General features: G+C 39.3%; 5 protein-coding genes and 2 long non-coding RNA genes across 9 annotated transcripts in view; 4 read left to right on the top strand and 3 right to left on the bottom strand.

Moving 5' to 3' along the window:
- The window catches only part of PSD1 (phosphatidylserine decarboxylase 1), a 14111-nt gene extending 10478 nt beyond the window's left edge, over positions 1 to 3633 (bottom strand). The window contains exons 1-4 of one of the 2 annotated variants that reach the window (XR_015199887.1): positions 3393 to 3590; positions 3230 to 3318; positions 2968 to 3021; positions 2760 to 2825 (exon numbers count right to left, since the gene is read on the bottom strand). Coding sequence is in view for 1 of the 2 variants with exons in the window: in XM_086568895.1 (XP_086425021.1) it covers positions 2760 to 2825; positions 2968 to 3021; positions 3230 to 3318; positions 3393 to 3627 (444 nt within the window). In the remaining variant the exon portion in view is untranslated. Of the gene's footprint in view, positions 1 to 2759; positions 2826 to 2967; positions 3022 to 3229; positions 3319 to 3392 lie in introns of both variants that reach the window. The other variant, XM_086568895.1, reaches the window with a different exon arrangement.
- Positions 3634 to 27152: 23519 nt separating this feature from the next.
- Positions 27153 to 27731, top strand: LOC147494486 (uncharacterized). Its single transcript, XM_086568152.1, has one exon. The coding sequence runs from the start codon at positions 27153 to 27155 to the stop codon at positions 27729 to 27731; it is 579 nt and encodes a 192-aa protein (XP_086424278.1).
- A 1680-nt stretch (positions 27732 to 29411) lies between these two features.
- Positions 29412 to 30173, top strand: LOC147494485 (uncharacterized). The gene has a single exon (XM_086568151.1). The coding sequence runs from the start codon at positions 29412 to 29414 to the stop codon at positions 30171 to 30173; it is 762 nt and encodes a 253-aa protein (XP_086424277.1).
- Positions 30174 to 34987: 4814 nt separating this feature from the next.
- Positions 34988 to 37531, top strand: BCA5 (beta carbonic anhydrase 5). Of its 2 annotated transcripts, none has more exons than XM_086568887.1 (8): positions 34988 to 35320; positions 35407 to 35453; positions 35577 to 35735; positions 35841 to 35889; positions 35997 to 36110; positions 36266 to 36402; positions 36508 to 36613; positions 36978 to 37531. In XM_086568887.1, the coding sequence occupies exons 1-8, from the start codon at positions 35219 to 35221 to the stop codon at positions 37179 to 37181; spliced, it is 918 nt and encodes a 305-aa protein (XP_086425013.1). In that variant the 5' UTR covers positions 34988 to 35218; the 3' UTR covers positions 37182 to 37531. The 2 variants fall into 2 exon arrangements, with proteins under 2 accessions (XP_086425013.1, XP_086425012.1); XM_086568886.1 differs by having other exon boundaries at positions 35009 to 35320; positions 35401 to 35453.
- A 29-nt stretch (positions 37532 to 37560) lies between these two features.
- Positions 37561 to 49604, top strand: LOC147494483 (uncharacterized). Its single transcript, XR_015199885.1, has 5 exons — positions 37561 to 37617; positions 37707 to 37763; positions 37875 to 37929; positions 38814 to 38899; positions 48951 to 49604. It is a non-coding gene; the product is annotated as an uncharacterized LOC147494483 (long non-coding RNA).
- Positions 49605 to 50278: 674 nt separating this feature from the next.
- Positions 50279 to 51415, bottom strand: LOC147494482 (mitochondrial import inner membrane translocase subunit PAM16 like 2-like). Its single transcript, XM_086568885.1, has 5 exons — positions 51341 to 51415; positions 51179 to 51203; positions 50931 to 51018; positions 50629 to 50762; positions 50279 to 50556 (listed from the first exon to the last, which is right to left on the bottom strand). Exons 2-5 carry the CDS (start codon positions 51179 to 51181, stop codon positions 50455 to 50457), a joined length of 327 nt encoding a protein of 108 aa, XP_086425011.1. The 5' UTR covers positions 51182 to 51203; positions 51341 to 51415; the 3' UTR covers positions 50279 to 50454.
- A 7675-nt stretch (positions 51416 to 59090) lies between these two features.
- LOC147494481 (uncharacterized) lies at positions 59091 to 60114 on the bottom strand. Its single transcript, XR_015199884.1, has 2 exons — positions 59759 to 60114; positions 59091 to 59392 (listed from the first exon to the last, which is right to left on the bottom strand). It is a non-coding gene; the product is annotated as an uncharacterized LOC147494481 (long non-coding RNA).
- Between the last annotated feature and the right edge of the window lie 11975 nt (positions 60115 to 72089).

Here is a 72089-nt window from a genome sequence, read left to right as displayed (position 1 = left end):
AATTTCAGAGGAAAAAAACAATAACAACTATATAATACATAGAAGGTATTATCAACAGCATACGCCTATCAGAGGATACATATATCTAATGAAATCAGTTTTGACTAGATTAGCATTCATGCCTGAGACTGCCACAAGAATGAGTACAGCCCTAATTACTAACATAAGGGTAAATGCAGCATATGCTAAATTAAGAGTATCACTATTTAATTCAAATTTACCCGTCACTGCATCCTTTATTTGAACCCTAACTTCTCGTAGGGACTACTCTCTATAGCTTTGATGTTGGCAGAAGGCTAAAAGCAGCATATACTAAAAGAATATGTTACTCAATTCTTGTGCAGTTAAATCACTTAGCCAATCTGCATTACTAATTACTCTTCGCATGGGTGGGGAGTAATTTGGACATAGTCGATTTGGACACTTTAGCCAATTGTCTGGTGTCATTACTAATTACTACACCACACAAAATCCCATGGCTACACCACACAAATCAGGCTCCTAACCGCAAATTAATCTGCTGATTACCAGACAAAGCGTTTCCAACTTGGTAACTTTTCTTTTGACGAAGGGGACAAAATCAAACCACGACTTTTATGGTTATGTTTTCTTAGTTGCTGGGGTCCCTTGCTCTCAACTGTTCGCTGCGTCTTCTCCAAATCTCTCTTCTAGTCTTGTTCTCCTCTGATCTCTCAACTCTTCTTCTTACTTGGCTCCAATATGTCTGTTTTTCAATATTAACTAGTATACCACAATGTGGTGGGGACCGCCTGCATTTTACTAACTTTTTCATCAAAAATTCAGTAGGAAATTCTACAAGTCCTGGAGAGTTGGTCAGCAGAGCACTATAAGGAAACAGAAAGTCTAAATTACATATAAAAGTAACAAAATTACTGACAGAACATGGACGCCGATCTTTTGTGTGCTGGTAATGATGAATGTCTGAAAAAAATGGAAAGAGAAAAAAAAATAGAAAAGGAGATAATGACGATACTCAAAGATGAAGCGAGGAAGAGAGAACTGTTAGAGTATGTAGATAAGTTGGACTAACAGTGTTTGTCTGCGGAAGAGAGAGAGAGAAGGAAAATTAGTTGAAAAGGTTTTGGAAGAGATTTTAAGCGGAGGTGAGATGCCGTGATTGCAAGATTGAGATCAGGTTGCAGATTTTGAAGTCAGACAGACTCTAAATACGACGTACAAATTAACTTTTGCCCCCACCCCGAGAACCTCCTAATGGTACCTTGTTCTGAAAAATAGCCCGATTAATTAGGATTAATCCCCAACTGACTAGACCTAGTCGCTACTTGCTCCTCAACTGACTAGCCAAAGATTTCCGATTTAACTGCACAACTCAGTTCAAAATTACGATCTCTGGATCCTTATTTCCACCCACAACCTCCAGCAGGGAGTACTCTTCATCAACATTATACCATTCTTCTCAATTCCTATATTCCTATGAAACAGGTACCATGTCACCCATCTTTCTCTTATGAAAACCAGCAGGGTAGCCAATCACAGAAATGGCACCTAGATCTACGGAAGTACAAGCTTGCACTCTACTCCACAGAACCCTTTCGGCTTTCCTGTCAACATGTACTCCAAAGGTGACCAATTCACATTATCTATATTTCAGTAATATCAACTTTACACACGAAACATGGAATTGGCGCTCTGATTCTGGTATCAATGGCCTATTACCACAAAGTAGAAGGCGGTCTACCTCCCCTTCACAGCTGTACTTTGACATAAAGAAATAACCATAAGTAATATGACCTTAACTCCTTAAGTCTGGATGCAGGGACTATGGATACAGACACCATCAACATAACTCCAAGAACTAGAATTGAACACACTCCTAAACTGATTTCCTGCATACTTGTGTTGGCCCGTCCAAATGGAGTAATCGGTGGGAGCATTGAATTGGATTTTTCATACCACCTCCATATACTTTGATAAGTCCCCCCTCCTTTTTCATATTTGGTCACTCCTTTTTCGTCACTTTTGAGCATAAATCTATACCTTGTATTTTTTGCCCTGAAAGTAACCCAATAAAATGGACATTATACGAGAATATGACCTTGCAAATGACTACTTTTTGCACAAAAACTTGTAAGTCCACTTTCCGTCTTCCATGTTACCAATGAATGTCTTCTGCCTTTTCTATGGGTTACCTTCCAAATCCTCGTTTCCCTGATCTCCTGTGTCACTTACTCTTACGTTGTTGGTGGACATTCAAACTTGAAGTCATGAAGTCTTCTCAGGATACTACTTTCTTGTAGTTAAATAGCAGATGTATATTTCCCGCCTTGATACCTAAAGAGGGAGCGTTTCCCGTTCTAAATCATATATTTGTTAGCTTAAGTGGAGCTTACTGCAAGACTATAGCAAGCTTTTTCTAAGCTAATGAATACCTTTTAATGAGGTAAGATTACCACTTCCGTACGGCAAGGAATGCAAATGATGCACCGAAAGGGTAATACAAGCTGTCAGTCTGCCATCAACAGAGAAGATAGAACTGCTTTGCTTGATTAAGAAAAAAAATGAAAGTTGATAAAGCATTCATACCTCAAGATGACTAAGAAATTTGATTCCCTTTTCTATATGTAAATGACTAATTTTCCTTAGCTACCTAAGCATATATTCGAGTACTTAAGTTGTCTCCTCAAGACATTTTCATGTTAGAGAGAGAGAGAGAATAAGGATATGAAAAACTGAAATAGAAATTACCATTTCCTAAAAAGAGTAACAAGCCCACTTACCGTGCTAGTAACAAAACCCCAAACACGTGAAATCGATCGCAATGGCAGCAACCTCATAAATGAAGCCTACGATTTCACAAGGTCCAAGTTATTGGTCAGAAGATAAAAATGCTAATTTAGGACAAAATCATAGCTCTAGCGACTTAGTCATTGAATAATCAAAGCATAATAATTAAGCACCATTTACTGCTTAACAATATAATTGTACCTTTGCATCTGGTGAGAACTCAATTTCAATCCCTTTCTCTCTCACTTCTTCCATCTGCCAATAAGCAGATGACCCAACAAATTCTTGATTAAACTGTCTAGTTGCATAGATACAACTTCATCTAATTTACGCAATATCAACTCAAATCAACCACTGTGACCATAACTACCTCTGACAAGTTGATCTACTAGGCTAGCCCCTTTGTGTTAAAACAACGAAAAAACAGTTCAACAGCATAAAAATAGTAGTAATACATTAATACCTTCTTGTCATTGTAAAGTCTTCTTGCATGAAGAGCACCAAGCATAAGTATAGTAGCCACAGTTGCACCAGGAACGAAAAAAGAAGTACCTATAATAAAATCAAAACAATTAACAGCCCATTCTTCAAAAACATGCAAAAAAAAAAAAATAGATTCTTTCTACCTTCAGAAGAGCTATTAGTTCCACCATTGACTGAAGCTTGACTGCTTTGAAACTTAAATGGTTTATTCAAGGATGAAGAAAATAATGAGCGATGATGATTATTACGTGTGAATATAAATGCCCATTTTGGATACACCTGAAATTTCATTTTTTTTTTTTTTTTTTTTATTTTTTTTTTTGAGGTTGGAGAATTTGTGTTAGGGTGTAAGAGAGGTTTTGAGGACTGTTCGGTCATTTTGTTGTATTGTTGGGCCTAATGGGCCTGGATCCAAAATGTTTCCCTACAGTAAAACAAAATTGAGTGAAATAATGGTTGAAAGTCGAATGATGTGTAAAACAAAATTTACGTGCTAAGCTATGGTGTTGCCGTTGGTTTGACCTTTCTGCCATAATAAGGTTGGTAGAAACTTGGAAAAGAGAGCTTGTATTGATTTTGTACATGCTCACACCCATGCAATTTGATGCTTAATGTGGCTATCTGACAACTAAATCACATTTTGTCGTGTTTCCTAAAACATTGGTTTACAAAGTCTAATGTACTGTTAGACATGTTATAACTGACTGGGGCTAGAGTACCACAATTTGAGATATAGAGGTTGAAGATCGAGATGGGTAATGCGGTGGGTATTTTTTTTGGGTAATCTTAAATACACTCTCCATTTCTAAGAGAGCACTCTCCGACCCGAAATTTGTTATTATATTTATGTCCCAACTTAAAACCCATATTTTCTAAGAGGGCACTCCCAATCAAAAATAGTTGTAACCTCCTATTGCCCTTAACTAACTAGTTTGCACTATACAACTCTATACACTATCAAAATACACTCTCCTTCCCCAATTATCTACATCCAATTCAATTTTCTTTGGCTCAACTCAACTCAATTTTTCTCTATTTCTCAACTCTCAATACCTCTATATTTTAACTATCAAATGGAGTGTGTATTATCCAACTCTCAAATGAACAATTTATAGCAATACAAATACCCACATCTCAATGTCGAATAAATTGAAGATTATATGATGTTAGAAGAATCAATTGAACATGAAAATAAATAAATTGGAGATTAATGTAATTGAAACTAAATGAATTACGATAATTTGAATCTTAGATTTCAAAATAAATTTTGTATAATCTTGATGCATGTGCTATTTTGATGAACGGTAACACATTGTCGTAAAATACCATAAACCACGGTAACGGGTTGCTAAAACATAACCATAAATTACAGTGTCGGGTTACCATTTACCAAGTAAAGATACAACAAATAGACACCGAAAATTCATAAACCATTCGGTATCTTGTTGCTGTGTTGTCAAATTCCAATATTTAAATATTTTATCATCTATTTGATAATAATTTTATTAATAATTAGCATATTTTAATTTATTTGTAGTTGTTTTAGGTGATAACTTAGTTCCAACAAGTAGAAAACATTTATGTTATAATTTTTTATTTTCAAATTGGTAGCAATTGTACATGTCTCTAGGATTTGAATAAATATAGTTCTAACTAGACTTTGAATCTAACATCTAAATTTTTACCATCAAATTAAAATTGAATTATATAATATAATTTAAACTCATTCTCCAATCTATAATAAAACATTTAGGTTATAATTTTCTATTTCGGAAAGGGTTTGAATTAGTACAGTTCTAACTACACTTTAAATCTAATAGCTAAATTTTTATCTAAATATTAAAATTGAATTAGACGATATAATTATTTAAATTAACCCGTTATCCAATCTATAATAAAACGTTTGGGTTGTAATTTTTTATTTCAGAATTAGTAGTAACTTTACTTATGTTTAGGATTTAAGGTTTGAAACAGTACAGTTCTAACTAGGGGTGGCAATGGGTCGTACGTGTTGGGTCGGGTTCGTGTTGTATCATATCTGGGTCACGTGTTAAGAGAGCAAACCCAAATCCGACCCAATTATTAATAGTGTTGAGTTTGTCAAACCTAAACCCAACCCACCTATATAACGGATTACCAAACAGGTAACCCGCTAAGCCAACGGGTCAATTTCAAATCAGTTTCGGATCGAATTCACAAACAACCTATATGCAAAATATTTAGTATTTTACGATTTTATTTATCAAAAAAAAATAAATAAATATATATATATATATATATATATATATATATATATATATATATATATATATATATATATATATATATATTAATTCTCAAAACCATTCATAATTCAATTACATATCAATGAAAATTGAATAACGAAACATGTATTTATCGAATGAATCAATATGACAGCTAATCCTTCTCCTTTTAGTCGTTTATTTTAAGTTGTTGGGATAGTGAGATTTTAAAAAATAATTCACTTATCTTAAAAAAGGTTATACATATCACGGGTTGATGACCCGACCCATTAGACCTGAGAACTAATCGGGTCTACCAACGAGTTACTCGGGTTAACATATGTCACCATAAACCAACCCATTTATTTGACGGGTTCGGCGGGTCAACCCTTAAATGACCCAAAAGCTTTTTTTTCTAACCCAAACCCGCTAATTTAGGTATTCCAAGTTAGCGGTGTCGTACAAAAAACTGCCACCCCTAGTTCTAACTAGACTTTATTTGAATCGATTTAACATCTAAATTTTTACCAACAAATTAAAGTTTTATTAAATGATATAATTTAAACCCATTCTCCATTCCACAATAAAACATTTTGGTTATTATTTATGATTTCAGAATTGATATGTAGTAACTGTACATATGTTTATGGTTTAACCAATACAGTTCTAACAATAATAGAACTATATTTTGAACAAAAAAAAAAAAAAAAAAATATAGTTCTAACTATATTTTGAATCTAGTATCTAACATCTATTACATTTGAAAGTTAATATTCATTATCTAATCTAACACCTATTTTATTATTATTTTTTTAATTTGTAATGGTATCAAAATATGAGATTCCTTGATATTCCCAATTTAGAGTTTAGGGTTTAGGGTTTAGGGTTAGACATCTCGATATTTCAATATTTCAATTATTTTGATATCTTGACATCCGAAATTGAGTTTTCATTTCGACCAATTATTTCAATATTCCAAAACAATTTTGATATTTTGACCAATTATTCAATTATTCAATAATTCAATACTATTTTAATATTTTGTCCAATTGTTTTTATGAAATTTTGAAAATCAATTTATTCTCTTTTTAGGTTGATTTGAATTTCCCTCTCAAAATCAAACTCAAAACTCATTTTCAACTTTTTGGCTTCCCACTCAAATTCAAATTGAAATTCAAACCCAAATTTTAGCCATTTTTCTATTCTCTTTCTTTCCCCACCCTCAAATTTACTTCTCTTTAAACATTTCTTCTCCATTCCTAATATAGAAACTTACAAAAACTCAAAACTATGGGAGATGGTGAGCATGAAAACTCACCCAATCCACACACTTGCAAGGTAATTTGTTTGACTTATCTTCTATACTTCAATTGTTTTCTTTAAGTTGGGTATATGTGTAACTATTTTTCTTTTTGTTGAATTTAAGTCTAATTTAAGCACATTGAAAGCTTACATTGGAATTGGAAGTGGAAGTTGATAACATATGTCATGGGTTTGGGACAAAAGCTATTGTGAAAGGGAATGGGAAAAAAGATGAGTCATAGAATGTTGTAATCTTCTCAATCTTATATTAATTTCGGTAACTTGTTACTATTTTACAAATACAATTTTCAGCAACTGAACACCAAAAGTTTGAGCAATTTTCAACAACTAAATACCATTTATCAAATTAAATGGCGGATAATTTGAAATTGAGTTTTAATTTTGGTAACTAGTTCTTGCTTTAAAATACAATTTTCAACAACCTAACACCAAAATTTTGAGCCATTTTCAGCAACTAGATACCATTTATCAAATTAGGATACGAAAATTGGGTTTTAGTAACTGGTTACCGCTTTTTAACTACAATTTTCAACAACTGAACACCAAAATTTTGAGCAATTTTCAGCAACTAGATATTATTTATCAAATTAGCAACTGGATACCGAAATTGAGTTTTAATTTCGGTAACTAGCTACCGCTTTACTATTACAATTTTCAGCAACTGAACACCAAACTTTTGAGCAATTTTCAGCAACTAGATACCATTTATCAAATTAGCAACTGGATACCGAAATTGAGTTTTAATTTCTGTAACTGGTTACCGCTTTACTATTACAATTTTCAGCAACTAGATACCAACATTTTTCGGCAACTAAACACCAACATTTTGAGCAATTGTCAGCAACTAGATACCACTTTACAATGCACACCACTTAATGCTTATATTTTATGGCAAAAGTGCATAAAATAAGTATTAGAGTTATAAGGAAGAAAATTGACGTTAAATTATGGAAATGCTGAAATCTACATTTTCAACCAGAGCCATACTACAGGGATTAACATCACAAGATCAAGAGATATAGTAATTTACAAACTTATGTAAGACCAAATAAGCATAACCCATAGGACATAGCTTACTTTAAAACATCAATAGATGATCCAAACTTTATGCAAAAAACAGGTAAAACCCTCGTCACATCAAGACCATTAACTGAGTTAAACCATTGAGTTTTAATTTTGGTAATTGGTTACCGCTTTACAAATACGATTTTCAGCAATTGAACACCAAAATTTTGAGCAATTTTCAGTAACTAGATACCATTTATCAAATTAGCAACTGGATACTGAAATTGAGTTTTAATTTCGGTAACTGGTTACCGCTTTACTATTACAATTTTCAGCAACTGAACACCAAAATTTTGAACAATTTTCTCAAATTAGGGATACCGAAATTGAGTTTTAGTAACTGGTTACCGTTTTACAAATACAATTTTCAGCAACTGAACACAAAAATTTTGAGCAATTTTCAGCAACTAGATACCATTTATCAAATTAGCAACTGGATACCGAAATTGAGTTTTAATTTCAGTAACTGGTTACCGCTTTACTATTACAATTTTCAGCAATTGAACACCAAAATTACGTTGTTAGCCCTTCCAGTTACTGACAAAGAACTGTTTTTGACAAGCAAAATCTTGGTAGCCCTTCCAGTTACTACCAAGGGAGTACTAACATTACCAGGGAGGTTCATAGTTCAAACACATAAAAGTAAAGAATGACAGAGAGTATGAAAAGTAGCATATTGTGGATTCATGACAATCAAAAGAACAAGATATCAAAGATTTGCTTCTGAACTTCCCCATTAACAATTTCCCAAAATAAAATGATATTGCTTTTACCGCTACACATCCAATGCGAACCAAAAATTCCAAGAAAAGCTATTACATCATTTTCAACAGAACAAGCACCTATAGGATGCTATGGAAAAAGTAGAAAACTTGCAGGCACTGATACGTATAAGATGAAAGTAAAACATCTTGAAGCACTGTTGCACTGAATAGCAAAAATATGAACTGTTTACATCAACCAAAAAACTTGAACCCGAACACTTTTACTCCATGTTTACAAAATATCCATAACTTATGTAGAAACTATAAACAACAAAATATCCTCCTAATAATAATAGAAATCCATTGAATCTAGAACTGCAGAAACTATAAATGCGCAACTACAATTAATTTTAAGTCCTTCAGTCGTCTTCATCATCATTTGTACAAAAACTTCTTCACCATCATCTCTATTTTCTTCTTCTTCTTCGTCTTCGTCTCTATCATTTGCTACTCCCTCATTCTCCTCATCAATAATAATAATTGTCAAGTAAGAAAATTATTACAAATGTCAATTTAAAAGTGAACCTTGACATAATCATATCATAAAGACTACAACCCGAAAAATGCAACTCGGTCAAGAAAGAAGGCCTATTCAGCACTCGTAGAGAATTCACACTTAACATCGACATATCCACTTGATTCATCCCAAGGTACCTCAATGAAGCAAGACTACTTAACCACCGAAGAGTATCATCTCTTAAAGTTGAGAACTGTGAAGAAACATCAAGATATTGCAATTCATAAATATTTCCAAGGTTGTGAGGGACTAGATATAGGTGGGAGTGGGAGCTACTATATGTTTTAGTTATACTTCCGGAGGTATGTTTCAGTTATACTTTGTGCAAATCATATTGTACATCTCAGCAAGCAAACACTAGTATTTTTCAAAAGTTGCAATTTTTAAAATTCCAAAGTGATAAAAGTTTTAACTCCAACAATATCACTACACCAAAAAGTTTTTATGAACAGGCTAAATGTAAAATCAACTTGCCACTTCGATTATCAAAATTGGGTAAGTTCAAGTTTAAGTACGCACCATTATCAATATTTTGATTGCGTCAGTGTTAAAGCCCTCTGAAAGTACTCCTACTTCTCCGAAGGAATTTCACCTCCTCCAGAAGACATACCGACTTCTAATAGACGACCAATTTCATTGACAATAACATTCTGCAAAAAACATAAATCAAAGTCACTTCTAACCTTAAAATAATCTCAAACAAAAAATAAAATCAAAATTAGTTCAACTACATTTGAACTTACCCAATCACAAGGCGGTGGTCTATATAGGGTAATGTAAAGAGCGGGATCACGAGGGTTAAAATTCACAAGGTAAGGATGACTGATCGCGTTATACCACTCCAAGTACGTATCCACACAATCCCACATGGAGTTTGAGAAAGAGGTACTCTATTCTCAAGACCGGTATAATATAATGATCCCGACACTCCCAATATTGGTTCACAATTCCCGTATTAATTTTTCTAGTTTTGTTTTTTGAAGATGACAGAGATGGAGATGGTACTAACGGTATACATTGTTGAATTCCAAACTGACGCAACACCCTTTCTCCAAAATACACCTCGTCTATGTCAAAAAACCAAATCAGCCATGATTTAACCATGATTTAGCCATGATTTAACCAAACCAGCCATGATTTGCTCAACATTTCCTTTCTTTGTATTAAGCATAACCAATGATTATTGACGTTGAGGAAGAAAAGGTACTGAACCACGGTCCAATGTACCATTCTCTAGGATAAGCTATTACGTTGAATATTTGAATTTCTATGGCAGAACAGTAGGTGATGGATCTAAGTAGACAACAAAAAGGTAAAGCACTAGTACACCTTAATTAAGTAGACACTAGTTCCGGTTAATTTTTTCCAGTGCTCTAAGACTCCAAATTTTGTCCTCCTAAGAATAGCTTTTTCCAATTAACAAGTCAAAAACAAAGGGGAGAGAAATTAAAAAGTAATAAAAAAAAAATATTACACCAACCAAGCACCTTTTATTTTCAATTCCACACTACAAGTCGATTATGTTGCCTTTGCTTTACAACTAAAAAAAAAAAGACAAATATAGAAGAAATAGATCGACTTGGGATTTTGAAAGACTTACCATTAGTGGAGTATTGGAGAAATATCCAACAAGTTCAGAAAAGAGAGAAAATCAGAGTATTGGAGTGATGAAGATGCTGCAGATGGAGGGAAGAAGAAAGAGCTAATGAAAAAGTTGTTGGAAACCGATGAAATAACACAAAAAAACCAACATACGCGGTCACCCAATTAATTGGAGCGTGCCCCTCTAATTTTTTTTCTGGACCGGATGGTTTTCTCTTAACCTAAACCGGTTCTCGGGTTGGAGAATGCCCTCTTAGGAACCGGGGCGTGTATTTAACAGGACCCTTTTTTTTTATTATTATTATTCCAATTTGTTTGTTACGGTGTGTGAGCAGCGGTGGGTGCAACATCTATTTAGGTTTTTTGCGGTTTCATTGTATTATTTTATGAGACCACACGTTGAACATTTATTTCATCATCGATGACATTAGTTACTTAATTTGGGTGTCAACTTTTTTTTAATCAAACTTGTGAACGGTAGCCCACAAATTATTTAATGTGGGAGTCTTTTTATTTCACTAACTTCTTAAGATGTGGAATCTTGGAAGGGGTAGCACAACTGGTCCAGTCTTGAGTTTGCTCCCCAATAGTCACTAGTTCGATTCTCCTCAAGGCCCTCAAGGCCACTGGCAAGCAGTACCCGGTCAGCAATACATATGGACACAATGAATAAATATAAAGTTACAAGGACTTTTGTGTTTGTTTGTTTGGTTTTTTTTTTTTTAAGATAGAAATTGAGTACGAAAAACAATCAATTACCTCTACAAAGATACAAATAAACTCATTCATTGCTCAAAGAATATGTGAAATTGGAGACAAATTGGATATTTGTTTTGGAATAGATGGAGATGGGTAGTGCGGTCTGTGTTTGAAGAGAGATAGAGAGAGGTTTGTTAATGTTTGGAGGAAAGATGTCATGAAATTGAAATTGAGAAGATGCAAAAAAAATAAAAAAAAATGGCAAATTGGTGGTGACTGTTTTGACCTTTTACTTGAATTCTTTTATATTTTGGTGGTGAAACTTTTCGGTGCGCTTTTCTTGGGTTAAAACGTGGGATTATATGTATGTTTCAAAATGTGGGATCATATGATTGGGAGCTTACATAAAAATCACTACCTAAGAGGGATTATACTCAAAAGTCTAAACAATATTACCATCAACATAGAAGTGCCTCCATTTTAACATCTTTTAGGAAAGAGTTAGCTCACTCATATGGCAATATATATAATCTTAAAGTCATACTGCTTGTTTAAGTTTGTTTACGTTAACCAATCTTTCTTGTACTAACTAAGTTGTTTTTAGGCAATACCGTGAAACATGCTCACGATAAAGTTAATTATGTTGATGATTTATCTGATGAGTCCGATTCTGAAAAATCTACATTTGATGATGAGTTCGATTCTGATGAAGAAACTGTTTCCGACGAGGCTAGAGTGGAACTAATCGATGTTGTGTACTGTTCTGTTTGCGGGAAGGATTGTAGAGATTTGAAAGCTTTGAAAAAACACGAGCGATACCATCAGGAGAAGAAGTTTCATTGTGGAGTGTGCGACAAGACTAAATTTTGATTATATATTTTTTTGTACCGATTATTTTTTTTTGAAATATAGCGTGTCCATATACTATAACTTGATACATTATTTGGATGTTGTAAGGAAATTATGTATTGCACTAGAATAGTATTCATCAATTTTAAGTCTTATTTTTTGGGTGTGTGTGTGCATTTGATGAATATACCAATTTCAAGATTAAGCTCAATATATATGATGGAAAGAGAGAAATTTAGCACCTTCTTGCAGTGCCTGCACTGCTTTTTCAAAGATGAGGTTCACAGTAGCAGCCTTAGTACTTAACCTCACAACGTTGTGAATAGAACAGTGCAGAAACAACTTTACCTACAACAAACAAATCAATTCTACACAAGGATCGATATTTCTTACTAGACAAGACTTCAACACCCTCCAAAGTAATCCCAATACTTCTCAATATCAAATAAATAAGTATCTAAAGTAAAACAATTAATATAAATGAAAACAAACCACAAGACAAAAATATATGGTTATGACTTGTTCAATCCTACGCATGTGCTGATAAGGTTGAAAAACGGGTAACAAATTAAAAATATTTAGGGGGATTCGGAAATCCCGCACTGGGTCTGCTAGAATGATGCAAGATTTGGGGTTATCGCTCAAGGCTTTGTAGAAGTCAGAGAGAGGAGTCTCTCCTTCTTCAGGCATTATATCAGGTGATGTGTGTGAAATAGTAGCTAGAGGTGTAGTGGGTGGTATACTAGATAGAATTTTTTGTTGACGTTGTTGTGTAATTACGTTTGGTGTTTTTGTTCGACCAGACCTTAATCTCATACAAGGTTAAGACCAAACTTAGCTAAACAAATCAACACTCCAAACAATTCTGATATACTAGTATAAACCTCTAACAGGAGATGCGAGGTGTGGAAGAAAGGAATACCTGATTGCGTCCTTGCTTCGCTTATAAATAGCGTCTTGTTTACGCGTGTTCAGTGTATATAACAAGTTAGAATACTGAAAAACTTGAAAAATCGAAGTTCGAATCAAACCTGTGGAAATCCAGCAAATTCAGCTCAAGGCGCGGGTCGCGCTCACTTTGGGCGCTGAAAGGTGTAACTTCAACTTCAAGTGATGTTTTTAGGTGGGTCGCGCTTCGGTTTTGAAGCGCGGTTCGCACTCAACTTCCAAGACTTTTAGCGCAGGTCGCGCTCCTTTTTGGCTGGCCCGCCCGCCGCAAATTTTTTTATTTTGTTCGAGGAAGTTTAATGCTGAAAAAGACAACGACAGTTAGAATCGAACAAGGGTGGGTGGGTGAAATGGGACTTTAAGAAGAGTACTTATACTACGAAAACAATGCGAAAGTGAAACTAAGATGGCAGCGGCGCTATTTGATAAAACATAAAAAGAATAGTTTTACTAATGAATAAAGCGATGAAACTCTAAACGTAAGTAAAACTAAACGATAATTTACGTGCCTAATTTATCAAAGATTTCTACTCTCAATCCTATGAGATATATTGGAGTAGATGATTCGTTCCACTCCTAGTCCTTCCGCATGCTGTGTTCTCTACGTATAAATAATCGGTCTTAAAGTCTAATGAGAGATTTACGAAATGATAACTAGACTACGATGCAACTACCCACAAGATGCAACTAGTCGACTATTTGAACAACTATGGGAATGTTACGTCGATTCTATGATAAGGAGTTAGAGGGGGATTGATTCCACCTTAACTCGACTTAATCCTACTAACGGCGAATCATCGTAATCCGAATTGAACCGCTTCGCAGAACAATCTGGTTATTCCTAATCCCTAATTACACATGGCATTTCTACCAATTCATAACTAACATGTGAACGATTACACCCATTCTCATGGCGAACTAATCATTTCTAGAGTGGAAAGGAAATTACGACGACTCTACGATAATCGGAATCAAGCTTTCATCAAGGCTTCTCAACCCCCTCTAATGGAGGTTTAGCCGAGAATCATCACGCTATCATTCCCAAATGAAATTCAAACAAGACATGATATAAAGATTGAACTTTGCTTATTTAAACTCAATTGGAAACTAATTATGCAAGAATTTGAATTAAACTAATAAAGACAAATAATTGAATCTAAGAATTGAACTAAATAAGTAAATGGACAATGAAACTAGATTACCAAGAACACTATTTTATTAATCTAATGAATAATAAAATAATGATTCAAATACTAAATTAATAATCTAGTTTGTTCTAAAGTAATTAATTAAACATGAAACTAGATCTAAAACAAGATATGAAAAACTAATTAATTAACTAATGGAAATTCTAAAACTAAGTTCTAAAACTAATTAATGGAGGCTAACTAATCTAGGTCTAACTATCTACCATTAACAAAGAGTCAAGCTCTTGTTTTTATACTTTCAGATCCAAAAATCGTGCATGGGCTTGGAGCCATGTTTTGGGCCAGAGAATCAGGCCCAAAACCCAATTCTTTCAGTCCAAAAGGGTCTCTTCAGCTGCAGTTGGCTTCAACAGACTTTTCGTCCACTTTTGCTCCTCTGATTGGGTCAACGCTTAGACCATTGGAAAGCTCTTTCCGAGCCGGTCGTTTTGACATAAGGTAGGCCTAATTCTGAGGTCTGAGTCCAAAGATACGACCTTCAGAAGTTCTGCTGACTTTGAGTGCTGTTTCTGCCCGCGTTGACTTTTCAGCTTTTGACCGGGCTTTAGAAAGGCTTTGTCTTCTTGAATCTTGGCCTTTAAATCACGGAACTCCTTAGTAACCGACCTTTGCTCCTTTATCTTGCTAAAGTGGCACATTTATGCACATAATGGACTTTGAAGCCTAAAATACATAAAAACACGTAATCAGTGTTAACTCTTAATTATTACTCACATAATTAGTCTAAAAGTATGACTGTTACAGGGTTAAAACTACAGTTTTGGGCTCTTATCAGGAATCTACCCAAAACAGCCGAACTAGCTGTCCGCTTTCATTTAATTGGTAATTATGGTGAAAGAAAGGATCTACTTTCGTCTTGTTATCCATGTGATTCAACAGAGTGTTAGCATCACCATCAATACAACAAATTCTTTCAATCATACCCCAATTTATTATACAAGTCTTTCTTCAGAAAGCCAACATTTGAGAAAATCTCTAACTCTATGTACAAAGATATCCATTATTTTGCAATGATGAATACCCACATCATTCAGAGTCCTAGCATATTCCAAATCATGTTAAAGCCCTTTACTATGTGATCGACAGAACATCTAGCTTATGGATACGGCACAAGTGAATGTGTGTGATCCCCAACAAAATCTTTCACAATCCACAACTTTGCTTGGAAATCATAACCAACCTCAAAATGAACTTCACATTTAAATCGAGTGATTGCTTTGGGTGCTCTTTTGTGTTTCCTAGGTATGAGACTTTTTGGATCTCATTCACTTGTCGACTGAGAACAAAAATCTCCGCTTAACACAATCACCATTTTTATGAATGAGAGTATCCTTACGAACAATAAAGCCCACTACCTTGGCATAATCATTATAAAGTGTGTGTGCCTCCTCCAAAGTTTTGAACTGCAAAGAATAAAAAATTATTTTGTCTTCTTCATAAAGTCTGTCAGCCTTTGACCTACTGACGGATGTATCAATGGTGTCTGTAACTTCATCATTTTCACTATCCACCACGGAAACATTTGATTCATCCATTTCCTCATACGTAAAACTATCAAAACATGTATTTCTAAGCCATTCTTCATCGTCGTTGGAGATATGAGTCATGGTAAGATCATAAAACAAGTGGAGACTTTTAGCACAAATTTACACAATTCTACACCCTCAAAATGGTAATACTTGTAAGACATTAGAGAGGGGGTGCGACCATTTACCCCCAACAAAAATGGGTTGGCACCCATTTGGTAAAAGGGTAGTGCCATAATGGTTATTCCACCAATTTCCTTTCTTAATATAGGTTTACAGTCTCGTCCAAGCATATTTCTGTTTTTTGTTGTCCAACAAGGATGAGACATGTTATCTATCATTTATTATTGGCCTCAAAAATATTTCTGAAGTCTAAACTATTCATTATAATGATATATTATATGTACCATTTCTTCTTAGAAGGCAAATAAATAACATGTACCCCTCTATTTTTGGGAGAATGTTGTCCAACAAAAATGATACTTGTCATCTATTTTTTGGGACAATATTTCTAAACTATCCACTAGAATGAAATATTACATGTACCATTCATTCTCATAAGATATATATACATAGAATATATCATACGCCATTCATGGGATGGCCGGGAATGAATCTCCAAAATTAAGAAACACTAAGAACTTACACACATTATAACACAAATTGCAAATTGAATTGCAAACACTTTTCAAAAATATTTCTTTCAGTTGAGGAACCAGTTTACTAACCAGTGCCGGCTCGTCCTTTATAGAAAAAAGGCAACCGCCTAAGGCCTCACTTTGAAAAAGGCCTCGTAAGTTGCATGGTTTGTTGGAAAATCCCCAAAGTTCACCTTAAAAATAGGCCTTAATTTCGCTTATATCATAAAACCCAAAAGAAATTTCTAAAACTAAGAATCTAACATGTAAATTCCTTCCTGAAAATTAGGCCTCCACACAGAATACATGGGAAAAAAACTTCCCAAAATTTATAGGCCTCAATTCTTAGTTTCTTACTACTTATATACCATTTTTCTTTATTAAATTGTTGAGAAAAAAAGGCCTCAATATAACAATATTATGAAATCCGCCTTAGGCCACACTTTGGTTTGAGCCGGCCCTGTTACTAACCTTATTGTTACTGTGAAGGTTGCTAGCGTGTAAGAATGTAAGCTGAACTTTTGACTAGTAACCGCAAATTGAAATTGAAATTGATTCAATTAACAAGGAAATGCAATCGACGGTAGATGGTTGTATTAAATGAAGTTTAGAGCTTCTAGAGTACTTAAGGGACGAGGAAGACCGATAATAATTTTGTTATGTTGAAATGGTTAGTGTAAATGTAAGCCGAAATCTAATCTACGTTGTAAATTATGTTTTCGCCCTTTTAACTAAATGTATTAAACTTCTATTAAACTTACATAGCTGGTTACCAAAAAAAATACTAAAAAAACATGGACCAAAAGCCTGCGCACTCTAGAAACTCTATATTATAATATATCAAAGTTCTGCACAGAATTCTAGTTTTTAGAACTGATATAATTCTAGAAATTTCAAAATCCTGAACTATAGAGTATAGACATGATATATATATTTTGGTAACGAGACGAGACAAATATGGAATGTGTTAAGGCCTTAAGGGGGACTAAATTAAAAATAGCTATGGATTGTCATATGGTGAAAATAATTATACTCGATCGGACTCTTTAGGTGGTTATTGTTGATTTGTCAGATAAGTTGAGCGGGTGTTATATTTCAATGCCCAGACAGGGAGTTGTATTAGTGAAGTCGACCGAGCATCCGAATTTTGCGTTGTTAGTTGGTCTGGAATCAGGTGGTCATGTAACCATCGTAAATTAATAGCCGTATTTATATTTTGTTGAAACCCACTACAACCACTTTAACGAACGTTGTTTATACCGTAGAACCTTCAAGATTTAGATTTAGATCCAGACTCTAGACTCCAGAGTTTATTATCTATATGGTGGTCCCAACCACTTTGTTTCCTAGCCTGGTAACATTGATGACTTGTTGCATGCAAGCAAACCGGTTCTATAAAAATTAGGATAGGGAATTAAACCTAACCTCGAATATGTCAGGTTCGGATATATTTTTCTAACCGCATTTAAATTTGGGTCAAACACGAATAATTTGGGTTTGGATTCAAATACACGTTTTGGATCATTTTTCACATTTTTAGTGTTACCCGATCGGGTTTGGATTTCGGATTCGGATCCGGATACTATGAAAAAGATCAGATTTGGATATTGGCATATCCGACCATAAACCGACCTATTCTCTGTTCTACTTAAAATCTTAAATGACCAAATGCAATTACCAAAAATACAAAAAAAAAAATGTTGAGTCTGGAGTCTTTTTTGGATAACTAATGAGTCTAGTCATGAGTCTGGTTGTGAAGCTTAGTCTTTACGAACTATATTGTCACGCTAAGGCATGGATGTCTAGGGTTGTAAATGAGTTTCGAGAATCTAATAACCGACCCAAATTGGGTTTTGGAAATTTGGTTTGCCCTCCTTCGAACCGAACCGATAAAATATATTGGTTTGGTTTCGAATTTGTCTTCCACGAATCCGAACCGACAAGATAACATTTTAGTAATATTTATGATAATTTTGTATAGGTTTTATCTAGGGTCCTGTTAAATACATGCCCCAGTTCCTAAGAGGGCACTCTCCAACCTGGGAACCGATTTAGGTTAAGAGAAAACCGCCCAGTCCAGAAAAAAAATTAGAAGGGCACGCTCCAGTTAACCGGGAGACCGCATATGTTGGTTTTTTTGTGTTATTTCATCAGTTTCCAACAACTTTTTCATTAGCTCTTTCTTCTTCCCTCTATCTGCAGCATCTTCATCACTCCAATACTCTGATTTCTTGTCTTTTCTGAACTTGTTGGATATTTCTCTAATACTCCACTAATGGTAAGTCTTTCAAAATCCCAAGTCGATCTATTTCTTCTATATTTGTCTATTTTTTTTTTTAGTTGTAAAACAAAGGCAACATAATCGACTTGTAGTGTGGAATTGAAAATAAAAGGTGCTTGGTTGGTGTACTGTTTGTTTTTTTCTTACTTTTTAATTTCTCTCCCCTTTGTTTTTGACTTGTTAATTGGAAAAAGCTATTCTTAGGAGGACAAAATTTGGAGTCTTAGAGCACTGGAAACAATTAACCGGAGCTAGTGTCTACTTAATTAAGGTGTGCAGGTGCTTTACCTTTTTGTTGTCTACTTGGATCCATCACCTGCTATTCTGCCATAGAAATTCAAATATTCAACGTAATAGCTTATCCTAGAGAATGGTACATTGGACCCGTGGTTCAATACCTTTTCTTCCTCAACGTCAATAATCATTGGTTATGCTTAATACAAAGAAAGGAAATGTTGAGCAAATCATGGATGGTTTGGTTAAATCATGGCTAAATCATGGTTAAATCATGGCTGGTTTGGTTTTTTGACATAGACGAGGTGTATTTTGGAGAAAGGGTGTTGCATCAATTTGGAATTCAACAATGTATACCGTCAGTACTGTCTCTATCTCTGTCATCTTCAAAAAACAAAACTGAAAAAGGTTAATATGGGAATTGTGAACCAGTATTGGGAGTGTCGGGATCATTATATTATACCAGTGCACAATAGAGTACCTCTTTCTTAAACTCCATGGGATTGTGTGGATACGTACTTGGAGTGGTATAACGCGATCAGTCATCCTTACCTTGTGAATTTTAACCGTCGTGATCCCGCTCCTTACATTACCCTATATAGACCACCTCCTTGTGATTGGGTAAGTTCAAATGTAGTTGAACTAATTTTTATTTAATTTTTGTTTGAGATTATTTTAAGGTTAGAAGTGACTTTGATTTATGTTTTGCAGAATGTTATTGTCAATGAAATTGGTTGTCTATTAGAAGTTGGTATGTCTTCTGGAGGAGGTGAAATTCCTTCGGAGAAGTGGGAGTACTTTCAAAGGGCTTTAACACTGACGCAATCAAAATATTGATGATGGTACGTACTTAAACTTGAACTTACCCAATTTTGAGAATTGAAGTGGCAAGTTGATTTTACATTTAACCTGTTCATAAAAACTTTTTAGTGTAGTGATATTGTTGGAGTTAAAACTTTTTATCACTTTGGAATTTTGAAAATTGCAACTTTTGAAAAATACTAGTGTTTGCTTGTTGAGTTGTACAATATGATATGCACAAAGTATAACTGAAACATACCTCCAGAAGTATAACTGAAACATATAGTAGCTCCCACTCCCACCTATATCTAGTCCCTCACAACCTTGGAAATATTTATGAATTGTAATATCTTGATGTTTCTTCACAGTTCTCAGCTTTGAGAGATGATACTCTTCGGTGGTTAAGTAGTCTTGCTTCATTGAGGTACCTTAGGATGAATCAAGTGGATATGTCGATGTTAAGTGTGAATTCTCTACGAGTGCTGAATAGGCCTTCTTTCTTGACCGAGTTGCATTTTTCGGGTTGTAGTCTTTATGATATGATTATGTCAAGGTTCACTTTTAAATTGACATTTGTAATAACTTTTTTACTTGACAATTATTGTTATTGATGAGGAGAATGAGGGCGTAACAAATGATAGAGACGAAGACGAAGAAGAAGAAGAAGAAGAAGATAGAGATGATGGTGAAAAGTTTTGTACAAATGATGATGAAGACTACTGAAGGACTTAAAATTAATTGTAGTTGCACATTTCTAGTTTTTGCAGTTCTAGATTTGATGGATTTCTATTATTATTGGGAGGATATTTTGTTGTTTCTAGTTTCTAAATAAGTTATGGATATTTTGTAAACATGGAGTAAAAATGTTCGGGTTCAAGTTTTTTGGCTGATGTAAACAGTTCATATTTTTGCTATTCAGTGCAATAGTGATCCAAGATGTTTTTACTTTCATCTTATACATATCAGTGCCTGCAAGTTTTCTACTTTTTCCATAGCTTCCTATAGTTGCTTGTTCTATTGAAAATGATGTAATAGCTTTTTCTTGGAATTTTGGTTCTGTATTGAATGTGTAGCAGTAAAAGCAATATCATTTTTATTTTGGGAAATTGTTAATGGGGAAGTTTGGAAGAAAATCTTTGATATCTTGTTCTTTTGATTGTCATGAATCCACAATGTGCTACTTTTCATACTCTCTGTCATTCATTACTTTTATGTGTTTGAACTGTGAACCTCCCTGGTAATGTTAGTACTCCCTTGGTAGTAACTGGAAGGGCCACCAAGGTTTTGCTTGTTAGAAACAGTTCTTTGTCAGTAACTAGAAGGGCTACCAATGTAATTTTGGTGTTCAATTGCTGAAAATTGTAATAGTAAAGCGGTAACCAGTTACTGAAATTAAAACTCAATTTCGCTATCCAGTTGCTAATTTGATAAATGGTATCTAGTTGCTCAAAATTGCTCAAAATTTTGGTGTTCAGTTGTTGAAAATTGTATTTGTAAAGCGGTAACTAGTTACTAGAACTCAATTTCGGTATCCCTAATTTGAGAAAATTGCTCAAAAGTTTGGTGTTCAGTTGCTGAAAATTGTAATAATAAAGCGGTAGCCAGTTACCGAAATTAAAACTCAATTTCAGTATCCAGTTGCTAATTTGATAAATAGTATCTAGTTGCTCAAAATTGCTCAAAATTTTGGTGTTCAGTTGCTGAAAATTGTAGTTAGAAAGCGGTAACCAGTTACTAAAACCCAATTTCCATATCCTAATTTGATAAATGGTATCTAGTTGCTGAAAATGGCTCAAAATTTTGGTGTTCAGTCGTTGAAAATTGTATTTGTAAAGTAGTAACCAGTTACCAAAATTAAAACTCAATTTCAGTATCTAGTTACGAATTTGATAAATGGTATTTAGTTGCTGAAAATTGCTCAAACTTTTGGTGTTCAGTTGCTGAAAATTGTATTTGTAAAATAGTAACCAGTTACCAAAATTAACATAAGATTGAGAAAATTACAACATTCTATAATTCCTCTTTTTTCTCCTTCCCTTTCACAATAGCTTTTGTCCCAAACCCATGACATATGTTATCAACTTCCACTTCCAATTCCAATGTAAGCTTTCAATGTGCTTAAATTAGACTTAAATTCAACAAAAAGAAAAATAGTTACACATATACCCAACTTAAAGAAAACAATTAAAGTGGAGAAGATAAGTCAAACAAATTACCTTGCAAGTGTGTGGATTGGGTGAGTTTTCATGCTCACCATCTCCCATAGTTTTGAGTTTTTGTAAGTTTCTATATTAGGAATGGAGAAGAAGTGTTTAAAGAGAAGTAGATTTGAGGGTGGGGAAAGAAAGAGAATAGAAAAATGGCTAAAATTTGGGTTTGAATTTCAGTTTGAATTTGAGTGGGAAGCCAAAAAGTTGAAAATGAATTTTGAGTTTGATTTTGAGAAGAAAATTCAAATCAACCTAAAAAGAGAATAAATTGATTTCAAAATTTCATAAAAACAATTGGACAAAATATTAAAATAGTATTGAATTATTGAATAATTGGTCGAAATATCAAAATTGTTTTGAAATATTGAAATAATTGGTCGAAATGAAAACTCAATTTCGGATGTCGAGATATCAAAATAATTGAAATATTGAAATATCGAGATGTCTAACCCTAAACCCTAAACTCTAAATTGGGAATATCGAGAAATCTCAAATTTTGATACCATTACAAATTAAAAAATAATAATAAAATAGGTGTTATATTAGATAATAAATATTAACTTCCAAATGTACTAGATGTTAGATAGTATATTCAAAATATAGTTAGAACTGTATTGATTTTTTTTTTTTTTTTTTTTTTTTTTTTTATAGTTCTATTATTGTTAGAACTGTATTGGCTAAACCATAAACATATGTACAGTTGCTACATATCAATTCTAAAATCATAAATAATAACCAAAATGTTTTATTATGGAATGGAAAATGGGTTTAAATTATATCATTTAATAAAACTTTAATTTGTTGGTAAAAATTTAGATGTTAAATCGATTCAAATAAAGTCTAGTTAGAACTAGGGGTGGCAGTTTTGTACACGACCCGCTAACCCGACACGAATCTGACACGAAATTAGCGGGTTTAGGTTAGGAAAAAAGGGTTTTGGGTCATTTAAGAGTTGACCCATCGAACCCGTCAAATAAATGGGTTGGGTTAGGGTCACATATATTAACCCGAGTAACCCGTTGGTAGACCCGATTAGTTCTTGAGTCTAATGGGTCGGGTCATCAATCCATGATATGTATAACCTGTTTTAAGATAAGTGAATTATTTTTTAAAATCTCACTATCCCAACAACTTAAAATAAACGACTAAAAGGAGAAGGATTAGCCGTCATATTGATTCATTCGATAAATACATGTTTCGTTATTCAATTTTCATTGATATGTAATTGAATTATGAATGGTTTTTTAGAATTAATATATATATATATATATATGCATGGGTACCCAATTACCCGAACCCGAACCGAAACCAGAACCATTTATAGCGGGTATGGGTCCTAAAATATTAGACCCATTTAAAGTGGGTCTTCAAGAATCGACCCGATAAAGAACCGAAACCGTTAGAACCGAATAGTAAAAAACTGATGGGTACCCGAACCGAAACCGGAACCAATTAGTTTGATTTTGATATATAGAATTTAGTATTATATTATACTAAATAAAGACAAACCCAAACATTATTATTATATATAGTCTATATTTGTTAGGTATAAAATTATACTAAATATATATAACATTTAGCATAATAGTGAATGTGTGTTATTAAATGCATCTTTTATAATATTATATTAAATATGTGTATTATAAATATTAATAATAATGTTTACGTGTCTACGTCTACACGTATAGTCGTATACTATGAATTAACTAATGCACTGTCTATATTAACTAATGCATGAACGTGTACATGCTTGATATATTACATGTATATATATTAGATAACGAATATGTGCAATGCTAACTAACAATTGTGGTACATGTGGTATTTATTCTATATATGACGCATTACGTATAGTACAATATACATATGTTCGATTTAAAATATACACATGTGTATAATGTATGAGAATGTATTTAAAATTTTTAGATAATTTTCAAATATTATTATTGAATTTAGGACTATTACTTCTTATGAGAGGACAAAAATATCGATGACAAGTGTTATAGTCGCCGTAAACCAACTTTTATATCGATTATATAACTAAAAATAATAATTTTAGCAATAAAAATGTATAACCTGATAAGGAACCGAAACCGGAACTGGAACCGACTTAATTAATGGGTATGGGTCTGGGTTTTCAAAATATAAGAAAAAACCGAACCCGATAGGAACCGCTAAAAATAGACCCAAAACTGAAACCGATAAAAACCGACCCATAACCGACCCATGAACACCCCTATATATTTGATAAATAAAACCGTAAAATACTAAATATTTTGCATATATGTTGTCTGTGAATCCGATCCGAAACTGATTTGAAATTGACCCATTGGCTTAGCGGGTCACCTGTTGGGTAACCCGTTATATAGGCGGGTTGAGTTTGGGTTTGACAAACTCAACACCATTAATAATTGGGTCGGATTTGGGTTTGCTCTCCTAACACGTGACCCAGATATGACACAACACGAACCCGACCCAACACGTACGACCCATTGTCACCCCTACTTAGAACTGTACCGTTTCAAACCTTAAATCCTAAACATAAGTAAAGTTGCTACTAATTCTGAAATAAAAAATTACAACCCAAACGTTTTATTATAGATTGGATAACGGGTTAATTTAAATAATTATATCGTCTAATTCAATTTTAATATTTAGGTAAAAATTTAGATATTAGATTTAAAATGTAGTTAGAACTGTACTAATTCAAATCCTTTTTGGAATAAAAAAATTATAACCTAAATGTTTTATTATATATTGGAGAATGGGTTTAAATTATATTATATAATTCAATTTTAATTTGATGGTAAAAATTTAGATGTTAGATTCAAAGTCTAATTATAATTATATTTATTCAAACCTTAGAGACATGTACAATTGCTACCAATTCGAAAATAAAAAATTATAACTTAAATGTTTTCTATTTGTTGGAACTAAGTTATCACCTAAAACAACTACAAATAAGTTAAAATATGCTAATTATTAATCAAATTATTATTAAATAGATGATGAAATATTTAAATATTGGAATTTGACAACACAGCAACAAGATACTGAATGGTTTACGAATTTTCGGTGTCTATTTGTTGTATCTTTACTTGGTAAATGGTAACCCGACACTGTAATTTATGGTTATGTTTCAAAGAACTTTATTTACCGTAGTTTATGGTATTTTACGACAATGTGTTACCGTTCATCAAAATAGCACATACATCAAGATTACACAAAATTTATTTTGAAATATAATATTCAAACTATCGTAATTCATTTAGTTTCAATTCCATTAGGCAATTTCAATTACATTAATCTCCATTTTTTTTTTCATGTTCAATTGATTCTTCTAACATCATATAATCTTCAATTTATTCGACATTGATATGTGTGTAGTGGTAGTATCGGGGGCCCAAAGAGTCAAGGAGAGGATGCACCCGAGTTAGCGGAAGATAGTATACCGCGGCGTATGGGATAGAAGCTAGGTCACGAGGTCGCAGTACGGAAACCCTACACGCGTAGAGAATGGGACCGCGAGATGGGGGGACAGGTGGAGGGCTCGGATGGAGAAAAGAGAAGGATATAAAGAGAAAGTGAGGAGAAGGGAAGGGGGAGGCCATCAAGAGAGAAAGAGGGGGGATAGGGTCCAAAGGAGAGAGGGCGAGAGAAGAAAGGGAAGGAACTGTAACAAGGGAGGAGTGGGACTGTAGCAAGTGTCAGGGGATTAAGGGGTCAGTTCTTGTAACATAAAAAGAGTTGTAACATTTGGCGCCGTCTGTGGGGACCGACGAGAAATGGCACCAAAGAAGGCGGTGGGTAGACCTCGGAAAGCAAGAGTCATAGAGCAGATGCCAGAAGCGGCGGTGGAAGAAGGGGAAGAGCGAGGGGAAGGAAGGGGAGAAGAAGAAATTCGACTTATGCGGGAGGAGATTGAAAGGCTTAGGGAAGAAAATGAGGGGCTGAGGAGAGAAAGAGAAAGGAGTGAGGAGGAGTCCGGGGATGAGACGAGGGAGGAATCGGAGAACGAAAGGGTGGAAGAGGAGGAGGAACAGGGTCCGACTCTGGTAGACAACCCGGTGACAGGGCTGACCATGGAGCAAGTTCAACAAATGATTAACAACGACCGGGAGGCGAATCTGCTGCAAACGAAAGTCCAGACGGGCGCGGCCAACCGTGGTGGCGGGGGTCAACCGCAACCGCCGGCAGACGCGATATGGACTTCGAGGTGCCAAAACGTTTCAATCAGCCAAGGTTTGAGATATGACGGACGGGAGACCCGGCGATCACATTCATCATTTTCGACAACAGATGCCTCTCGGCAAAGAGGCTGGCAATCTGACGGTTTGCGGTGTATGATGTTCCCGCCGTCTTAAAAGGAGAGGGCTTCCAACCGGTACTATCGGTTGCCGTCCAAGGAGCATAACCAATTTCAAAGGGTTGGAGCAAGCCTTTGTGGATCACTTTATACATCGGCGGAGGGTGGTAGACATCGCGGCCTTATTCAACGTCGGACAAAGGTCCGCCCGAATCTGTCGGGGAACTACAATCGCCTTCAAAGCGAGAAACACTCGAAGTGGAAAATCTGGATGAGAGGGCGACGGTGATAAGCGTTCGAGAGAGGGTGCGGCCGTCACAATGATACATCAGTCCGTGGCAAAGAATGAGATGCGACATTGCACGAGCTCTATCCGCGTGTAGAAGAAGTATATCGATATGAGGACACTATCTGCGAAAAGGACTTCGAAGAGGGGAGCTAAAGGCGATTCTGGCCGGTAGAAAAAGGGGAGGGAGCCGCGGAAGACAGAGCGAAGACGAGAAGGAAAGGTATCGCGCGCAAGACACCGCGGCTGGAGGGGAGAAGAGAAGTGGCACGCAGAGAGCGAGGGAGAGAAAGCCATACCACGAGGTGGAGCAAAGTGCCCACTGGCGGTACCGTTGAAGCGAGATATCTGCCGTTGATAAAGAATGTGCCGGATATGAAGGTCGCGAACATTTCCAGCCGAAATGCCTAATAAACCCTACTGCGAATATCACCAGGTACACAATCATGGAACAGACGACTGCTATGCTTTAAAATGGTTGGTCCAGAGGTTAGTTGAGAAAGGAGTGATGAGGGAGTTTGTAGCGGAACCTCGGAGCGTAGGAGCCGTGCCCAATGCGGGGAGAATATTGGGAACCATAAACGTTATCTTCAGTGGGGAGGCACTGAGCCACAATGACCACCGGGATAAGGTCCGGAGGACAGCGAGCATCCAACAAGTTAATGAGTCCCAACGAGGGCAGAGTTACGGCACGGGAATGAGGAAAGGGGAAGAGGGGATTACCTTCTCCAATGCGGATCTCCGAACTGTGGATACTCCGCATGAAGATGCGCTAGTCATCACGGTGGCAATGGGTAATTATGTGGTCAAAAGAGTCCTGATTGACTGTGGCAGCGCCGTGGATTTGCTGTTTAAGGGAGCTCTAGAGGAGATGGGGATGGACCCGGGCAACCGAGGCCCCGGGACCGGTTTGTATGGGTTCAATAGGAGTTGTCCACGGAGCCTATGGGGAACTCTTGTTGCCGGTGACAGCCGGCGGTGACGGTGTTTTCGAGGTTTATGGTGGTGGACTCCCAATCCCAAAGATAACGCGATCCTAGGAAGGAGATGGATACATGAGATGAGAGCGGTGCCCTCGACTTATTATCGAGGTCATACATTTCCCTACCCCTATGGGAACATCACGAGGTCCGTGGAGATCAGGGTGGCCGCCAAGAACGACCACTAGAACACAATTAAGAGGATGTCCCGGAGCGGGGCATGGGTCGGTAACCCGGAAAGAGGCGGCATAGCAATTCTGATGGGGGGGACGGGAGGGGCTGAAGAGTCCGCTGGGTTCCAAAGACTTTGGATGAAACGAAGTTGTGGATCCGGGAGAGGCGAGGGGAAGTTGGCGTCGATTGGATCGAGGTCGCTGCAAAAAGTGGAAGGCCAAGTTGATGCAATGTTTGGCGGAGAACAAGGGCGACGTTTCGCATGGGGAATAGAGGGATGTTACGGGCTTAGATCCGGGATTCGCATGTCATCGCCTACATATGAGGGAGGGCGCTTGAAGCGGTGAGACGAAGATGAGGGAATGAGGGCTAAATACGCGGAAGGGATCCGGGAAGAGGTTGCTAGACTAAAGAATGCCGGGATCATAAGAGGTGGAGTTCACGGAGTGGTCATCCAACATAGTGGTCATCCCAAAGAAAAATGGAAGGGTGCGGATGTGTAGTATCGACTTCCGCCTGGCGTAAACCTGGAATGTCCGGGATAGTTATCCTATGCAGCGAGTGGGCGAATTGGTAGTAAGCGGGGCGGGCGGGCTTGGGAATATTCTCATTTATGGATGCGTCCATGGGATACAACCGTGTCGCGATGTGCGGGGCCTGTCGGGGAGAAGACCTCATTTGTGGTGGAAGGGGCACATCTTGCTATCACGAGGATGCCATTCGATTGAAAAATCACGGGGGCTACGTTCCAGCCGGTTGGGAGAGAAAATGTTCGAGGGCAAGATCCGGTGGGCATCGAGATATACATCGATGATATGGTGGAGAAAAGCATGTCGAATTAGAGCACTGGAGGGTTGAGGGAGACGCGTTCAGAATCTTTGCGGGCCCACAACCTGAAACTTAACCCGGAGAAATGCACATTTGGAGTCACCACGGGGAAATTTCTGGGATACATCGTGACGCAGCGGGGAATAGAGGCAAACCCCGAACAGATAAGGTCGCTGGTGGAAATGCCGTCGCCACGCATGAAAGGAGGTCGCGGCGGTTGGCGGGGAAAGAGTCGCAGCTCTCAACGAGTTTATCTCAAAGTCATCCGACAAATGTAGGCCGCTGTATCGACTGCTTGAGGAACACCACGGACTTCAGATGGACAAAGGGTGCGAAGAGGCGTTCCGGGGGCTTAAGAGTTATTTAGAAGAGACACCGTTGCTGTCGCGGCCCGAAGTGGGAGAGAAGCTGTTTTTATACTTAAGGTCCTGGATTACGCCATCGGCTTTCGATCCTCGTTCGGGTAGTAGATAAAATAGAAAGACCTGTGTACTTCCAGAGCAAAACCTTATTGGACGCAGAGACTAGGTATAGTCGAGTAGAAATGCATACAGCCCTTTGTATTCTCGGCCCTGAAGCTGAGGCCATATTTCGAAGCTCACGCAGTCGTGGTGACTAACCTGCCCCTCAAGCAGGCTCTGAGGGCTGAAAAATCAGGGAGGATGCTGAAATGGGCCGTAATGCTTAGCTCATACGAGATTCAGTATCAAGTCAGGACAGCGGAGAAGGCTCAGGCAGTGGCGGAATTCTTGGCGGAGTTCCCTGCAGAGGATCCAACATGGGGGGAGGAGATGGTTTTGGAGCCTGAGGGAGAGGAGGAACTGGATTGTCTGAACCCCTGGGATGCAAGGAATGGATGGAGGGTTCTTTGGCGGATCGGATCAGCGGCGGATGAGAGGCGTGGAATAGGCGTGGTACTGGTCACTCCGGAGAACAATAGGTTGGAGCAAACAATGAGATTGGGCTTTGCAGCATCAAATAACGAGGCGGAGTATGAGGCTGTGATCGCGGGCATGAGAATGGCAGTAGAATTGGGCGTGAGGGAACTCACCGTATACTCCGACTCCAATTTGGTGGTATGCCAGGCGAATGGAGGGTTCGCGGCTCGATGTCCTAAAATGGCAAGGTATTTGGGGGTCCTGCGGGCTTGGGCCTCGAAGTTCAACCAAATCCGATTCATCCATCTGAACCGTGGGGAGAACCACCACGCCGATGCTCTGGCTTACGTAGCCGCCGCCATACCAGGATCTGAGGAAAGGACAATTGAGATAAGGAAATTGAGCAAACCGAGTACCGAGGACAAGTTAGAGGTAATGAGCACGACGGAGGGTGATGATGGATGGATGGGTCCGCTCAAACAGGTCTTGGAGGGGATTGAGGTGAAAGACCCTAAAGAAAGGTGTAGATTGGACAAAGCCGCCGGAGGTACACTAATCGGTTAGGAGAATTATATAGAAGGAACTTCAACGGGCCTCTATTGAAATGTTTGGGGCCAAAGTCGGCTCAAGAGGTGCTCGGTGAGCTTCCACGAGGGGATGCGGGGAGCCATTCGCTGGGCAGCATAATCCACCGGTTGTTGATTGTTGTCGACGCAGGTTACTTTGGCCGCGATATGAAAAGAGAGACGTGGAGTTCTCCGGGGAAGTGTGAGAAATGTCAAAGATTCTCTCAACCGATATGGGCCCCACCGAGCAGCCGCTGTATGTATCAAGTCCGTGGCCCTTTGCAATGTGGGCCCTCGACATAGTGGGGCGGCCAATGGCCCGCGAGAAGAGAGATTTCTGTTGGTCGCAATGGACTACTTTACTGAAAGTGGATTGAGGCCGCCCCTGCAAGTGGTAAAGGAAGCCCAAGTAATTAAGTTCTTGTGGGAGAACATCATTTGTCGTTTGGATTGCCGTATGCTATCGTGGGCGATAATGGAGCCGCAGTTCCACGGGGGCGAAGTTAAGAGCTTTCTACAGCCTATCATGTGAAGCGGGGTTTTCGCCCCATACAACCCCGAGGGCAATGGGCAAGCCGGAGTCCTCCAACAAGACCATCCTAAACAACCTCAAGAGAAAGTTGGAAAGCAAGAAAGGATCCTGGGCCGACGAGCTCAACCATGTATTATGGGCATACCGAACCACGCCGCGGACTACTACAATGGAGACTCCCTTTTCTTTAGCATATGGTGTTGAGGCCGTGATACCAACGTAGGCTGGTGGCAGCTACTACTAGGATCGCGGCCATCGAGGGCGGCTCAAATCAGGCATCTTAGCCGGAGATATGAATCTGGGTGAAGAGAGAAGAGACACCGCTAGCGATCCGACTAGAAGAGTACCATCGCCGCCCAACGGCAATACAACAAGAGGGTGAAGCCGAGGAGCTTTAAGGTGGGAGACCGGCATCGAGGCGAAGTAACCCCAACACCAAGAAGGTGGCGAGGGCAAGGGTCGGGTCCAACCTGGGAGGGACCTTATGTAGTGATTGAGGTGGGAGGCTCAGGCACCTACAGGTTGCAAACCGTGGAGGGAAGAGTTGTGGAAAAACCTTGGAATGTACGGTTGTTAAAAAAGTTTCATGAGTAAATGTAATGGGGAGTGGATGTAAACCACATGAGCTAGTTGTACATATATAAAACTTTAGCACTTTTGAGGTGGTTAAGGTTGCGTGAAATGTTACTGCCTTCAGAGTAGAGGGATCGGAAGGAGAGAGCCTTCCGAGGACGAGAAGTCCAAAACTCCGTCGGGGCAAAAAGAGTGTCCCCGACGGGGGCGAGATCTCAGGAGAGCCGGGGCGAAGGGAGTCGCCCCGGACCCGAGATGAGGTGCCGGCAAGGGGAGGCGAAGAGGCCTCCTCTGACCGCGGACAAGGGGTCCGACATGAGCACAGGTCCAGGACGTTGTCCCGACCTGAACCGGGGCAAAGGGAGCGGCGGCTCCCAAACGGACCGGTGAAGATGAGGATAGAGGATCCTTACCATTAAAATCATGCAAATATTGGATACCGCCAAGGACACGTGGGATTTACAAAAACAAAATATTCGACATATCTATAATCAGTTAACCTCGATCGGGGAGAGTAAAAATGAAACAAAAGTTAACAGAGATACTACACAGAGTAACAAAGAAGCCTGGCCAGGGCACAAAACAGGCCATTTCAAGCAACACACTCTTAAACACTCTCCGAATCATCGACTCTCGGCTTCCTCGAGGGGCATCGCCAGCGGCGACATCTAACACCCCCCTCCACTATCACAGCCGCATCATCCGGCAAGGGATCGATGCGGCGAGGGTCTCGCCCACCACCGGGGGTGGGGCCGGCTGCCGGCTTCCGGAGAAGTCGCCTCTTTGACAAGCCGCCGCGTTCTCCTCCTTAATCTTTTTGGCCACCCTCTTGTCGGCCTGAGCACGAAAGTGATCCTGGAGCTCATCCATGTCTGCGTCATCTTTGCCAGGAGGCCCGCCCGGTCCGCTGGTGCTTCTCCGGGAGAGGAGGCCAGGCAGCGGTATGCTTTGGGCCAAGAGGGTTTCCCGCTGACTACTCAGGCGGTCATTAACCTTATCCATATATGCCAGCTGGGCGGCCTCAGCAGTCTTCAGCTCGTCCTGGGCCTGAAACCTCCATCTCCGTCTTTCATTCTTTTGCTCCAGCGGCCACGCGTCGCCCGTCCGGTTTGGTCGATCCGGCCCCGCCCCCAAAAGGCCCCGGATCATATAAGAGATGTCCAGGCTCATCTGAAAAGAAACAACAGAGGTTAGAGCATTCAAAGGGGAGGAAGGGAAAGACAAAGTACAATAGAGAGAGTACCTTCTCCCAGCCAGTGTAGAAGGAGGTCCGGTGAGAGTCGAACGCCCCTCCGTCGGCAAGATAAAGCCATGTCCCCGGGAGATGAGACCCATAGAACGAGACGAGGCCACGGCCGCGTTGTCCAAGGCCGAAGCGGATATTGAGAGTCGCGGTTCCGGACCTTGAAGGTGGGGCGTAAGGTGGGAATGGGCTCGAGAGCCCCTCTTTCGTGAGCGGGGGCAACTTCCCAGGCCGTGCCGCCGCCAAAGGGGGAGCAAGCAGGGGAGTCCGCTGATTGGGTGGGGTTCTCTTGATACGAGGCGTCCGCCCGACGCCTTGGAAGTCGGAGGAGGGGGAGGGAGAGGCAAATGGGGAACGACAGAGTGACACCCCCATCCCGAGTCGGCCGGCAAAAGCTTGCGCTTGGGGCACCTATGCCTGAATGAGGGGACGGCGGGAAGCCGAATGAGGGGAAGAGTATTGGTCTTCCCAAGAGGTCGAGATCGGTAAGGGTGTGGGGGTCAATGAATGAGGGGGAGACGGAGGATGACTGAGGGGGGCGGCGAGTTGATCGGTGTCGGGGGGAAGCTTTCTTGGCGGGGCTCTTCTTTTTGGGAGGAGGTGAATCCCGAGGTTTCCTCTCTTTGGGTGGTGGGGGACGGTAAAAAGGGGAACAGTATTTCCCAATAAACTTCAGCTGGGGGTCGGAGAGGAGGGGAGTGGCAGTGACAGGGTCAATTCCTAATACCGCAGCCTGGGCCGGTCCCAGGTCGCGAATCTTCTTGAACGTGGTGGAAAAGAAATTATCGTAGGCCGCGACTTAGAGTCCGGGCGCCAACCCCAAAAAAGAAAGCGTCCAAAAAGTCGGGGGGGAGCAAAGAAAATCTACACCAAGGGATTAGTAAAGAGGCAAACTCACCACCGGGGAAAAAGCCGATGATTAAAGGCTCAAGTTGGGAGGAGATCCGCGGAGAGGAAGTTCCCGAGATGTAAAGGGGGTAATGATGCCACAACTTGTCCGAGGAGGTGACACGAGTATAAAGTGTTGTTTCCTAGGTCGAACCGCGAAGTATGAGTGGTATCCCACGCTAACATCCTTGGTGCTCTTTTTATATAAAAATGGGCGATCATGTCGCGATTTATTTTTTGGGACTTCGACCGGTTATAGTGGTTCGCGGCAAACATAACCCTCCGTGGTTGCCGATGCCTTGGCAAGGAGGGATGTTGAAGTGATTGCATACCTCGGCGTCGAGATGGGTAAAGGCAAACGGAGGCTACAATCTGCCCCACCGCGGCAACTAGACGGCCCGGCTTATAGGGAACCAAAGAGGGTAGTAGGTTAGGGGGGGACATGCTCCAAAGATGACGCGTCGCCAGGTATGCCATAAAGTCACCTTTTGATGACTTCGAGATTAGGTCGGGCGGCAAGGGGGTGGGGCTGAGGAAGGGCAAAGGCAGCGAAGTGGAAGGAGCCCCGATCTGATCGGTGTGAGGGGGGGAGGCGGCACCACGGGACGGGGAGGAGGATGAGGTGTTGGATCTGAGAGCCGACATCGAGGTCAGGGGAGAAGGTAAACAGACAAGACCAGATGTAATATTTAAATATTGGAATTTGACAACACTTCAACAAGATACTGAATGGTTTACGAATTTTCGGTATCTATTTGTTGTATCTTTAATTGGTAAATGGTAACCCGACACTGTAATTTATGGTTATGTTTCAGCAACCTGTTACCGTAGTTTATGGTATTTTACGACAATGTGTTACCGTTCATCAAAATAGCACATACATCAAGATTACACAAAATTTATTTTGAAATATAATATTCAAACTATCGTAATTCATTTAGTTTCAATTCCATTAGGCAATTTCAATTACATTAATCTCCATTTTTTTTTCATGTTCAATTGATTCTTCTAACATCATATAATCTTCAATTTATTCGACATTGATATGTGGGTATTTGTATTGCGATAAATCGTTCATTTGAGAGTTGGATAATGATACATACTCCATTTGAGAGTTAAAATATAGAGGTATTGAGAGTTGAGAAGTAGAGAAAAATTGAGTTGAGTTGAGTTGAGTTAAGGAAAATTGAATTGGATGTAGATAATTGGATAAGGAGAGTGTATTTTGATAATATATAAAGTTGCATAGTGCAAACTAGTTTGGTTTTGGTTTGTAATATAGTTTATCGATTCAATTTGATTTTTTATCAGTTCGGTTTTGAATTTTTCAGAATCCGAACCAAACCAATCCATCGACAGCCCTAAGCATATGAGTATGGACTCTGTGTCAACAATCGGTCATGGGGTTCACTTTCATCCGTCTTATGGTAGTTATCGAGAAGCGTACCCACCATGACATTGCTCTGGGGCATAGCATGCAACGCCCTTTTCGTTGCATTCATGCATACATCGTACACTGGATTCGAAAAAGATGTAGTTCGTTAGCACATGAAGTACAATATAAACCACTCGTTTTGTCTTTCTTTCCTCTTTGGGTTCTCCGCCTTTGTTGGAGTGACAAGACAAAAAAAAAAAAAAAAAAAAAAACTGTTAATCCATCCACCAACAAACACTCAACTGCATTTCCTTCTTTCATTAATCAATTTCCTCATTTTTTTTCATTTCTTTTTCTCTCCATGACTGAAAGTCCTAGAAACACTCACATTAAAAATCACACACCCGTCGCATTTCTTTCACAAAACTTTCAATGGCAGTTTCTTTATCAAATTTCTATGTTTTAAATGAACCCAACGTTTTACCTTCCAATGCTTCAACCAAGTTTCCTGGAGCTTCATTATTAGCTAGCAAAGTAAGTACTAGTTTACCTAATTTTGCATTACTTTTCCTAACATGCATTTCATTTTCTTATATTTGTTTTTATTTTTATAGTTGCAGATCTGTGCATCTCCTTCGACTCATTTAAGAAATCTCGGTTCAGTCAAGTAAGCCATACTTAAATTGGGTATCCTAATCTAAGGTTTTGAATTTTGATTGATTAAACTGATCTAGTTTAGAATAGCAGTAGTGTTTTGTTTGATTGAATATTTAGTAAATTTAATTTGCAGGCGATATTCGGTTTTAAGATCAGAGGCTTCAAGGAAATCGCAGCAATTGACTCAAGAGCTTCAAACCAATCAAATGAGTAATGTAGGAACTGATCAAGAGAAGGACCTCTTTTTTGAGATGAAAGACAGATTTCTAAGTTTCAAAAGACATAGCTACATGTAAGTAGCAATTAAAACCATTAGATTGTCTTGATATTGGTCTCTTTCCTCGTTTAGCATATTTCCACTCTTTAAGAGTTATTAATTTGTCTGCATATTCAACAGGGAAAACTTGGATCATTTTCAAATTCTTGCTAAGGGTCAAGCTCCAAAGGTGAGAAAATATACTGTGATTCCTATTTTCCTACATGTTCCATTTGCTAATTACTTTGTTTCCAACATCATCTTCTGTTTCTTCTTGACTGACAACTTCAAGCACAGTTTATGGTTGTTGCTTGTGCAGACTCTAGAGTATGCCCCTCTAACATCCTAGGTTTTAAACCCGGGGAAGCGTTTACCGTACGAAGTGTAGCAAATCTGGTTCCTGAATTCGAGGTACTGTTTCTGATACATATACATCTTTTGTTTATCGATCTGTCCTATGAGTGGAAATGTAAATATTATACTTTTAGAGTTTTAGTTAAAAAGAATAAGAATGAGAGAGCTTTGTGTTACTGAAATATCAACCTGCATTTCTATTGTTGCTGCAGAGTGGACCCTCGGAAACTAAGGCGGGCCTCGAGTTTTCTGTAAATTCTCTCGAGGTTGAAAACATTTTTGTGATTGGCCATAGTTGTTGTGGAGGCATTCGAGCTCTCATGAGTATGCAAGATGAAGTAGATTCCAGGTCAGATTTATAGTCTCCTTTTAGCTGGAATAGATGCTCATGTTTTGATTTCTCGTTATTTCAATTATCAAGTATTTTGCTTCACCTAACACTTCTGTTTTGCAGTAGTTTTATTCAAAATTGGGTTGTTATTGGAAACAATGCGAGGTTAAGCACTAAAGCTGCTACTGCGAACCTCAGCTTTGAAAAGCAGTGCAGGCACTGCGAGAAGGTGCTAAATTTCTCTCTTTCCATCATATATATTGAACTTAAATCTTGAAATTGGTATATTCATCAAATGCACACACACACACACACACCCACCCAAAAAAGAAGACTTTAAAATTGATGAATACTATTCTAGTGCAATACATAATTTTCTTACAACATCCAAATAATGTATCAAGCTATGTTACATGGACACGCTATATTTCAAAAAAAATCCGTGTCGGAAACGTATCTACGTGTCCCTGTCAGACACATATTGTATGTGATATACCTCAATTTTTTATATCTCACCGTGTCAGATACGCATCCATGTGTCCGTGTCAATGTAGCTTAGATAGTACTTTGTGCTAAACTTTCACCTGTTGCAGGAATCTGTCAATCGCTCGCTACTAAACTTGTTAACTTACCCCTGGATAGAAGAAAGAGTGAGGAAAGGATTATTGTCCATACATGGTGGCTACTATGACTTTGTCAACTGTTCGTTCGAGAAATGGACACTCAATTACAATGGAAGTAGTGTGGGAAAGGAAGGAAAAGAATACTCCATTAAAGATCGACAGTTTTGGTCTTAAGGTTTTCTGTCCCACATAGTGGTATTCATTTTGTTTGTTGTTTGTGATTACCTTCAGTCTTAAATTATTCAGAGTGACTCATGGGGATGTCCTGGACATGAAGCTGCAGCCATGAGCTCGATTCCACCGAAAAGGACAGGCCATTCCCCATGCTTAAAGTAATTAATGACTGTTTCATCTCATAATGTTCGTGTAATATTATAGATTTTGATGTGTGATTGTGGAATTTTTGTAAGAAGCTTGTTAAACTTGTAGCATTAGTAGTGTGTTCAACATAATTAGTCTTCAGACAATTGTTATAGTACTTCAAATGATATGAATAAAGCATGTATGTATGTTTTTGGCAGAAATCTGTACTTGATCATCATCATCATACTTTAGTTGTTTTTGTGGTCTGTACATGGACCCTTTGACATACCGGACTGAGTTTGAGAATGTGAGTTTTGATGATCTCTCGTATACCTTTTCGTCAATATTGGTCTGAAACAAATTTGACCCTTCCCTAATGGGAATTTAATTTTTCAGATTCTTAAGCGATATAATGGTAGTTATAAGGAATTGTTTCAAAATTATTTGGAGAAGGTAAATTTCTTTTGCACACCATAGATGGGTATTGATTTTTGTAATTCTCAAGAATTGATAATACAAGAAGAGAACTCTAGTTTTTTCTTACTACCTGGGGTTGGCCTGTAGGATGTTTCTCGCATCCAGCCTGATAGCCTGAAGAGAAGAGTTTCTGAAACCAGAGGTTAGCTAATAATTTCTTCTCAATTAGGGTGTCTATGCAGGTTTTACTTACAGAAAACTAGAAACATTGTACATTTGTTCTGCAGTCGTCTTTAGACTGGTATGTAACACGGACATCCCATTTTTAATTGAGTTTTCTGTGTTGGACCAAGTTTTATCCATGTTTGAGGTGCATGTAGTTCCTTGCGAAACATATTTCGTGCCCGTGTTGGGCACCTCATTGTGACCTAACTGTATAGTTTATTTTATTTTTCTTTTTGTTTAAGATTGTCATGGATTCTCGTAAACCAACTCATATTGCACTATTAAGATTGTGAGTGTGTTGTGCGCAAGATTGTTTATCCACTACTATGCCCATATGCTTTGAAATGATGAAAAATAGTTTTTAGGTCATAAGTTTCTGAATGAAAAGTTCGCACGGACAGTCTAGTGGTTGGGTGAGAGAGTCAAGAATGCTCCAATACTGACCTACATAACTGTTTTTGACAATCTTGTTTGTCAGGAGCTTTGTTTTAACCTTAAAATTTATTTTCTTTCTTTTTTGCTAAGTTCTGAGCATTTTCGGTTTTTTTAGCTAGAAGAGAGCATATCAGTTTTTTTCTGAGAATCTCTGCAAGTGAACATCTTTCCACAGTAGTATTCACGCAACTGTCAGGTTAAAAATTGCTATTTATGAAGAACTTTTCATCTTGATCATTCCCAAATTTATGTTTCACCCCTCACCAACACATTCACGCAAGTAGGACACACAGGAGGTGACAAGTTCTGGGATGGAAACCCAGTTTTGGAATCTCACATTACAGTGAAGCATGCAACTGCTTACCAGTATTTTCCTTGACAAAGTTACTTGATAGTGGTTGTTACCTCTCTCATTTCAGACTTCAGAGGAATCTGCAGTGGAAGCTGCCAGTAAGGAAACACCAAGGACAGATGCAGGTGAAAAGAAACAAAAGTCAGACAGTCCAGGGCTTGTAAGTATGCTTGACGTGGTATACTTTATTTGGTATTCTTTTGGCCATTTACTTTTCTGTGACTCTGACATGCTATCAGCCACTGGATGCCTTGAAAAACTCTTGAACTCCAGTTATTGATGTCCCTCGTGGTTCCATTCAACAAATGTATCTAGAACTAATAAGGAATATGTAGCGACCCAATTTATGAGGGCCGAGGGTCCGGCGGGTAATGGATCTTGGAAGAGGACTGGGTGTGGGACGACGGGCATGTTATTTAAGACCGGGGACATGGGAGTCAAGTATGGAGGCCGAGAACCGAGGACCGACAGCGGAGAGCCGCGGCGCGGAAGGCTAGCTGACATGGAATTGAACCATCTGGACACGTGCCCAGCAGGAGCAAGGGCGAAACCCTAACGTCGTACGGGAACTTACCACGTGGCAATCCATAGACCGAGAGATGAATGGACAGATGGAGGGCCCAAGGGAGAGGAGGGGAATTATAAATAGAATAGGAGAGGAGGAGAAGGGATAGGTCACAACATTTGGCGCCGTCTGTGGGAATAAGAAAGAAAGAGAGAGGGAAAAATAGTGAGATGGCAACAAAAAGAAGAGTGGGGCGACCAAAAAAGACGACAGTCGCCGAGATGGATGTGGAGTCAATAAGAAACGAAGGGGAGGAGCAGGATAGGGAAGAGACAAGAATGTCCGGAGCGGGGAAACAAGGTTGTTGCATGAGGAAATATCGAGGTTGAGGGAGGAAAATGAGGGGTTAAGGAGGGAGAGAGAAACAATAGAGGAGTCGGAAAGGGAGGTGTCTAGAGGAGGAAGGGGGAACTGATGTGGAAGAACAAACGGTGGTGGGGCTCACTAAGGAACAAATCAGGGAAATGATAGCCAGCGATCTGAAGGCTAGCCTGGGACAGACCAAGGGCGTGGGAGGTACGGCGAGTCAGGTGGTGGCGGGGTTGAATCGCAATCCATTGGTAGATTTGATATGGAAGTCGGAGGTGCCGAAGAGGTTCAACCAGGCAAGGTTTGAGAGGTATGATGGAACAGGGGACCCAGCTTACCACATTCATCATTTCCGCAGCCAGATGCCGCCATGGGCGAGCCGCGATATGACGGACTAAGATGTATGATGTTCCCGGCAAGCTTAAAAGAGGGAGCATTCGATTGGTATTACAAGCTACTATCTAAGAGTATTAATAACTTTCAGGAGTTGGAACAGGCGTTTATTGATCACTTCATACACCAGAAGAAGCGTGTGGTGGACATCGCGGCCTTGTTCAACGTAAGGCAGAGGTCTGCGGAATCGGTGAGAGATTTCTTGTGTAGATTCAAGGCGGAGACTTTGAAAGTGGAGAATCTAGACAAAAGGACGGCGGTGATAGCTTTCGAGAGAGGGTTACGCCCGGGAACAAGGGTACATGAGTCGGTAGCAAAGAATGAGATAGCAACATTACAGGACTTGTACCCGAGGGTGGAGAAGTACATCAGGTATGAGGACACCATGCAGAAGGAGGTGAGAAGGCCAGGAAAGGCGGTGTTATCGTTGGACAAAGCTGAGGGGTGTCGGCGATATGAGCCCTCTGAGAAAGGGAGCATCGGATATCGAAGGTATTCGTCGCGACCCGAGAGGAGCCGAGAAGAGGCTAGGAGGGAGAGTCGAGACAAAAAGCCCTATCGCGAGGAAGTGCAAGTGCCATTGAATAAATCGTTGAGTGAAATACTACCGTTGATTCAGAATTTGCAGGGGTATGAGGGTCCACGAACCAAGCCAGAGGAGGTACCAGGCATACCCTACTGTGGCCTATCATCAAATACACAATCATGAGACGAACGGCTGCTATGTGTTAAGATGGTTAATTCAGAGGATGATAGGAAAGGGATTGTTGAAGGAGTTTATAGCGGAAGAGGAAAAAGGGGAGCAGGCGCCTACACAGGGGAGGATACTGGGAACGATCAACGTGATCTTCAGTGGAGATATATTGAGTCACAATGCACACCGCTGACGTAATAAAGGCGAAATGCAAGTGTACAGCAGGTACATGAGACAGCAGGGCAGTCGCGGGTGGATTACTGGGCCGCGAAAGGAAGGAAGAGTATAACGTTCACCGACGCGGACCTCCGAGCCATCGACTCCCCGCATGAGGACGCGTTGGTGATCACGGTGACTATGGGAAATTACATAGTAAAGAGGGTGTTGGTGGACTTCTTGGCGATCTTTGTGGATTTACCGCTTAGAGGGCAATGGAAGAAATGAAGATAGAAAGGAAGCAACCGGTGACCCTCACCAACAAATTTGTATGGGTTCAATCTGGAAGCATGATCGAACCCTTGGGGAGTTCTTGCTCCCAAAGACCACGGGACCCGCATGGTGTTTTCAAGATTTAAGGTGGTGGATGCCGACTTCGCGATAACGCCATCCCGGGGAGGAGGTGGATTCACGAGATGAAAGCGGTTCCTCCACCTACTACCAAGTGATTCGGTTCCCTACCCCTACCGGATATACGAGGTCCGGGGATTAGATGTCGGCAAAAAGCACCCACCGTGAGTACGGTGAAGAGATTGATCCGCGGGTCGAGGAAGAGACTCGCGTTCGGGGAAAGAAGAGGCGCATAGCAATTACAAAGTTGCCCCGCCGGGAGGGTCGGCGGAGTTAACAGAAGGACCGAAGACCTTGGATGAGATAGAGGTAGTGAATTTGGAGGAGGACGGTGAAGAGAAGTTCACATCAGTGGGGTCCAGCCTGTCTGAAGAATGGAAGAGCAAATTAATACGGTTCTTGTCTGCCAACCAAGATGTGTTTGCATGGATGATCGAGGAAGTCACTGGATTAGACCCAGAATTCGCATGTCATAGGTTACATATGAGGGAGGACGCGAAGCCAGTAAGATAGAAGATGCGAGGAATTAGACCGAGGTACGCCGAAGGAATTCACGAGGAGGTCGCGAGGTTGAAAGGGGCAGGTATAATACGAGAGGTGTCGCTAATCGACCGGGTTGTCAAATTTAGCGGTACCTAAGAAGAATGGCAAGGTGGGTTGTCAAATGTGGTAGCGGTACCTAAGAAGAATGGCAAGGTGCGGATGTGGTCGAAGTTCAATCGACGTGGTTCGAATGTCCCAAAGAAGACAGCTACCCCATGCCGAGAGTAGACGAGCTAGTGGATAGAACCTGCGGGTTTAAAGTGTTTTCTTTCATGGACGCCACGTCAATGGGATATAACCAGTGGCCATGTATGGGCCGATCGAGAAAAAAACACCTTTGAAGTGGAAGGTGGGGCGATTGTTACACAAGAATGCCGCTTGGATTGAAGAACGCCGGGGCCACTTTTCAGCGGTTAGGGGAGAAAATGTTCGAAAGCAAGATCCGAAAGGGGATTGAGATTTACATAGACGACATGGTGGAGAAGAGCATGTCGGAGGAAGAGCATCTAGAGGGTTTGAAGGAGACGTTTAAAATACTGCGGTTGTACAATTTAAAGCTTAATCTAGAGAAATGTACGTTCGGCGTCACTACAAGGAAGTTCCTGGGATACATAGTTACTCACCGGGGAATAGAAGCCAACCCCGAGCAGATAAGAGCCCTAGTAGAGATGCCGCCGCCTCGGGATGTCAAGGAGGTGCGAGACTTGCGGGAAAGGGTCGCTGCGGCTTTGAATAGGTTCATCTCAAAGTCATCGATAAGTGTAGGCCGTTGATCGGTTCTTTGAAAACACTTCGGATTTCGAATGGACCACGGAGTGCGAGGAGGCGCCCAAGAGTTGAAGAGTTATTTAGGTAAGGCTCTATGCTTTGTCGCTGACCGAACAGGAGAGAAAGTCAGACTTATATTTGGGGGTCACTGGAATATGCCATTAACTTCGGTACTAGTCGAATCGAGGGTAAATTAGAAAAGCCGTGTACTTCCAAAGTAAAACATCACCGGAAGCCGACCCGATATAGTAGAATAGAAATATGCCTTGGCATTGGTGTTCTCGGCCATGAAGTTGAAACCTTACTTTGAGGCGCACTCTGTAGTGGTGGTGACAAATCTGCCTCTAAAGCAAGCATTGAAAGCTGAGAAGTCGGGGAGGATGCTGAAATGGGTAGTAATGTTGAGTTCTTACGAGATACAGTATCAGATTAGAATAACGGAAAAGGCGCAGGCGGTGGCAGAATTCTTAGCAGAGTTTCCAGCGGAGGACCCCACCTGGGGGGAAGAGATGGTCATGGAGCCGGAAAGGGTCATGGAACAGGACTAGTTGGACCCCTGGGATTGGAGGAATGGATGGAGAGTCTTCGCTGATGGGTCACCTACGCACTAATTTGGGATAGGAGAGCGATGTTGGTCACGCCGTAAAAAACAAATGTAATAGAATTAACCATGAAGTTAGGGTTCGCAAGATCAAATAACGGCGCGAGTATGAGGCGCAATAGCGGGCATGAGAATGGCGAAGGATGTGGGGGTGAAAGAATTGACAGTGTATTCCGACTCAAATTTGGTAGTGTGTCAAGCAAATGGGGGTTTGTAGCGGTGCCCACGCGATGGTAAAATATTTGAAAGTCCGCAAAAAGAGGGCCACCGGTTTCGCGGAAGGTTAAGTTCATACACTTGGGCAGCGGTGAGAGAACGGATATGCCGACACACCCTAGCATACGTGGCGGCCGCAATCCCCGAATCAAGAGATTGATAAAGGTAAAGCGATTGGAGAAACCTAGTACGAGGAAGGGGGGAGGAAAGAATGGCGGATATATGTCGCAGGAGGAGGAAGAAGGGGGTTGGATTAAACCCATCAAGAGTTTTTGTCGGGAACGCGTGGTGAAAGATAAAGGGGAGAAAAGGAGATCGGAGCGTACGCCCTGGAGATAATGCGGCTCATAGAGGGGAGCTATATCGGCGGAATTTCAGTGGGCCTTTGTTAAAGTGTCTCTCGGCGAAGTTAGCCCTAGAAGTCTTTGGCGGAGTTGCATGGGGAGATTATGGAAGTCATTCAACCGGGCGTAACAACAGGGACACGATTGATATCATTGGGGGCTACTTTTGGCCACACATGAAAAGGGATGCCGTGGACTACGCTTAAACGATGTGAGAAGTGCCGGTTCGCCGGATGATCTTTGCACCGCCGAACCATTACATAGTGTGTCAAGTCCGCGGGCCTTTCGCGATGTGGGCAATGGATATAGTGGATCCGCTGCCCATGGCTACCGGCAAGAGGAGATTCATGTTGGCGGCCACAGATTATTTCACCAAATGGATCGAGGCAGTGGCCCTGCAATAGGTCAAGGAAACTCATGTGATCAAGTTCTTGTGGGAGAATATCATCTGTAGATTTGGGTTGCCATATATTATCATAGCGGACAATGGGACCCAATTCACCGGGTCCAAGGTGAAGGCGTTCTTGCAAGCATACAAGGTGAAGCAGGGGTTCTCGACCCCATACAATCCAGAAGGCAATGGGCAGGCAGAGTCTTCCAACAAGGCCATTATGAACAATCTCAAAAGGAAGCTAGAGGATAAGAAAGGTGGGGCGGATGAACCGAAGTCATGTTCTTTGGGCATACAGACCACGCCGCCAACTGTCGAAACTCCCTCCCTTTAGCTTACGGGTCGAGGCCGTGATTCCCACGAAAATGGTAGCAGCCACGCCAATTTGACGGACAAAGAGCGGTGGAGACAGGGGTGAACGAGGGCATATTGGCGGATATATGACTTTAGCGTAAGAGAGAAGAGATGCTTGCTGAATCAGACTAGAGGAATATCACCGCAGCCTTCAGAGACGTTATAACAAGAGAGTCAAGCCACGACAGTTCAGAGTAGGGGATGCCGTATTGCGACGAGTGACGCAGAGTACCAAGAGAGAGAATGACGGAAAGCTCGGGCCGAACTGGGAGGGGCCCTATACGGTGGTCGACGTAGGAGGAGCTGGTACTTACAAGCTAAAAACAGCGGAAGGAAAAGTGCTAGAAAAGCCATGGAATGTGAGAATGTTAAAAAAGTTTTATGTTTGAATGTAACGAAAGTCCAGAATGATACACTGGAGCTGTTTGTAAATATATAATACAATGACACTTTTGAGGAGTAAATTTCGCCATCCTGCATAAACTGTAACAGTTAGGCTAAACACGGTTGAGGGCAAGAGACGCCCGAGGACGAGAGGTCCACCTCAAGTTAGAGCCGCGGATCTGAGAGAGCCTTCCGCGGAAGAAAGGCATACGCCGCACCGGGCAAAGAGAGAAGCCCAGCGGTAGGCGAAGCCACTCCAAAAAGAGGCCTGCGGTGGGGAGGAGCCTTCCGCGGTCGAAGTGTTTAAATCGGGTCCACGGCAGGTTGAGCTGCCCCGATGGAACTCGAAGTCGACGAGTGACTCCGAAGGGAAAAGAGACATTCCCGAGCGAGAGGCGTGGATCACACGTGGGGGCAAGAAGAGAGAAGGCCCCAGTGTAGAGAATGACGAAATGAGAAAGAATAGAGGCAGGAAAGGACGAACAGCAGCATGTCAGACAAAACATCAATTAAAACTAAGAGATCATACATATAATCGGGAAGAGTGAAATAGTTCTTAATCAAACCAACACACAAGTAAAAAGGGAAAGAAAAAAAATAAGATCAACGGCACACTTAGTTGGAAAAGTCAGTTACAAAATAGCTAGTACAATAACAGACAGCCAACGTGGGGCTAGTCTAAAGTCTGCAACAGATCTTCGACAAGAGAAACATGGTCGAGAGCACTCGAGTCAGGGCCCGGGGAGGCGGCCTCACAAACAGAGTCTTCAGGCAGCGGATCGAGGGGGGCAACGTCAACTGACCCAGAAACAGGCTGCTCTGCGGCAATGGGGACCGTGACTGCTGGATCTTCCGACATGGGAGAGGGAGGCTTTTCGGGGAGGAGTCGGCCTTCTTTGAGTAAACGCGCATGTTCCTCAGCAAGCTTCTTGGCCACACGTTTGTCAGCTTGAGCTTTGAAGCTTATCCGCAGCTGCTCCATGTCCTGAGTGTGTTGCAGAAGGAGAGCGGCCGTATTCTCCTTATGTTGGAGGACAAGGGCTTCCCGTTGTTTGCTTAAACGGTCGCTCACTCCGGCCCATAAAGGCCCAGGGGGAAGCTTCAGTGGTCCTCAATTCATCTTCAGCTCGAAGTTTGGCCATGTCCGCGGCCGACAGATCATCTTGGAGGCGTGCACAGATGGCCCTTAGTCCATTGGGGCCGCCGACCTCCTTCTCTAAGGATTCCACAGAATTCAGGGAAGAGAAGATGCCGCGGATCATATAGGCCATGTCCAAGCTCACCTAGCAAGGGAAGAGCAGTCAGAGTAAGGAGCAAAGCAGAAAGTGAAAGGTGGGCAAGAGAGACATACCTTCTCCCAGCTGGCATACAGAGAGGTGCGATGCTGTTCAAAGGTCCCAGAATCGGCATAAGCCAAGTCACGGGGAAGATGGGAGCCGAGAACATGGCCGAGGCCACAAGCAGGGTTTTCTAGAGCGTAATCCTCTATATCGATCGAAAGTGGGCCGCGACACCTTGAAGTGGGGCGGAAAGTTCCGGAGCCGCTGACCCGTGGGGAGAGCGGCGGTTCTTTGCCGTGACGCCAGATGTGGAGAGGGCGGAGGAGCCGCCGCAGAAGGCTTGGCGGTAGAGACGACCTACCGCTTTGTGGGGGGCTCTTCGACGAGAGATCCGAGGATGTGGGGGACAAACCGAGGCCGGACAGTAGTGAGTTGGGGACTTCGGTCACTTCATCGTCAGAGTCACTGTCGAACAACTTAATCTTGGAGACGTCCATGGGGGGAGGCGATGAGTCGGCTGGAGGGGAAGTTGGAGGAATATATTGATCGTCCCAGTCAGCAAGGGAGCGGAAGGAAGGAGATGTATATTGGCGGGGCGGAGAAGGAAGGTGGGCAGTGGACCTTATGACTATCTCCTCTAGAGCCCGAGCCCGGGCCTGAGACTTGGTGGTTTTACGAGTGAAGCCGCGGCTGCGAGGTTTACTTTGGGAAGGATGGGAGGCGGATAGTGAGGGCGGTGAAGGACGAGGCTTTCGCTTCTTTCTTTGGCGCGGACGATAAAATGGAGCTGAATATTTACCCAAGGTGTGCAGAGAGGGGTCAGTCAATAAGGGGGTTCCGTGGGAGGGATCTATGCCGAGGACTTCAGCTTGAGAAGAGCCTAGATTGTGGATTTGTTCAAAGATTGCAGACTTCAAGCCGACGTAAAATCGGGATTTAGAGTCAGACTTCCAACCTGCACAAGAGAGACATAAAGATAAGGAGTGAGTCCGCAACATAGTCAATATAAGAAAGAGAGGCAGTAAAGCGAACTCACCGCGAGGCAGGAAGGTGAGATGGTTGAGAGTCACTTCAGATGGAACATCCACGGACAAGAAATTACCAGAGACATACAGGGGGTAGTGATGCCAAGTTTTGTCCGAGGTGGTGAGTTTGAGAATGAAGGACTGTTTACCGAGACGGACGCAGAAAGAGTGGTATCCAACGCTCACATCTTTGGTACTCTTGCGTATGTAATAGTGAGAAATTATGTATGTCGGGAGGACTATTCGGGGCTCATGGTGGAGGTTGTAATAGTTCGCGACATACATGATACGCCAAAAATTGCCTATACCCTGGCAGGGTGGAATGTTGAAGTGGTTACATACTTCGACATCTAGTCGAGATAGCGGTAGTCGCAACCCAGAGACAATTTGGCCAACTGTGACCACGAGGCACCCAGGTTTGGGGGACCAGATGAGGGAAGTGAGTCACGCCGGCACGCGTGCTTCGGGAGGATGTCGTCCGATGCCATAGCCAACCCTAATCGCTTCTAGATTAGGTCGACGGGAGCGTGGGGGAGGCGGTGGAAGTTTGAAAGGCCGCCCAGTGGTGGAGGGGGCCGCGGTGGGATCAAGCGGAGGAGAAGACTCCTCCGCATATGACCGCGAGGAAGTCGGACCGTCGGATTGGGAATCCGACATGGGAGAGAGCTAAGGAATATGAACGGTTCCGCGAAAAGAAATGCAAAAGTTAAAGAGAAAAGATTACCAACCCGTGCACCAATCCAAAGAAGAGAGGCAAAACGCTGAAAGCAAAAAGTGTGTATATAGTGGAGGAGTGGGAGGAAAACTAGAAAGGGGAAGGGGTCGAATGTAAAATGGGGCGAGAGTAGTGTGGGAAGAAAGGGGAGAGTTCAAAAATGGCGTCTGGTAAGGAAGAAGAAGAAAGGTGAGAAAGAAATGAGAAGGAAAGAAGAAGTGAGTGGAAGTTGAAGCGTGAAGGGGGTAAAAGGGGAAAAGAATAGGATCGAAAACCAAGGAGCCGTCAGTTGAGCCAGAGGAAAGGTGACACGTGGAGGAGCAGGAAACGAGGCGACCCGAACCAAGCAAGCGCTGGGGACACGTCGCCATTGATAAAGAAAGGCGTCAAATGTGGGCCAAGGAAAAAGGCGGTAATTTGAGTTCTCGAGCCCACAAACATTCGGAGGTTCGCGGACTCGAGAGGGGCATTGTAATAATCCAATTTATGAGGGCCGAGGGTCCGGGCGGGTAATGGATCCAGGAAGAGGACTGGGTGTGGGACGACGGGCATGTTATTTAAGACCGGGGACATGGGAGTCAAGTATGGAGGTCGAGAACTGAGGACCGACAGCGGAGAGCCGCGGCGCGGAAGGCTAGCTGACATGGAATTGAACCATCCGACACCGCGTGCCTAGCAGAGCAAGGGCTAAAACCCTAACGTCGTCTTTGAACTTACCACGTGGCAATCCATAGACCGAGAGATGAATGGACAGATGGAGGGCCCAAGGGAGAGGAGGGGAATTATAAATAGAATAGGAGAGGAGGAGAAGGGATAGGTCACAACAGAATAAAACCATATAATCATGTTTTTCTGGCTTAGTCACGTACATATGACATGAATCCTTGCCAGTTTCATTTGCCCACATCCTAAAGTTGATATGAGAGTTACTTCGAGTTGAGCTTAACATTAAAACCTGCAAGAGAACCCTTGTATGTGGAGCAACCCAAATTCTTTTATTTCATTGGTCAAGTTTGGGTCTTTAAATCACACCTCTGAGGTGGGCTACAACCTTTGTTTCAGGTTTCACCTGTGTAGTGTTGGCTGCTGACCATTAGACTGAATCTTGCAATTCAGATCAGCTTGAAAAATAGCAAAACCTTGAGATCTTTGCAGCTGGCCGGAATGAGACTGAATCTTTGTTTCAAGTTAATTACTTCATTTTTCTTGTAAGGTTGACTAGATTTGTTTGTAATAAATCATAATAATCACAATAAGTTCCATTCATTATTACAATTAACAAGGAAATAGAAATAGTTTCTATGACTTAATGAGGCATCTTTTCTTATGACCGTTCGACTTGTCAAATAGTGGGTCTTTAACCGTGTTTGTAATCAAGTATGCATTACTGTGTCAGGAAATTTCGACTTGAGCATTATATGATTTCTCATGTTTGTATTGGTGTGGTACTGTGGTTGCTGCGATGTGCAATTTTCCCATTTTCTTTTGCTGTAATCATTGTCAGCAACACTGATTTACAATTGATTGAATTGAATTACTGTGATAACAAGATATAAAGTCTGAGTTAGACACACTTAAAATAAAATTAGTTTTGAAATAAGGATACCGGAGACTCAAGAAAGAGGATATTGGCGGCTGTACCTATCTATACCTTAATATTAAAGCTCCCACAAGGGTATTTTTCGAGCTCTATTAAAATTCTACGTCATCTCCTATTAAAACATAAATTTCTTTCCTATTTGAAAAATGAAAAAAATCTTTTTACAAAAATTAAAACGGGAATTTTTCATCTCCTATTATAAAAGCGAATTATTCTCCTATTAAAACAAATTTTAAACACTTCTAATTAAAACTATGAATCTTTCTATTAAAACATATATTAGAAAAATTTCTCTCTCAATTGAAAAATTGGGTTTTAAAACTTAATTAAAAATAATTTGTTATAAAATTAAAAACTATATATAGTTATAATTATTGAGCAAGCGGTGATACCATTTTTCTAAAAAAAAATTCCACTAAATGTTTTCAAAAAAGTGTTGGTCCTATTATAATAGAAATTTCTCTCCCATTCAAAATGAAAAATCTAACATTTTAATAATTAAAGCGGAAATCCTTCTCCTATTAAAAACAGAATCATACTTCTCCCTCCAATTAAAAACGGGTTTTACAATTTATTAAAACAATTTGTTGAATCATCATTAAAACTCCTATTAAAACTGAAAATTTTTCCTATGCAATTTTTTTAAACACTTCTAATTAAAAACTATGAATCATTCTCCTATTAAAACGGAAATTTTTATATATTGAAGATTCACAAAAAAATTTTTTCTTGTTCTAAACAAAAACATCCATAATTATAAATCAACAACTATGTCATATAAAAACGCATTAAAACAAACAATAACCTTGATATTGACCTTTGTCCCCTGTACTTCCATTAGAAAAAGTCATGAAGCACACTCCCATCTAAATATAAAATAAATGTATAATCATTGATCTTCATTAAAGATACACTCAGATGTTGATGACTATTAGAGGGATTTGAAACAATATAAGGTTTTAAAAATTAATTAAAATAATTTTTCATTGACCTTTCCCTGGTTCGCTGAACTTTTCGCCTTTTGAATCTTTCCACTGAAGGTAGAAGCCCATGATGAGCAAAATAATTCTAAACAAGACATAAAAGCTTCAATTACTCACTGTAGCAAATTGAGATATACTCAAATACACTGTACACAACCTGCAATATTTCCTCCCATGATGAACTTTCTGTGATGCCAAGAATCTCTCTAGCTTCTTGCTCAGTCATAGGCTTGATACCTCTCCGAACAGTGTTATGTATTGTTTCTTGAGCAACACCAGATTTAGAGGCATCTGCAATGAGTCATAAAATGCCTAAGTCCAGGCGCATATCAGTTCAGGGCATGAGTCGTAAAATACATAAAGTACAGAACGCAAATCCGTTCAGGGCTGCAAGTTATGGTGAAAACAGAAAAATGCAAGGCTAATAACAGAAAGATATAAGTTGACCATGGAACTAACTAGAAAGCGCTTGCCGGTAGGCTTTAAAGACAGCCCTTCCGAATATTCCAGCGCCCATAACAATCAATTGCCCAAGAAGCCTCCCAGCCTGTTCAAAAATAATAAAACCTGAGTCGTGATTCAGTTAAAATGGTTAAATTCATTCAAAACTAGACACAAAAAAGAAAACTTCACTCCAATGAGAAATTCCACAACTTCAATATATATAAAATAAATTATTCTAGAAAGCGGGTTAGTCGTTCACATACCATGATTGTAGCGCCAGCAATCAAACTTGAAGAAGAAATAATAAGATAAAATTAAGCCGCGTTCAGCAGACCCACAAAACAAACCTAGCAAATATAAGACCATTATTTTTTAAGTAAGAAATAATGTAACACTTGTAGTTCAAGTGGACAGGAAAACATTACCAATTCAATTCAGAACTACAAATTCTACAAACCCTACAAACCCTAATTAAAGATGACGTGCCTGGAGAGAGATTAAAAAAATTACTTTCGTTAAGCAGAAGCAGGATGGGTTATATTATACTAGCATCATGCACGTGCTATGCACGTCTTAACAATAATTACGAAGTTATAATTGGGAAGTAAACGTACGCAATAGGATCAAAAACTGTTTAAAACCCAAAAAAACCATCACTGATTTTTTCTATCATTCGTTCTAGAAATATTCAGTGCATGCTCTTTGATCCCCCTCTCAAACTCGGGTTTTAAACGTCTGACAATACACTGCATCAGCCAAGCAACAGCATCGTCTAATGCACAAATGTTGTGCCTCTCAATTTGCTTAGTCAATCTTTCAATAATCATCCATAGTTATCCTATCCCCTCTGTGCAAGGTGTGCACTGCTCAACTCTCATGCTTGTAAAAATAAGAAAGACCTGCAATTGCATCTACAACACCTGTAAAAATAAGAAACCCTCGATTTAACAATCTGAATTGAAATAAATATAAACTACAAAAATAGTACAAAAACATAGCATCCTCCTTTTGAATGAAGTCCAGAGAATGTATACAGAAGAAGAGAACATGGAAATAATGGAAGACATGACTTCATATAAAAGATTGGATAGAGATGTGACATAAAACTTGGAGGTAGCTTCTTCAAAATTCAGACCCCACCTTTCAAGGATGTAATAAAATGGTTCACACAAAAATGCCTTGAAACTCACTCACTGCGATATCAAGTAAAAGCTAATGTAAACAATTCGAAGAACATGGAAATGGATTTTAGACTCTCTAAGTAATGTAGATCTTACTGGCGGAAGCTTCAGTTTAATTGAATTTACACTTTAATTGAAACACAATTAAAAGACGACCTAAAAATCACTCTTTTATTGAATCTCTCAATCACAAATCACACACATAAACACAACTACTGAAACCCTAATTACAAGCCCGTTATTTAAAGTAAACCTAGAAAACATAAACTAATAGGAACATGACATGTGTCCAACTAACTATTGGACTCGAACCATGGGCTTGGACTCCACTAAGGGGCTCACGCCCATAACATATAGAGGGAACATAGGCACACGCCTATGACACTGACAAACTCGACTAATGTTCTACATCACTCTCCTCATGTTGATGAAGCTTGTCCACAAGCTAAAGTAGTGGAGCGTCTGAAGCTGGAAATACTGACAAAGCTTCATGCTGGAAATCTAGGACAAGATCAGGTGGCTTGGCAACAACATCTTCGACCTCATCTTCACCTTCAGCTGATAAAACAGGGAGCTTCTTCTTCTTAGGACACTCAGCAGCAATGTGACCCATAACGCCACATTCAAAGCACTTTCTAGCAAAGACTATATATGTCCCGGCACATAGGAGTAGCGGTGTAACTACACTTGCGAAACCGATTATAAAGTCAGTCGTCGCGTACCGGTGAAAGCACTCGTTCAGCACACAATGCATATTTAAACGCGGTAGCCATGTCCTCAATCTCAAACATGATAAGTGCTTCACGAATTGACCTGCACAGACCATTCAAATAACGACCCACCTTCTGTTCATCAGTTTCAACCAACCCAGCATGAGTACACAACAACTGAAACTGCTCAGTATATTCTTGAACCGCAACAACTGTCGTTTCAAATTCTGTAGACGAATGAACAAATCTTGATGGTACTGTTTAGGAACAAAATGCACATGTAACTCTCGGCGCATACTAGCCCAAGTGCAAACACGCCTGTAACCTTGATTAACCCTCTGCAGATTTAATTCATCCCACCACACCAAAGCATAACCCTTCAACTTAATGGCTGCTAATTTAACCTTCTTTCCATCATCTAAGTTTTTATAATCAAAAGCCTTTTCAATTTGATTAAGCCAATCAATAAACTCGTCAGGATCGAGTTTACCATCAAAAGTAGGCACATCAATTTTAATATCACTCGCCTGACTCCTCTCTAATATTCGGAAGAAACGATTAACATCAACAACCCCATTATCAATATTCTGAACACCATGATCTTCATCAAAATAATTAAAATGGTCATACCTTTCAAAATCACCTGCCTGACGGTTAGGGTCACGGTCTGGCCTACGAACACTTCGATCAGTAGAAGGAGAAGAAGGAGGAGATAGAGACCGACCCTATTCTCTTGCCTTGCATTGCGAGGAATGGGTTGTTCCCAAAAATTCCTATTACCATCAACCCAGCGCTGCACAGGACTTTGGTTACCACGACCTTTGCCTCGAACCTGATTAACACGCGAATCTCACACCCTTGTGGAGTAAGACGCACGCCTCTAGCTGCCTCTTGCATTGGTAGCCCTCAATTTTGGCCATTAGGGTTTAACCTTGTCTGAAAAATCGGATCTTGTGGCCCTTGGGGGGCGCACGACAAGTAGATGGTGGACTGGTGGTGGCACTATGGGTGGAACTCGCACAAGGAGCTCTCCAACACCGTCATCATCTTGACCAATACCAACAATGGGTGGTATACGATCAACTACTTCATCCGCCTGATGAACTTCATTGTTGTTATTTACTCCCACAACTCTGTCCTCACCATTAGTCGTTGGATCAATAGGCGCTAAAAGGTTTTGAAGAGGGACTGTACCATTACTCTGCGATGACGCATCATCAGTACTAGCCACTGAACCATTATTCGGTGGTGGTGGCGGCCGCTGTTAGCCTCTCTCTATCATCTTGGCCATTATTGTAGTAAAGTTCTGGAACATCTGTGTCATGTTTTCCTCTAACCGAAACATGCGAGTATCCATGGATGGGGGACGACCTCGAGTTGCTTTGCTATTCACCATAATAACACAAAAAAAATTGACTTTTTGAAAAAAAAAAATCGCCGTAAACAGTAACCTGGGTGAACAGTGACGCGGTGAATAGTACCTAATGAACACTGTTTCGTGAACAGTATTTTCGGTGATCAGTACCGTGAATAGTAACTCCTAGAATTAATCTGCTCCGATACCAAATAATGTAGATCTTATTGGCGGAAGCTTCAGTTTAATTAAATCTACACTTTAATTGAAACACAATTAAAAGACGACCTAAAAATCACTCTTTTATAGAATCTCTCAATCACAAATCACACACATAAACACAACTACTGAAACCCTAACTACAAGCCCGTTATTTAAAGTAAACCTAGAAAGCATAAACCAATAGGAACATGACATGTGTCCAACTAACTAATAGACTCGAACCATGGGCTTGGACTCCACTAAAGGGCTCACGCCCATAACATATAGAGGGAACATAGGTGCATGCCTATGACATTGACAGACTCGACTAATGTTCTACATCACTAAGAGTGATAACTATGAGCCTATGAGTATTAAGCTGCAAGTAGAATTAACCTGACATCACACTCAAACTATGAAGAGAAAATTAAATGTGAGCAAAAAGGTGATTTAACACTCAAACTTCTTATATTCTATTTGAAGTATGTTTGGCAACTGAGAGAATGAATAGAGAAAACAACATGATGAAAATAATGGAACACATGGCTTCATATAAGGTTTTGAAATTTAGAAAGAATATTACCATCAAGTCTATGAAACTTGAATCTTCCGAAGAGAGCTTCTGAAGGGAGCCAGTAGAAATAAGGTCCTCATCCAATTTGTACGTATTGTACCTGGTTCCATTAGCGAGTAGATTATATAATGTAAGCTACAAAACATCTTTTTTTCACAACGTATTAGCTTAGCTACCATGATTAGTTTAAGGGTAATTTTGACTTAACCCCCCACAGATGGGTAGCGGTTTGACTAAACCCCCCATTTTTAAAATCATTTGAGTTTGCCCCCCACTCCGTCAATTTTGTGTGTAGCAGACGTTAGTATTTTAGCTATTGACCATTTTACCCTTATGAAATAGATGTTGCATTGCCCCCCACATTAACACGTTAAACCTAACTTTGCGAAAACCCCCCAAACGTTGCCATTATTTAATTCTTGCACTCTCTCTCTCGTATTTTACCTATTGACCATTTTGCCCTTTCTGACAAATTAAGGTTTTTTTTTTTTTTTTTTCTTCCTTTAGTTAAAACAAATTAAGAGGTTTACTATTAGTTAGTGTAAACCCCCCAAACGTCAATATGATATTTGCATAAACCCCCCAATTTTTTAGTTAACAGTAAACAAGAAGAAGAAATCTCACAATTGGGACATAGTTGTTCAGTTTTCAAAGTTCTCACAATTGGAAGGGTACTGAGCTCTCATGAACATGATGAAGAAATATTTTCATGGCTTCATACGTGGACCAGCATATGGCAGCTGCAGGAGCATGAAATAACACTCTTGCCTTCAATTTAGTGGAAGTTTGATGATAAATGGATGGATACACCCCATATGGCAGCTGCAGGAGCATGAAATAACTTACGAGCAATTATGTAAATCCTTTGTTTGGTTATAAACACTCTTGCCTTCAATATGATAATTAACTTACGAGCAATTCTGTAAATCCTTTGTTTGGTCTTCCACCACATGAAGCATCGTTATCTACATCCAATCAAGTACAACCACTAGGAGCGGCACTGAGAACACAAGTGATGGTGGTGATAGTGCCGCAAAGGAAAATATCAATTTTCATATGTGTTCTCAGGTCACCCCTTTGGGGCACTCCGATAACAATTGAAGCTGATCATGGCAAAATTCATTCTATACTAGCTGAGTTCCAAAAAATGTCTGATAACCTGGTTATGAACCTCATAGTCATTTAACAATTTTTATCAATGCATACAACACTATCTAACTTGATTTTGCAGATCTAGGTTATAAGCATACTAAGTAAAAATGTCAGTATAATTTAAAAGCTGTTGCTGTAATGACTTCTAACTATTGAATGCAATTGACAACTAAATATTCATTTTTCCACTGTTTGCAAATTTTGCTACTCATCATAATTAAATGGTAACTGTGTATGTGTTTCACTTCTGGCCGGTTAGTGCTTTCGAAATAAGTTTGGGTGATGACCGGTAGAGTAACTTCCTAGTAGTTCGCGAAAACCAACTTTTATTACCTCCTAATTAGTCTAGGTCAATATGGTACCGAATTGTTCGTAATTATTTCATGCTCCCCGCACGCCATATGGGGTGTATCCATCCATTTATCATCAAACTTCTACTAAATTGAAGGCAAGAGTGTTATTTCATGCTCCCCGCAAATGCCATATGTTGGTCCAATGTGTGAAGCCATGAAAATATTTCTTCATCATGTTCATGAGAGCTCAGTACCCTTCCAATTGTGAGAACTTTGAAAACTGAACAACTATGTCCCAATCGTGAGATTTCTTCTTCTTGTTTACTGTTAACTAAAAAATTGGGGGGTTTATACAAATATCATATTGACGTTTGGGGGGTTTACACTAACTAATAGTAAACCTCTTAATTTGTTTTAACTAAAGGAAGGAAAAAAAAAAAAAAAAAAACCTTATTTGTCAGAAGGGCAAAATGGTCAATAGGTAAAATACGAGAGAGAGAGTGCAAGAATTAAATAATGGCAACGTTTGGGGGGTTTTCACAAAGTTAGGTTTAACGTGTTAATGTGGGGGGCAATGCAACATCTATTTCATAAGGGTAAAATGGTCAATAGCTAAAATACTAACGTCTGTTACACACAAAATTGACGGAGTGGGGGGCAAACTCAAATGATTTTAAAAATGGGGGGTTTAGTCAAACCGCTACCCATCTGTGGGGGGTTAAGTCAAAATTAACCCTTAGTTTAATTATAATTAAAAAAAAATAAAAGAAAGAAAAGAATTGCAAGATAATATAATCCGAGAGCAGTATAATCATCTCAATATCGTCTAAACACAAAATTAAGAGATATGTTAAAAACATGATCTTTAGTATGCTGAGTTCTCGAAGAGGTCACAAATAGAAGCAAAAAACTCAACCTTTTCACCACAACAAAGAGAACAGTATTAACAACTGCATCACAAATAATACAAATACGTGCTGGATGAAAACCTCGATTACCTAGAAAAAGTTATGAGAAATCAAGTTGGTATTTCAGCTTCTATCAACAAAGCTGTATATAATAAACAGAGACCAGTTGATCCCGCCATATGTTATGTGTACTTGTCATAGAGTTGACCATGCTCAAACACATGATCTGATAGATAAGTCCCCACATGAGGCAGTGTTTGTCCCTGAGACTTGTGCACAGTTAAAGCAAATCTCAAGCGTATTGGGAACTTTTTTCTAGTGAAGTCAAATGGAAGCTTGAGATCTTCTGACGGCTTCATTGGAATTCAATGAAGAAAAGCAGGTTTGTCAGCATGACTTCCAGTTAGAATTTAAGCATAAATGACATTTCTTCGAAACCCCCGACAAAGAAGTTTGGTTTCGTTTCATAGACCATTGGTTGGGTCGATAATTCTGAGAAGTATAAGTGGGGCTCCTGGTTTCAGTGTCAATTTGTGTGGGGCTAAACCACCGGGAGATATGGAGTCTAAGAACATTCGTAACTGTCGTGTGAGGATAAACAACAACATTCTGAACATTTGTACTATCATGGGATAGCCATATAGCCGTGCATTAGCTGGGAAAGGAGGTTTCAGCCTTGGTTTCCAATGTTTCCCTCCGAGGTTCCCCAACAACACAGTCTCCTCAACACCAATGTATGCACCAACACCATAATGGACATGAACATCCATATGCATTCTTCCCCAAAAGCCCATCTTCATAAGCTTCTTTCCCGACCATCCCAAATTAAAAAAAATGTGTCAGAAATGGGATCTGGGCACTGATTGTCAGTGAAAGAAGCGAAAAATATTAGAAGTTCACTAACATCCATAGAAATAAAAACTAAAATTTAATTTTCTTAAACTTCTTAACAGTTCAATACTATTTAATCCTAAAAATGCAATAGAGAAATGTCAGGAAGTTGACTGAGCTATAGGACATCAACTTAATAGAAGCGCACAATAACTAAGAAAATCACTATGTTGTTCGCTAGAATTCGGGGTGATAATGAAACAAAAGCAATATCAATGCTCAAGTAAAATTAAGTTCAATTATATTCGAGATTTCACTTCAAAACTACAACTTTTATTAAGAGTTGTCCATGATGGGCAAGAAAATGCATCCAATTAGATTAGTTAAAAATAATAATTAAGCAATAAACGTTTAATTAATTAAGCAAATAGTCACATACTTAAATCAATTATTGAGCAAGTATAAGTAAAATAAAAAAGACGAAATGGAACCTTGAGAACAGTTGAGAAAGTAGAAACAACCATACAGACAGATTCATGCTGCTGAGCATCAGAGTTTCATCTACACCAAAGTTTGTAATTAGTGGTGCCCAAAATCATATTATCCAAAATAAAAGTTAGCTTCTATTGCATTTATATATTAGCAATGTCACTATCACATATGCTACTTCTAAGATATATCTTGCCATGGAATGAGAATCTTTCTTAGTTTAGCGGGACCAAAAAAAAAAATTATCTTCCTTCCATTATGAATCTTCTTTGAGATTTATGAACCTAAGTCTCTATAACAACTCCCACATGCTTTACCATCTAAGCCTGCTCACACCTTGCCAACTGGAAGATTCACTTCTTTATATTTAAAATCCCACTCATAAAACTTCAAGGTTTGAGTTTCTTACAATAACGGCAATAACATCATTCCTACAAAGAGATTGAAAAGCCCTCATACTAAATGTGCATACCCGACTAAGCTACCCTCAGATGTTGTATTATTATAAATGAAAAACAGGAAAATAAGAACCCATTTGGTCAATTCATCATAATTCAAAACCAAAACTCGCCATATCTAGTTCAGTGCATTAGATTCCAAACTATTCCCGCTTACATTTCATAACACCAGGCCCTTTTACCAGAGCTCACCAATATTGCCTGGAGGCATACAGGAACCAGAGTTCCAATTCACAACTTCAGCCTGCATGTTTGGCAGCAGAAGTCCCACTGACATATACTTGATAAATTTTCCATTATTCAAGCCACTCAGACATGCCATAGCCCTGAAGAAAAAAAACAAAAATGACATAGTATTAAACTGTATGCAAAGGTCACTCGCTTATAAATTTCAATAAAATAGTGTCAAATGGTTTTAGATTTCACTTCTGAACTAAAAGGGGTTAAAAAGAAAAACTGGTGGAACCAAATACATGGAAGATTAATCTTGTACTAAACGAATGACATCAAAGTAACAGAAAATATTTAATTCTAAGGTAAATTAATGCGGACCATTTAAGAATTATATCTGTACATTACAAAATCCTAAAACTCATGGTTTCGCAAAGCTTACTCTATAGCAATGGAACAAGATAAAAATCCTCAAGAACAAAGTCCAAAATTTAATGTTGATTTCACCATTTTGAACTAACCTTCTTCCTTCTTCTTCTTACCGTCATACTGTAAGCTTGACAAGAGAGAGAAAAATCGACAACTATCAAACTTCTCAGGTCAAGTGATCGAACGTTGTGGCATGTTGGAAAGTCAAACGTGAGTTTCCTTGAATTCTTCTGAATCACTCAAATATCAACGGACAAAATGTATCGATATTTTATGAAAATCATTACTTTTTTGTTTCTGATTTCGGAAATTATAATATATCAAGTTTTTATAACTGATATAATTCCAGAAATTTCGAAATCCTGAACTATAGAGTATATATATATATTTTGGTAACCGAGACGAGATAGATATGGAATGTGTTTAAGGCCTTAAGGGGGCGAAAAAATAAAATAAAAATAGCTATGGATTGTCATATAGCTGAAAATTAATATTAAGGGGAGATAGATATGATTTTTTTTTATATTTTATATTATTTTTTTATTATTATATATAAAATAATTATACTTGGTCGGACTCTTTAGGTGTTTATTGTTGATTTGTGAAGTGATCGAACCCCCACATTTTTTCCCCAAATCCTCCCCAAAATCGAAATGGGGTAATGATTTTATTTTTTATTTTTTATTTTATTTTATTTCCTATCCTTGTGAATTGACAATCGTGCCCCCACAATAGAGAGCAAAAAAACAAAAATACCCCTGTGACATACGTGTGAAAATTAGTGAAGTCGACCAAACATCCTAATTTTGCGTTGTTAGTTAGTTGGTCTGGAATCAAGTGATCATGTAACCATTGTAAATTAATAGCCGTATTTATATTTTGTTGAAACCCACTACAATAACCTTAACGAAATCTATTTATACCGCAGAACCTTCAAGATTTAGATTTAAATTTAGATTTAGATTTAGATCCAGACTCTAGAGTTTATTATCTATATGGTGGTCACAACCACCTTGTTTCCTGGTAACATTGCTTACTTGCTGCATGCAAGCAAACCGGTTCTATAAAAATTAGGGCAGGGAATTGAACCCAACCCCAAATATGTCGGGTTCGGATATATTTTTCTAACCATATTTAAATTTGGGTCGGGTATGGATAATTTGGGTTTGGATTCGGATACACGTTTTGGATAATTTTTCACATTTTTAGTGTTACCCGATCGGGTTTGGAGTTCGGATTTGGATCCAGATGCTATGAAAAATTGGATTTGGATTCGGATATTGGCATATCCGACCATAACCCGACCCATTCCCTACCTTACTTAAAATCTTAAATGAACAAATGCAGTTACCAAAAACATAAAAAAAAAATGTCGAGTCTAGAGTCTTTTTTCAATAACTAATGAGTCTAGTCATTAGTCTGGTTGTGAACCTTAGTCCTTACGAAATATATTGTCACGCTAAGGTGATAAGCACCCAAAACTGTATTATAAAACCTCGTAGAGACGTAACGTTTCAGTTAATTATGTGCTTAATAATCATAAAATAATTGTATTTTCGTGTTTTTGCAGGTTTGCGCAACCAACGTAAAAATGAGGATAAAGCCAGTATTTAAGCACGGAATAGTGTGTCTATGTAAAGCTTTCCGAGTTAGCTCATGCAAAACTCAACAAAACCCGCCTAAAGCCCAAGAACTCCAACAGGACGATTCCAAGTCAGAAAGGGATTACGTGCACATAAGCATCTGACTTCCGAAGCTTAGACTTCCAAAGCTCATATCTTTTGAACCGGGACTCCAATTTCGGCGAGTGAGCTACTCAGACGATCAGTGCAATGAACTCTACGCAAAGGCGAGAACTTATAAAAATTTTAAAAGACCGGCCCGCCAGTGGACGCAGCACGTGTACCCACTATGCGGGCTCACAAGATTGGATGAGTCAACATGCAAGTCAAGACAAAATGTGCAAATAATTGGCATAAATTGACACCTTGCATGACATTAATGAAGTTGTCTAGATTTAGGTGCTAATAGTGTAAAAAAAAATGCAAGGTGTCAATTTGTTTTGATTTGGAGATAAGATAGAAGTTAATGTTATTAATAGTGGGAGTTGGTTCACGTGGGTGGAAGGAGGGAAAGCTTGAAATGGGCTGATTTGTATTTCATTTTGGAATCACTCCATTCATTCCATGTTCATATATGTTATTTTTCTAAGTTAAGTGTAATAGTGTTAATGGAAGCTAATATAGTTTTCTAAATAAAATTTATTCCTTTCTAGCTTAAAAATTCATCTCTTACATTCTTCTTTTCTTCTTCTTCTTCTTCTTTAATTCAACATACATCCAACATATCTTTACATATCTTTCCTAGGATCATAAGCTAAAATCCTCCCAAGGGGATGGTTAATGATGCTCATGTGAGGATCAGGCTACGTATTTTTGGAGTTCAGAATAACTACCTAAGACTTAGGAATCATTTGACATCCTACCCCAAAATTGTAGAGTCTGACCAAGTTCAGACCTTTAAATTTGATTGGTTGATGTAGAATGAAACCAGGAGTTGAAAGGATATTTCATAGATGAAATATTAGTTAAACTCCTTATGCTAGTAAGATGGACTCAGAGATAAGTACATCTTGCTAGGGATTTGAGATGGTAGTGATCTGTTTCTAAAAGACTTGCAACTATACTTTGCATTAGTAGGATTAATCATCTTCCTTATCTCTCTCTAGTTTTCTTGTTTAAATAGCTAAAATATGTTTTTTTTAACCTTGTCTTGCATGTTAAGTTATCGTAGGAAGCAAAAAATAAAAGTTCAAAACAAAAAATCTTTCTCACTAGTTCCCTTGAAAATATTCTAGTTGTAACAGCAGCCTAGTATTTAGGTTGGAACGAAACCCTTACTCTAACCATATATACAAACGAAGAAATCTGAGTAAGAAAATCTTGAAAATTGGTACGTAAATGGTTGTTATTGTTTCCTACATTTAAAACCATCAAAGTGCTAACATCAAATGGCACCGCTGCTATCCTAAAGACGCAATGACCATACGTTACAAGCTGGAATAGCTCCAAGGAGAATCCCCCCTCTCCTACCCCTCCATTGTTTTTTCGTTTTTCTTGATTTGTTTGTTTTCATTTTTAGTTTCTTCGCGTTTTGCTACTAATCACGTACTGTTATTTTGTTTCACATACATGTACCTTTGACTCGGACTTGCAACTGCAACTACAAAACTATATAAGCTCACTTTAAATACCGGCATGATCATGTCAGAGACATTTTGTCTGATGCATTTTGGAGGGCTGGAGTACAAGTGAAGAAAGAAGCTCTTGTTAACTTTCTCACTAATCCGAATGAGGGCAGATCGACACTTCGGCCTGCGGATGTCTTGATTTACAGTTGGTCTGAGGGAAAACATGCATGTGTTGATGTAACTAGATTCTCTCCATTGGTAAGGTTGGGGAATAGTGACTTTGATGTGGGAGAAGCAACTAAGAGAGCAGTGACATGAAAGATGGAGAAACATGAGAAAGCTTGCAGGGCTAACCATCATTGTTTCATTCCATTTAGTTTCGACACTTTCGGTTTCTTGGAACAACAGTCTGTTGAGCTCCTCAAGAGACTTCAGAAAGTTATGGACAGTAACGTGATGACAGCTGGTTCTAACGAGTTTGTTTTTAGAATGATAGGATTTGCTATTCAGAAAGGACTTGCGGCGCAACTTATTGCACGCTTGTCCTAATTATTTGTAAAATTCATTATCAGTATCAATAAAATTTCCACTTAAAATAAATAAATAAATAAGAGCTTTATAATTAGTGCGGATTTCAGTGAAAGAACAACATGTTCTTTGTCACTCCAGTATTGGGTTGATCAGTTCAGGACATCTGTATTGGCTTCTTCCAGAACCATCAAGACTTCACAACGTTCGCGTTGAGTGAAACGAATGTTTCCTTTCTTAGGTAGAGTTGCGGGATGCTCACAGGTTCTACGTTTTTTTTTTTTTTTTTTTTTTTTTTTTTTTTAATTTGTACGGCTATGCTATGATACGTATCGTATATATGCATGTTATGTTGTATCTATGTAATATATGTTTTGTTTAAACATATAGATATATTAGCATATTAGAATATTGTTCCATGTTTAGCATATAGTACCTTATGAGTGGTTTAACATTGCTTAATACCATCTATATACACATTAATAGAATATCTTTCCATGGTAGAATATATATAAGTATGGATGGAATATATTTGCATGTTGGCATATATAACTTTTGAGTTGTACATAGTAATTACGGTGTGTTTTGGTATTTTGGCCATAACTTTGGCTACGGTTGTCTGAATCACGCGTGTGACCTCAATTCGGAAAGATCTCGATAGCGCGCATGTTGTCACCACATCTACGTTTCGTGCTAGCTGTTTGCGAGGTCAAAATCCACTGTTTTCCCTTCCAAATTCATCATTTTAGAAAATTGCATTTCTTGTTTAATAAGTTGATTTTGTCATGAAAGAGGAGAACATTCCAACGAGGGTTAAAATCTGAGTTGGGTAAGTTGTTTCTCAACCCTTCAGGATGAAGTTGCTCTCTATATGACATTCCCAATCTCACTGAGTATTGACGAAATCAATTTATTATACAAAACACGAGTAGTATATTAGTCTATATATAATATGTTGTCTGTTTAGTTTTTACGTATATGTTACGTCTTTGCCTATCAATATATACGTATGAGTAATATATAGATATGTATGAGTAGTTTCAATTTGCATGTTAGCGTAGATATATGTATACATAATATATATTTGCCTATTAGCCTCCATATACGTATTACTGATGTGTATTTGCATGTTCGTATAGAAATATTTATAGATGATACATCTTTGCCTATTAGTATTTATATACGTCTAAGTAGAATATCTTCACATGCTACAGTCTCTAGCTACATCTGAGTATATTATCTTTGCATGATTAGATTTTATATGCCTATTTAGTAATTTAAATTAACTAAAAATAATAATAATTAATTAGGACCGTGCATAAATTTTAAATAACTTTATATATATATATATATATATATATATATATATATATATATATATATATATATATATTAAAAAAAAAAATCACATATATCTTAAACATATTCCAACAATGTCTAGTAAACTTGAAAGATTGAGGTTACTTAATTAGAATCATGTTTGCACGGAAAACCTCCCTCATATATTTCCTTTGACCTAGTTGTTGGTTTATGCACATGTATTCCTAGCTTCACTGCTACGTTAGTGATAAGTGCTCAAAAAGTGCTATTTAACCCTCAATTATGCCTCTTGTTTAGCCATCTTAGTAGACTAATAGTGTTTATAAGTTGTGTTTTAAGATTCTACAAGTGAAAAAGAGAGTTTTGTAGAATATTAGAGAAAAAGGGGTAAAACGGAGCAATTCGAAGCATTAAGGATCACATGGGAAGCCCGTGGACAATCATGGAGAAGGCCAAGGAATTGGAGCTATTAAATATGCGACTTGGACCTATTTTAAAGCCTATTTAGAAGCCTAAGACCAAAGGATTTGTTGCTTAGACCAGAGCCCGCAAAAGAGGATAGAAGGATAGAGCAGAAGAGACAAAATAGGCTAATGCGTCTGGGACGCATGGATCAAGCGTTCAGACGCATTGATTGCGTCTGAGATGCATGAATAGTGTGTCCAGACGCATGGATCGACACTGTAGCCAATTTCTTCTCAGTTTTGGAGACGAAGTTGGACTCTGAAAGAAGTCTATTTGTATTAGGAAACAAATGACGGTTTGGAATGCTTCTAGAGCTCATTGTAACCTCTATAAATAGAGGACCTAAGTGCCTCATGTAATTGGCTAATTCACTTATACTCTTGTCTCCAGAACTTGAGGCAGAGAGAGATTAATAATAAAAGATCGGTTTTAACTAGCTGAGTCTTAATAAATTAATCTTTCTAGTCTTATGTTCTTCGACTCTTCTTCTTCTTGTTCTTCCTTCTCTATGGAAGGCTAATCTTCTCCTTCAAGGGAGGAGATGAAGCCAGTGCTTAAGGTTTAATGATTCTTCTGGTTCATGGTGTTCTTCAATCAGGTTAGTTCTTTATGTTTTTAGTTATTAGTTCCATTGCCCACACCAGGGGATGGAAGTATAGAATAGGGTTTATGTTTTGCAATATTAATATCATGCTAGTGTTCTTTACTTTTCTTCTAGTAGTATAATTCTTTAGAGTTAGGGAAGTATTCTTTGTGTTTCCTTAGAAGGGTAGCTTTCGTGGGAGTGCCTAGGGAAGTATTCTTTGTGTTTGCCTTAAGTGGTGATTCATTGAATGGCCGCCCTATTAGGAAGTACTTCTTGATGTTGCTCTTGGTAATACATTGAATGGCTGCCCGAGCTTACATAAAAGGAAAGAAGATATTAATAGCATAAACATAGGAACAACCATAAGTAGAGTTAATTATTAACGATGTTTCGTCCAAGAGGGCATCAGCACTCGCTCGATTGCCTAATTGTAGTCTATTTGTAAGAACAACCATGAAGCAGAAGGTCATAGATTAAAAGTATTGATGGATTCTAATCTCTTGAATTCCCTCTCTTATAAATTCTCAATAGTTTAGTTAATTTAGTTTAGTATTAGAATCTAAAATCTCTACAATCATAGTTTCCCTTAAACCCCTCTCTAGTCCTGTCATTCACATAACATACACTTAAAAGTGGAACGATATCCTACTCATCCTTTACTTATTAAAGGATAATTAGGTTTTGATACACTTCTGTTTTGTTCAACGACCATACACCATCTACATACACAAAAAAGAGGCAATGTCATATGGCGCCGCTGCCGGTTTAAGTTGTTTATGTTTAACGTTTTCTTTCAAGATTAGAATTTTGGATCTTGAGGTAATTTTAGCCGCATCATCCATCCTTTTAAGAAAGAAAGAAGCTTGAAGGACATCTCGAAGATAAGATCTACCATCCAGGTTAGTCAAATCTTCATTCTTTTTATTTCATTCTTAGTATAACTGCATCGTAGTTTAGTTTTATTGCTTTCTTAGTATAGTTGCATCATAGTTTAGTTTTATTGCTTTCTAGTATAATTGCATTTAGGACTTTTTCAACAATTGAAGTTGTAAGCCAACACAGCGAAACATCAAACTCTAGTGTTTCTTGTCTGAATCTTGACAAAAGGACTATCGTCTCGTGGGCGAAGGGTACTTAAGCAATCCAAGTGATTCACCATAACCCTAGAAGAGACAGCTTTAGACAATGGCCGAGATACTAGCTGCAAAGCCCAACCCAGTTGAAGGAAAGTAGTTTTACATTTTAGTATAACTTAGAATAATTGCATACTATTCAAACATAGTAGGATAGTTTTTCGTTATTTTCGCATAGCATTTTCTAGTGTATTCCCCGTCATCCATATCATCGTCCGGTAAGAACACAACAGTGGACAAGGTTTAACAACCGACTCACAAGAATACTAGATGAGATTGATACAATGGCCGCACGTAATGATAGAGGTGTTGTGGACACCAATAATCCTGAAGCTATCCCACCCATACAAGCACAACAGAGGAAGAAGTTGAGTGATTTCTATTCACCAATCATTGGAGACCCACCAAGTAGTATTGTTTTTCCAGAGACAGAAACTAACCAGTTTGAACTTAGAGCATCAGTAATCTCTATGCTTCCAAAGTTCAATGGTTCGCATAATGTTCAAATTTTATGTTCACATGAACAAATTTCTATCAGTCCTCAGAACTTTCAAGAACCAGAATATCAGGGATGAGAGTATCAAGTTAATTCTTTTTTCACTCTCACTAGAAGGTAAAACATCTGAATGGTTAATTGCACAGCCGATCAATTCAATCAACAATTGGGAGAAGTTGAGAACAAAGTTTATGAACAAGTTCTACCCACCCCAGAAGACAGATGTCATGTAGCAAGCCATCAAAGCCAATTTCAAAAAAGGAAGGTGATCAAGAATATCATCAAAGCCGGGAGAAATTCAATAATCTGCTAGTCTCATGTCCACATCATGGTTATGATAAGAGCACACTGGCTCATTTTTTCTTTCGAGGACTTTCTACTATGAACAAGCAGATGATACAATCAATGCATCAAGGTAAGTTTACATCATTGGATAGAGAGGAAGCCTACAACTTTCTCGAAAATTTAGCTGAAGACACTCAACAATGAAGTACTAGAAACGAGGACGTAGCTAGAGTGGAGGGGGTGCCGAAGCAATTTGGCAACCAAATTCAAGAAGACCTAAATCAAGCGATGATATCAATTATGGCAAGCCTATCAACAGGACTTGAAACTCTGAACAAGAAGTTTGATTAGTTCTCTATGAATCCTCCAAAAGCAAACAATTTCCAAGCTAAACCTCAGCCAACCAAGCCTTGTTATGCCATTTGTGAGCTATGTTCTAATGAAGGCCACACCACTGAAGAGTGTTCGTACTATCTGGATACTAATGCAGAGGCATGTAGTATCAACTCTTTAGGAAGAAATAACCAGTTCAATCAGGGACATAATTATTGGAAGACACAAAATATAAATCAGAGGAATTTTCCTCCGTGATTCCAAAATCGGTCAAATCAGTTCCTCGAATAACCAAGATCGGTTCCAAGACCGCCAAAGAACCATACACAAATCAACAAATATACTAGAACCAAAGAATACCAAGCCAACACAAACGAGAGTTAGTACCGGATCTTATCGGTGGATATATTGCCCATACCCTCCGAAAGCAAAGCGGTTATCCCACATCTAGAAGAAGCTATCACCACCATTGTCAATGAAATAAAACGCACAAATCAAAGAACCCGAAGTTGGAGAATAACTTTAGTGTCATTCAAGGCCGATAGGGCAAATCACCGCCTTTGACGGAAAGATCGAAAGGAGCATTACCAAACCAAATGAGCCAACCCGAAAAGAAGAGGTGTCCTGCAGGTGGATAACCTGAAGATTACTCAGTCGAATGCCCAAGTTAATTCTGCCACCACTCTGAGGTTAGGCAAGAAAGTTGATAACAAGATTGTCTATGAACCATCCCACCCAGTTCTAACATTCTAGATATATCTAGTGTTGTGCCCCCTGCTAAAGAAACTGTTGCAAAAGAAGTTGAAGGAACTACTGTGGAAGTAAGTAAGAAGAAGCCATCACGAGTGACTCCACCTGTCACTCCACTATCTGTTACCAAGCTAAATGAAGCCGAAAGAAGAGAACCGATATTGAAGAATCCGCCAGCACCGTTTCCTTCGAAACTAGTGAATACCATAAAAGATGACCAGTACAAGGAGATTTGCGATGTATTTCAGAATTTATAGATTAATATCCCATTTCTGACTGCCATCAAGCAAGTTCCCTCGTATGCCAAGTTCCTGAAAGATCTAGTGAAGAAGAAGACCAACATTTCGAAAGAAGCTTTTATCGTTTAACGATGTTCATCGTACCTACAAAATCTATCGGTTTTGAAACTGAAAGATCCTGGAAGTCCAACTGTTACATGCAAAATTGGAGATTTTTTGGAGGAACAAGCTTTATTAGATTTGGGTGCCAGTGTGAATCTTCTACCATATTTCATCTACGAGAAGTTGGGCTTGAAGGATCTAAAACCGACTGATGTTACTTTACAGTTGGCAGATAGATCAGTGAAGATACCTAGAGGACTAATTGAAGACGTCATAGTCAAGATCGAAGATTTCTATTATCCGGTTGATTTCATAGTACTCGACACAAAACCTACATCTGGTAGGCAGATATACCAATCATTCTAGGCAGACTATTCTTGGCCACTGCAAATGCACTCATCAACTGTCAAAACGGTAATATGACGTTATCCTTTGGTAATATGAAAGTCGAGACCAATGTTTTCCATATGTTACGCAAACCACGGGGAGGTGTGTGTTGTGAACGAGGTATGCATGATTGAAACGTTAGCACAGGATTATCTGACTCATTCATATCCTGCTAACGAGTTATTGAAAGCTCTGATAGACTCAGATTGTGAGGAACTTAATGTTGAGGCAATCAATGCGATTTTGATTCATCACCGTCATGGATGACAAAGAAGTTCAAAGAAAAGTCCGAATCGCCTATGCCCGATGGACCACCTAAAGAGCTTAAGAAGGAGCCGTCTAAGCTAGAATTGAAAACTTTACCGTCTACACTCAAGTATGTTTTCTTGGGAGATTTGGGAACCTACCCAGTAGTCATTGTATTAGATTTGATCGCGGAGCGAGAATCCGTGTTAGTAGCACTTTTAAAAAAACACAAGTCGGTATAGGTTGGATAATTGATGATATCAAGGGGATCACCTTATGATAGTTCAACATAGGATTCATCCGGAAGAGGATTCCAAGACTTCTAAGAAACCACGAGGAGGCTTAATCCAAAATGAAGGAAGTAGTTAGAGAAGAGGTCGCCAAACTCCTTGACCGACATTATCTACCCTTTTCGATAGTCAATGGGTTAGTCCAGTTCAAGTTGTGCAAAGAAGTTCGAATCACAAAGGATCGAGAAACGAGAACAATGAGTTGATTCTAACCAGGATTCAGACTGGATGGAGAGTTTGCATCGATTATAGGAAGCTGAATAGCGCATCAAGGAAAGACCATTTTCCATTGCCATTCATCGATCAGATGTTAGAAAGATTAGTTGGACAAGCTTACTACTGCTTTCTTGATGGTTACTCAGGATATTTTTAGATCCATATTCACCCTGAGGACTAAGAGAAGACCATATTCACATGTCCTTTTGAGGATTGTCTACATCATCTCTCCTTATTCCTTAAACGTTGTTGCGATACCAACTTAGTTCTGAACTGGAAAAGTGTCACTTCATGGTAAAGGAAGGGATAGTGCTGGGTCACCAAGTTTCAAAGGAAGGAATTCTAGTAGACCAAGCGAAAATGTCTACAGAAGTAAGCTAGGTTCTTTGAAGAATTGCCATTCGAAACTTGTCCCGGGTTACTGACCATTAAGAGAAAATTGTTGGTACAAGGTATACTTTTGTCAATCACATGCTTTGAGATCGGAAGAATTCCTACAAAGTGGAACCTAGTGGGTGGGAATACCGGTCTTGAGGATCCGACTATAAAAGACTCAAAAGTCTTGAGGATCCGACTTTAAAAGACTCACATTACGCCTTGGGGATCCGGCGTAAAAGACCTAAATATTTGTTTCTTGAACTAATTACGATATTCGGCATCAATGGTAATATCCTACCTTTTTCTCATCCATTTCATTTACTTCTTTATACATTGAGGTCAATGCATGCATAAGTAGGGGGAGGGTGTACTTGAGAAATGAATTTCGAAAATTAGTTTTCAAAAACAAAAATATTTTTGTTTCTATATCAGTAGCATGAGAAAAATAAATTTTAATGATGAGTCTGGGATATAGATTCTATACTGCTTAGTGTTGAGTTTGATAGATAGTTGATATTATTGATTTTATTACCGCTTAGACTATTTATTATATTTTTGTTTCTATATCAGTAGCATGAGAAAAATAAATTTTAATGATGAGTCTGGGATATAGATTCTATACTGCTTAGTGTTGAGTTTGATAGATAGTTGATATTATTGATTTTATTACCGCTTAGACTATTTATTATGCTCGGACATAGTTCTTGTTGATAGAATTCTTTATCAAGGCACCACCATAATACTTGATCAGTTTTGTGTACTTTTGCTAGAAGAGAGATTTAAACCCCTAGTAAACTGGAAGTAGAATTTTTAGACTTAGCCAGTGAGACTTGAGCTTTATACCCATTCTTTGGAGAGTTCTTATGAAAAATCCGAGTCTTAGTGACTCAACATCTTTCAGTTCTTTATGTCGTTGTAATATAGTCTCATTATTTGTTGATTTGGTTAATCACGAAGTGACATAAACTGGGGAGATAGCCATTAGGTCTTGTACTCTATTCGAAACAGAGTATCATACTGATAAGTCAAGTAGTGAACCTATTCAGCCTTTATCCCACCTAGTAGGACCATCATGTTAAACCCTTTTGAGCCTTACAATAAGCCATTTTCTTTTATAAAACCCTTTACCCTTTACCCAACTCTAGACAAGGAGTATAGCCAAAATATTTATCAGCCATACCCATATGTTTTTGAGAATACGAAGGGCACAAAAAGGAAAAAATAGCACAAAAGGAAGATTACAAGGAAATACCAGAGAGATACAATGAAGACCATCATTCTGTTCTAAGTGAAAGAAGCTAGTGGAAAAGCATATCCAGTACTAATCAGGGATATACCACTGAGCTTTAAAAAAAAAAAAAATAAAATTGTTGAACAGAATGGATGGAAAAACTAAGACAAAGAAAGAACTTTCTCTGCAATACAGAATTTGAAGAAAATTTCCAAAGAATGAAGCAAAACCCTTAGTGTTTTTCAGAA

Source organism: Coptis chinensis, chromosome 6 (genome assembly GCF_015680905.1).
Source record: "Coptis chinensis isolate HL-2020 chromosome 6, ASM1568090v1, whole genome shotgun sequence".
Classification (NCBI taxonomy): Eukaryota; Viridiplantae; Streptophyta; class Magnoliopsida; order Ranunculales; family Ranunculaceae; genus Coptis; species Coptis chinensis.
This window is presented reverse-complemented; position numbering and strand designations above follow the sequence as displayed.

What these genes read in the sequence shown, in the direction of transcription:
- LOC147494486 (XM_086568152.1), top strand. Translation starts at nt 27,153, where the DNA reads ATGCCTAATAAACCCTACTGCGAATATCACCAGGTACACAATCATGGA.
- LOC147494485 (XM_086568151.1), top strand. Translation starts at nt 29,412, where the DNA reads ATGCTTAGCTCATACGAGATTCAGTATCAAGTCAGGACAGCGGAGAAG.
- BCA5 (XM_086568886.1), top strand. Translation starts at nt 35,219, where the DNA reads ATGGCAGTTTCTTTATCAAATTTCTATGTTTTAAATGAACCCAACGTT. An exon ending in CTTCATTATTAGCTAGCAAA is followed by an intron (nt 35,321 to 35,400) that starts GTAAGTACTAGT and finishes TTATTTTTATAG; the next exon opens with TTGCAGATCTGTGCATCTCC. An exon ending in TTCAAAAGACATAGCTACAT is followed by an intron (nt 35,736 to 35,840) that starts GTAAGTAGCAAT and finishes CATATTCAACAG; the next exon opens with GGAAAACTTGGATCATTTTC.
- LOC147494482 (XM_086568885.1), bottom strand. An exon ending in CTACCGGCAAGCGCTTTCTA is followed by an intron (nt 50,763 to 50,930) that starts GTTAGTTCCATG and finishes GACTCATTGCAG; the next exon opens with ATGCCTCTAAATCTGGTGTT. An exon ending in CATGGGAGGAAATATTGCAG is followed by an intron (nt 50,557 to 50,628) that starts GTTGTGTACAGT and finishes TGTCTTGTTTAG; the next exon opens with AATTATTTTGCTCATCATGG.